The sequence below is a fragment of the Gorilla gorilla genome, chromosome 16, assembly GCF_029281585.2.
Source record: "Gorilla gorilla gorilla isolate KB3781 chromosome 16, NHGRI_mGorGor1-v2.1_pri, whole genome shotgun sequence".
NCBI lineage: Eukaryota > Metazoa > Chordata > Mammalia > Primates > Hominidae > Gorilla > Gorilla gorilla.
In genome coordinates, this window is record NC_073240.2 from 38,358,303 (window position 1) to 38,430,391 (window position 72,089).

The window sequence follows — 72,089 nt, forward strand, 5'->3', positions numbered from 1 at the left end:
CAAAGATTTTTTGGATATAACACCAAAAGCATAGGAAACAAAAGCAAAAACTAAACAATTGGGGCTACATCAAACTAAAAAGTTTCTGCACAGCAAAGGAAACCAACAATAAAATGAAAAGGCCACCTATGGAATGGGAGAAAATATTTGCGAATCATATGCTATTGTCTGAATGTGCCCTTTAAAGTTCATGTGTTGGAAATTTGATCCCCAATGTGGAAGTGCTGGAAGGTGAGGCTTTTAAGAGATGTTGAGGTAATGAGGGCTCTACCCTCATGAATGCATTAATGCTGTTATTGAGGAGTGGGTTCTTTATAAAAGCACAAGTTCATCCCACTTTTGTCTCTTTCTTGTCCTCTCTTTGTCTTTCTGCCATGTGATGCCTTCCACCATATTATGATGCAGCACAAAGGGCCTAATAGATGCAGGTACCTTGATGTTGAACTTCTCAGCCCTCAAAACTGTAAGTCCATACATTCCTGTTCGTTATAAATTACCCAGTTGGTGGTATTTTGTAATAGGAACACAAAACAGACTAAAACATCATATGATAAAAGGTTAATATCTAAAATATGTAAGAAACTCATACAACTCAATAGCAAACAAACAAACAAACAAAAAACAGATAGCCCAAGTAAAACATGGGCAAATGACCTAAATAGACATTTTCCCGGAAAAGGTATACAAATGACAAGTATATAAAAAGATGCTCAACATCAGCAATCATCAGGAAAATGCAAATGCAAATGAAAACCATAATGAAATATCACCTCCTGCCTATTAGAATGGCTTTTATCAAAAAGATGAAAGATAATAAGTGCTGATGAGATTGTAGAGAAAAGGAAACCCTTGTACATTATTGCTAGAAATGTAAATTGGTACAGCCTTATGGAAAAGAGTACAAATTTCCTAAAATAATTAATAATAGAACTACCACCTGATCTAACAGTCTCATTGCTTGGTATATCTCCAACAAATATGAAATCAGTATCTTGAAGAGATATCTGCACTCTCATGCTTACTGCAGTATTATTAATAATAGCCAAAATATTGAAACAACCTCAGTGTCTGTTGACAGATGAATGGATAAAGAAAATGTGAAGGGAGGGGTTGTGTGTCTACACATATACACCCACACACAATGGAATATTATACAGCCATAAGGAGAAAAAATCCTGCCATTTGCAACAACACAGATGAACCTGGAAGACATTATGCTAAGTGAAATAACCCAGACACAGAAAGCCAAATACTTTATACTATCACTTTTATGTGAAATTTAAAAAACTTGATCTCACAGAAACAGAGATTAGAATGGTGGATGCCAGGGAATGTGGGGTGGAGGAAATAGGGAGACAACAGTCAAGGTATACAAACTTTCAGTGATAAGATGAATGAGTTCTGATGATCTAATGTATAGCATGGTGTATATAGCTAATAATATTGTATCATATACTTTAAATTTGTTAAGAAAATAAATCTTAAGTGTTTGTACCACACACAAAAATGATAATGATGTGAGGTAATGATGTGTTAATTAACTTGGTTGTGATAATCATCTTACAATGTATACACATAGCAAACCATTATGTTGTACACCTTAGAGAGATACTTTTATTTATAAATTATACCTCAATAAAACTAGAAAAATAAATAAAGATAGTTTGGAAGCATGTAAACATTCAGAAAATGAAGATATGAGATAGAAGAAACAGTCTGAAATATAATAGTTAAGACTAAATAAATATTCTAAATAGCTAAGACTAAATAAATACAAATATAAAATTTATCAATTTTAAAATGTAATAGTCTAATTCCAGATGATTGTATTAAGAGAGTTAGCTGTGGTGGAGTTGGGGAAGCAAAAAGGAGGGAAATGGACGTATATAACATTTATGTCTTCGGGGGAAGCTATATACATTTGTTCTATTTAGACTTTAATAGAAAAACATAAGTGTAAAAGTATGGTTCAGGATGTAAGAATAACCATTATAAAAAAATAGAGAAAATATGATTGCCAACCAACAAGAAGGAAGAAATAAAATAACGAATTCAATCAATCCCCTAAAAAAATAGCAAAGGAAAAAAACCAAAAAAGTACAAATAGAAAACAAAATAATTATCAGGATAAATATATACATATAATTATCCAATATAAATATGACTACCATATACTCATTAAAAGAAACTGTACACAGAAAAATAGCATATTACGTAAAAAGCTTGAAAAACTGTACCAGACGAATTTCACATTGATAAAATATACACTCTACCAAGGACAATCTAAAAATATAGTGTTGAATTATATAAAGGGAAAAAATTGAGATTCAAGAAGACATATGGCAAATCCACAGTTCTGTGGAATGTATACCTCATTAGCAATCAACAAATGAAGTAGATCAAAAGTTGGTAAGCATCAGAGGGTGAAGGTTTTCTTCCTTCCCATTCTCCTTTTTGCTTATCTTCTTCCCCCTTTCCAAATTTTTGGATGAAATCCTTGATTAGATATAAAGATAGAGCTACAGATAGAGATGTACACAGAGAGAGAATATATAGACTATATTAGCATAATTATGCATTAAAATTATGTTGTAAGAACTAGTTAATATTATAAAAAGAAATATTTCTTTACATTGCAGATATTTCATTCTAAAGCATGTACTTAATAGAATTTTAAGATATAATAACCCCTCTGTACTCCCCAGATGGTGCTTAGATTTTGGGGACAGGAATAAAAGAATATCTAGGGGGTTATGAACAAAGAAAGAGGAAGTGGGATCTAAAAGAAAAGAACTCCCGGCCGGGTGCGGTGGCTCACGCCTGTAATCCCAGCACTTTGGGAGGCCGAGGTGGGTGGATCACGAGGTCAGGAGATCGAGACCATCCTGGCTAACACGCTGAAACCCCGTCTCTACTAAAGAAATACAAAAAATTAGGCATGGTGGCGGGCGCCTGTAGTCCCAGCTACTCGGGAGGCTGAGGCAGGAGAATGGCATGAACCCGGGAGGCGGAGCTTGCAGTGAGCCAAGAGAAAAGAACTCCCAGCTAGCCATTTACAATGGGATTTTTTTTTTTTTTTTTTTTTTTTTTTTTTTTTTTTTTGAGATGGAGTCTCGCTCTGTCACCCAGGCTGGAGTGCAATGGCACGATCTCGGCTCACTGCAACCTCCGCCTCCTGGGTTCAAGCGATTCTCCTGCCTCAGCCTCCCAAGCAGCTGGGACTACAGGCACCCACCACCACGCCCAGCTAATTTTTGTATTTTTAGTAGAGACAGGGTTTCACCATATTGGTCAGGCTGCTGACCTCGTGATCCACCAGAGTCGGCCTCCCAGACTGCTGGGATTAGAGGCGTGAGCCACTGCGCCAGGCCTTTTTTTTTTTTTTTTTTTTTTTTTGCTGTTTAATAAAGCTTAACTTGTTGGTTGCAGGGGGGTGTTGCTTTTTATTTTTATTCTAACTTTCATTTTACGTTTACAGGTACACGTGCAGGCTTGTTACACAGGTAAACTCGTGTCATGGGTGTTTGGAGTACAGATTATTCTGTCACCCAGGTATAAGCATAGTACACAATAGTCATTTTAAAAAATCCTTTCCTTCCTCCCACCTTCCACCCTTTAGTAGGCCCGAGTGTTTGTTGTTCCCCTCTTTGTGTCCATATGTTCTCATTATTTAGCTCCCACTTATAAGTGAGAACATGCAGTATCTGGTTTTCTGTTCTAGCATTGGTTTGTTAAAGATAATGGCCTCCAGCTCCATCCATGTTGCTGCAAAGGACATGATGTCATTCTTTCTTATGGCTGCATAAGATTCCATTATGTATATGTATCACATTTTCTTTATCCAGTCTACCATTTATGGACATTTAGATTGATTCCATGTGTTTGCTATTGTGAATAGTGCTACAATAAGTATATGTGTGCATGTGTCCTCGTGGTAGAATAATTTATATTCCTTTGGGTTTATACCCAATATTGGGACTGCTGGGTCAAATGGTAATTCTACTTTTAGTTCCTTCAGGAATGACTACACTGCTTTCCACAATGGCTGAACTAATTTGCACTCCCATCAGCAGTGTATAGGAATTCCCTTTTCTCCACAACTTTGTCAGCATCTGTTTTTTTTTTTTTTTTTTTTTTTTTGAGACGGAATTTTGCTCTGTCACCGATGCTGGACTGCAGTGGTGTGATCTCAGCTCACTGCAACCTCCACCTCCCAGATTCAAGCAATTGTCCTGCCTCAGCCTCCTGAATAGCTCGGACTACAGGCGTAAGCCACCATGCCTGGCCAATTTTTGTATTTTTAGTAGAGATGGGGTTTCACCATGTTGGCCAGGATGGTCTTGATCTCCTGACCTCGTGATCCCCAAAGTGCTGGGATTACAGGCGTGAGCCGCCACACCCGGCCTGCCAGCATTTGTTATTGTTTGATGTTTTAAATAACAGCCATTTTGACTGTGTAAGATGGCATCTAATTATGTTTTTGACTTGCATTTCTCTAATGATTAATGATGTTGAGCATTTTTTCATATGTGTGTTGGCTGCATGTATATATTGTTTTGAAAAGTGTCCGTTCATGTCCTTTGCCCACTTTTGAATGGTTTTTTTTTTTTTTTTTGCTTGTAATGTAAGTTCCTTATAGATTCTAAATATTAGGTCTTTGTCAGAAGCATAGTTTGCAAATACGTTCTCCTTTTCTGTAGGTTGTCTGTTTACTCTGTTGGTAGTTTCTTTTGCTGTCAGAACTCTTTGGTTTAATTAGGTCTCATTTGTCAATTTTTGCTTTTGTTGGAATTGCTTTTGGCATCTTTGAAATCTTTGCCAGTTCCTATATCCAGAATGATTTTTCCTAGGTTATATTCCAGGGTTTTCATACTTTTGGGTTTTACATTTAAGTCTTTAATCCAACTTGAGTTGTTTTTTTTTAATATAGTGTAAAGAAGGGTCCCAGTTTCAATCTTCTGCATATGGCTAACCAGTTATCCCAGCATTATTTATTAAATACAGAGTCCTTTCCCACTAGTTGTTTTTGTAAGCTGTGTCAAAGATCAGATAGTTGGAGGTGCGCAGCATTATTTCTGGGCTCTCTATTTTCCTCCATTGTTCTATGTGTCTGTTTTTGTTCCAGTAGCATACTATTTTGGTTACTGCAACCCTGTAGTGTAATTTGAAGTCAGGTAACATGATGTCTCCAGCTTCATTCTTTTTGTGTAGGATTGTCCTGGCTATTTGGGCTTTTATTTGTTTCCGTATGAATTTCGGAATGATTTTTTTTCTAGTTCTGTACAGAATAATATTGAAAGTTTGATAGGAATAGCATTTAATCTGTAATAATCTTTGGGCAGGTAGTGTGGCCATTTTAATAATATTAATTACCTCTTATCCATGAGCATAAAATGTTTTCCATTTGTTTGTGGTCATCTTTGATTTCTTTGAGCAGTGTTTTGTGATTCTCTGGGTAGAGATCTTTCACCTCCACGGTAAGCTGTATTTGTAGTTATTTTATTCTTTCTGAGGCAACTGTGAATGGGATTCTGTTCCTGATTTGGCTTTTGGCTTAGATATTGTTGGTAGAAATGCTACTCATTTTTGTACATGGATTTTGTATCCTGAAACTTTGCTGAAGTTGTTTATTACCTTAAGGAGCTTTTGTGCAGAGACTACAGAGTTTTCTAGACATAGAAGCATACCATCTGCAAACAGGAATAGTTTGACTTCCTCTCTTTCTATTTGGATGTTCTTTATTATTTTTTTCTTGCCTGAGTTCTCTGGCCAGAACTTCTAAAACTATGTTGAATAGAAGTGAGGAGAAAGAGCATCCTTGTCTTGGGGCCTATTTCCAGCTTTTTCCCATTCACTATGCTGTTGGCTGTGAGTTTGTCATAGATGGCTCTTATTGTTTTGAAGTTTGTTCCTTCAATGCCTAGTTTATTGAGAGTTCTTAACATAAAGCCATGTTGAATATTATTGAAAGCATTTTCTGTACCTATTAAGATAATCATGTGGTTTTTTGAACTCAGTTCTGTTTATATGATGAATCGCATTTATTGATTTGCATTTGTTGAACCAATCTTGCATTTCAGAGATAAAGCCTGCTTGATTGTAGTGTATTAGCTTTTTGATGTGCTGCTGGATTTGGTTTGCTAGTATTTTGTTGAGGACTTATGCACCAAGGACTTTTGCATCAAGGATATTGGCCTGAAGTTTTCATTTTTTGTTGTGTCTCTATACCAGGTTTTGATATCGGGATAATGCTGGCCTCATAGAATAAGCTGGGGAGGAGTCCCTCCTCCTCATTTTTTTGAAATAGTTTCAATAGGAATGGTACCAACTCTTCTTTGTACATCTGGTAGAATTTGTCAATGAATCTGTCTGAGAATCTTCCTGGTTTAGTCTTAGGAGGATGCATTCATCCAGGAATTTATCCATCGCTTCCAGATTTTCCAGTTTGTGTGCATAGAGGTGTTCAAAGTAGTCTCTGATGGTAATTTGTATTCCTGTGGAGTCAGTGGTAATATCCCCTTTGTCATTTCTAATTGTGTTTATTTGGATCTTCTCTCTTTCCTTCTTTTTCAGCCTAGCTAGTGGTCTATCTTAATAATTTTTTCAAAGAACCAACTCCTGGATTCATTGATCTTTCATAGGGTTTTCCATGTATTAATCTCCTTCAGTTCAGCACTGATTTTGATTACTTCTTGTGTTCTGCTAACTTTGGAATTTGGTTTTCTCTTCTCTAGTTTTTCTAGTTGTGATGTTACATTGCTAATTTAAGAGATTTCTAACTTTTTGATGTTGATGTTTTAGTGCTATAAATTTCCCTCTTAAACTGCCTTAGCTGTGTCCTAGAGATTCTGGTATGTTGTATCTTTGTTCTCATTAATTTCAGAGAAATTACTGATTTCTGCATCAATTTCATTATTCACCCGAAAGTCCTTTAGAAGCATATTGTTTAATTTCCATGTAATTGTATGGTTTTGAGTAATTTTCTTCACATTTTATATTTGTATTGCATTGTGGTCCAAGAGTGTTGTTGGTATGATTTTTTTAATTTGCTGAGGATTGTTTTGTGTCCAATTGTGTGGTCAATTTTAGAGTATATGACATGTGGTAATGAGAAGAATGTATATTCTGTTATTTTTGGATGGAGAGTTCTGAAGATATCTTTTAGGTCCATTTGATCAAGTGTTGAGTTCAGGTTCTAAATATCTTTGTTAATTTTCTGCCTTAATGATCTAATACTCAGGGAGGTGCTGAAGTTTTTCACTATTATTGTGTGGGAACCTAAGTTTCTTTGTAGATCTCTAAGAACTTGCTATATGAATCTGGGTCCTCCTGTGTTGGGTGAATATATATTTAGCATAGTTAGGTCTTCTTGTCAAATTGAACTCTTTAATATGAATGCCCTTCTTTGTCCTTTTTGCTCTTTGTTGGTTTAAGGTCTGTTTTGTCTGAAATTAGGATTGCAATCCCTGCTTTTTTCTGTTTCCCATTTGCTTGGTAGATTTTTCTTTATCCTTTTATTTTGAGCCTATAGATGTTACTGCATGTGAGGTGGGTCTCTTGAAGACAGCACAACATTTAGCCCTGCTTCTTTATCCAGCTTGCCACTGTGTGACTTTTAATTGGAGCATTTAACCCATTTACATTCAAATTTAGTATTGAAATGGGATTTGATCCTGTCATCATGTTGTTAGCTGGTTATTATGCAATATTATAATTGTGTGGCTGCTTTGTAGTGCCACTGATCTGTGTACTTAAGTTTTTTTGTAGTGGCTGGTAATGGTCATTTATTCCTATATTTAGTGCTCTTTCCAGGAGCTCTTCGAAGGCAGATCTGGGGGTAATGAATTCCGTTAGCATTTGTCTGGAAAGAATCTTATTTCTTTTTCCTTTATGAATCTTAATTTGGCTGGATATGAAATTCTAGATTGAAAATTCTTTTATTTAAGAATGTTGAATATTGGCCCATAGTCTCTTCCAGCTTGTAGGGTTTCTGCTACAGGGAAAAGGTCCTCATGGGACTCCCTTTGTAGGTGACCTGTCCTTTCTCTCTAGCTGTTAAATGTTCTTTAACATTTTTTTATTTCATTTCACCCTTGGAGAATCTGATGATTATTGTCTTGGGGATGAGCTTATTGTTTAGTATCATGCAGGAGTTCTCTGGATGTCCTGAGTTTGAATGTTGGCCTCTCTAGCAAGACTGGGAAGGTTTTCATGGATGATATCCTGAAATATATTTTCTAAGTTGTTTGCTTTCTCCCTGTCTCTTTCAGGGACACCAATGAGTTGCAGATTTGATGTCTTTACATAATTCCATATTTCTCAGAGTTTTCATTTATTCCTCTTCATCTTTTTTCTTTCTTTTTGTCTGTCTTATTTTAGAGAACTAGTCTTCAAGCTCTGAAATTCTTTCCTCAGCTTGGTCTATTTTGCTGTTAATATTTGAGATTCAAGCTAGCAGAAGGCAAGAAATAACTAAAATCAGAGCAGAACTGAAGGAAATAGAGACACAAAAAACCCTTCAAAAAATCAATGAATCCAGGAGCTGGTTTTTTGAAAGGATCAACAAAATTGATAGACCGCTAGCAAGACTAATAAAGAAAAAAAGAGAGAAGAATCAAATAGACACAATAAAAAATGATAAAGGGGATATCACCACCGATCCCACAGAAATACAAACTACCATCAGAGAATACTACAAACACCTCTACGCAAATAAACTAGAAAATCTAGAAGAAATGGATACATTCCTCGACACATACACTCTCCCAAGACTAAACCAGGAAGAAGTTGAATCTCTGAATAGACCAATAACAGGAGCTGAAATTGTGGCAATAATCAATAGTTTACCAACCAAAAAGAGTCCAGGACCAGATGGATTCACAGCCGAATTCTACCAGAGGTACAAGGAGGAACTGGTACCATTCCTTCTGAAACTATTCCAATCAATAGAAAAAGAGGGAATCCTCCCTAACTCATTTTATGAGGCCAGCATCATTCTGATACCAAAGCCGGGCAGAGACACAACCAAAAAAGAGAATTTTAGACCAATATCCTTGATGAACATTGATGCAAAAATCCTCAATAAAATACTGGCAAACCGAATCCAGCAGCACATCAAAAAGCTTATCCACCATGATCAAGTGGGCTTCATCCCTGGGATGCAAGGCTGGTTCAATATACGCAAATCAATAAATGTAATCCAGCATATAAACAGAGCCAAAGACAAAAACCACATGATTATCTCAATAGATGCAGAAAAAGCCTTTGACAAAATTCAACAACCCTTCATGCTAAAAACTCTCAATAAATTAGGTATTGATGGGACGTATTTCAAAATAATAAGAGCTATCTATGACAAACCCACAGCTAATATCATACTGAATGGGCAAAAACTGGAAGCATTCCCTTTGAAAACTGGCACAAGACAGGGATGCCCTCTCTCACCACTCCTATTCAACATAGTGTTGGAAGTTCTGGCCAGGGCAATCAGGCAGGAGAAGGAAATAAAGGGTATTCAATTAGGAAAAGAGGAAGTCAAATTGTCCCTGTTTGCAGACGACATGATTGTTTATCTAGAAAACCCCATTGTCTCAGTCCAAAATCTCCTTAAGCTGATAAGCAACTTCAGCAAAGTCTCAGGATACAAAATCAATGTACAAAAATCACAAGCATTCTTATACACCAACAACAGACAAACAGAGAGCCAAATCATGAGTGAACTCCCATTCACAATTGCTTCAAAGAGAATAAAATACCTAGGAATCCAACTTACAAGGGATGTGAAGGACCTCTTCAAGGAGAACTACAAACCACTGCTCAAGGAAATAAAAGAGGATACAAACAAATGGAAGAACATTCCATGCTCATGGGTAGGAAGAATCAATATCGTGAAAATGGCCATACTGCCCAAGGTAATTTACAGATTCAATGCCATCCCCATCAAGCTACCAATGACTTTCTTCACAGAATTGGAAAAAACTACTTTAAAGTTCATATGGAACCAAAAAAGAGCCCGCATCGCCAAGGCAATCCTAAGCCAAAAGAACAAAGCTGGAGGCATCACACTACCTGACTTCAAACTATACTACAAGGCTACAGTAACCAAAACAGCATGGTACTGGTACCAGAACAGAGATATAGATCAATGGAACAGAACAGAGCCCTCAGAAATAACGCCGCATACCTACAACTATCTGATCTTTGACAAACCTGAGAAAAACAAGCAATGGGGAAAGGATTCCCTATTTAATAAATGGTGCTGGGAAAACTGGCTAGCCATATGTAGAAAGCTGAAAGCGGATCTTTTCCTTACACCTTATACAAAAATCAATTCAAGATGGATTAAAGATTTAAACGTTAGACCTAAAACCATAAAAACCCTAGAAGAAAACCTAGGCATTACCATTCAGGACATAGGCGTGGGCAAGGACTTCATGTCCAAAACACCAAAAGCAATGGCAACAAAAGACAAAATTGACAAATGGGATCTAATTAAACTAAAGAGCTTCTGCACAGCAAAAGAAACTACCATCAGAGTGAACAGGCAACCTACAACATGGGAGAAAATTTTCGCAACCTACTCATCTGACAAAGGGCTAATGTCCAGAATCTACAATGAACTCAAACAAATTTACAAGAAAAAAACAAACAACCCCCTCAAAAAGTGGGCAAAGGACATGAACAGACACTTCTCAAAAGAAGACATTTATGCAGCCAAAAAACACATGAAAAAATGCTCATCATCACTGGCCATCAGAGAAATGCAAATCAAAACTACTATGAGATATCATCTCACACCAGTTAGAATGGCAATCATTAAAAAGTCAGGAAACAACAGGTGCTGGAGAGGATGTGGAGAAACAGGAACACTTTTACACTGTTGGTGGGACTGTAAACTAGTTCAACCATTGTGGAAGTCAGTGTGGCGATTCCTCAGGGATCTAGAACTAGAAATACCATTTGACCCAGCCATCCCCTTACTGGGTATATACCCAAAGGACTATAAATCATGCTGCTATAAAGACACATGCACACATATGTTTATTGCGGCATTATTCACAATAGCAAAGACTTGGAACCAACCCAAATGTCCAACAATGATAGACTGGATTAAGAAAATGTGGCACATATACACCATGGAATACTATGCAGCCATAAAAAATGATGAGTTCATGTCCTTTGTAGGGACATGGATGAAATTGGAAACCATCATTCTCAGTAAACTATCGCAAGAACAAAAAACCAAACACTGCATATTCTCACTCATAGGTGGGAATTGAACAATGAGATCACATGGACACAGGAAGGGGAATATCACACTCTGGGGACTGTTGTGGGGTGGGGGGAGGGGGGAGGGATAGCATTGGGAGATATACCTAATGCTAGATGACGAGTTAGTGGGTGCAGCGCACCAGCATGGCACATGTATACATATGTAACTAACCTGCACAATGTGCACATGTACCCTAAAACTTAAAGTATAAAAAAAAAAAAAAAAAAAGAGAGATTCATTACGAAATTCCTGTAGTGTATTTTTCAGCTCTGTCAGGTCAATTTCATCCTTTTTAATGCTGGCTATTTCATCTATCAGCACCTGTTTCTTTTTTTGTGATCCTTATATTCCTTGGATTGGTTTTTGATGATCTCCTGAATCTCAATGATGTTTGTTTCTATGCATATTCTGAATTCTCTTTCTGTCATTTCAGCCAACTCAGCCTGGTGAACAACCCTTGCTATGGAACTAATGCAGTCTTTGAGTTCCTTTAACTGTGGTGTAAATTGAGTACAGTCAGTAAACTTCTTTAGGACATCAGAAAAGGACATCACAAGAAAATGACCACCTATTGGTCAGTTTCACTTGACAGATGTAAAATTCCTAAATTACATGTTAATGAGTTGAATTTAACTAACTGTAGTAAAAAGAATACATGATAGCCCAGAAGAATTTATCTTTTGAAATACAAGATTGGCTAAGTATTTAAAAATCTTGTGATGCATTTGAATAGGTTACTGTTTAAAGGCAAAAAAAAAATCATATCAATGGTGAAAAAACTTGATAGAATTGAACATCTATTTATGACAAAAAGCTCTTATCAAGGTAGACTTAAAAAGAATTTGCCTTTAAATGTTAGAATATTATGCAGAAATTATGCAGAAACTCACAGCAAGTAGTACACTTAATTGTGAATTAAAAGCCTTCTCATTAAAGTCAGATTTTAGTGCAAGGAATTCTGCTATTACCAGTACTATTCAGTATTATTCTTGCAATTGCAGCCAAAAGGATCTGATAATAATATAAATAATAGATATAGAAAAAGAAGAGAAAACAAGCATCTTTGGTAAATGATGTGAATAGCTAAGAGAATTAACTGAACAACTACTACAACTAGAAGGCCTAGAATCAGTACATTGGATTAATAAAATATCTGCATATAAAAACTCAATAGTTCTCTTTAGAACAATAACCAATTAGAAAATGTAATCAAAAATTTTAAAAAACCTAATTCACTGAATAAAACAACAACCAATACAATAAACCTCACATGAACCTAGCAAGAAATGGTCAAGTCCCACATAATGGTAAGTATAAAACTTTATACAATAACTTAAAAGAAGACCCTACTAAATGGAAAGAAGTGCCATGATTCTGGATGAGAACATCTAATTTTATAAATATTTCAGTTCCCCCCACCCCAAATAAATCCAATGCTTTTGCAATTAGAATTCCAACAGAATGTTTTAGAGAATTTCTTAAATTGTTTCTAAGATTTACTTACAGAGAAATGTTCAAAAATAGCCAGGAAAATTTTGAAAAAGAATACATTCATTCAAAAATTGTCTATTCCGTGCTCCCTATTTTCCAGACATTGTTCTGAGTGATGGAGATACGGCTGAAATAAAAATTATAATCTAATTTTAGGTCAAAATATGGCAAAGTCAATTATATAGTAGCCAATGATAGAAAATACTATCTTTTCTACTAGTTTTGAAGAGCTTTTTTATATTAACTATAGGTTTAAAAAAGTAGATGGAAGTAATGAAAACCAAATTCAGATAAGAGTACATTTACTATATACTAGGCATTTAATATATATTGAGGATGTCAAGTACCAAGCTATGTACAATAATGCTTTTTTTGTAAATCCTCACATCAGTTCTGTAAAATAAATGCTAATATCATCACCATTTACATTTGATGAAACTGAGCTTTAGACATGAAATTTACCTTTTCCCAAACCAGTGATTAAGTCTGGATTTGAACTAAAATTCATCTATCTTTAGAGCTCAGGAACTTTATCAGTATGTTCTATGAAGATTAATGATGACACAACATAGCAATAGTTTTATATGTTCAATCTAAATACTAATTAAATAAATGGCTACTTAACAGCAATAATCAACTATTAAGTTGAGCATGATTAAAAAATATCCAAACTTGATTAGGGCACAATGTGGACATACAAAATTTTACAACCTTTCAGGAAAGCATTCTGGTAAAGGGATTTAAGAGTCTTTGAAATCTTTAAAACTTTTTAAGATAATTTTTTGTACATATTTAAAGTATACAACGTGATGTTATGGGATACATATAGATAGTAAAAAGGTTACTATAGTGAAACAAATTAACATCCATTGTCTCACATAGTTACCCATTTTTTTTAGTAGCAAGAATTGCCAAAAACCTACTCATTTTGCATGAATCCCATACACATACCTTTATTATCTATAGTTATCATGTTGTACATTAGATGTCTAGGCTTGTTCATCCTACTATCTGTTGCTTTGTATTTTCTGACCTACATATCCTCATCTCCCTACCTCCCACCGTCATGCCTCTGTTAACCACTGTTTTGTTCTCCATCTCTGTATATGATTTATTATTATTAGATTTCACGTGTAAGTGACATCATGCAATATGTTTTTCTGTGTACGGCTTATTTCACTCAGCAAAATATCCTCCAGGCTCATTCACATTGTGGGAAATGGAAAAAAATTTGTTCTTTTTTAAAGCTGAATAATATTCCATTGTGTATATGCACCGCAGTTTCTTTATTCATTAATTTGTCTATGGACACTTAGGTCATTTCCATATCTTAGCTGTTGTGAATAATGCTGCAGTGAACATGGGAGTGCAGGTATCTTTACAGGGTGGTGATTTTATTTCCTCTGGATATATGCCCAGAAGAGGGATTGCTAGGTCATAATTCTAGTTTTAGTTTCTTTTTAATTTCTTTAGAAACAGTATGGAAATACTGTTTTCATAATGACTGTACCAATTTACAGTTCCATCAACAATGTACAAGAGTTCCCTCTTCTCCACATCCCTGCTAACATTTGTTATCTTTCGACTTTTTGATAATAGCAATCCTAATAGGTGTAAGTTAGTATCTCACAGTGGTTTTGATTTGCATTTCACTGATGATCAATGACGTTGAGCATCTCTTCATACACCTGTTGGCCATTTTTACATCTTCTTTGGAGAAATGTCTACTTAGACCTTTTGCCATTTTTTTTAGTTCGATTATTTGCTTTTCCACTATAGAATTGTATAGGTTCTTTATAAATTTTGGATATTAATTCCTTATCAGATGCATGATTTGCAAATATTTCCTGCTACCATATATCCTGCTGTTTCATCTTGTTGATTATTTCCTTTGCTGTTCAGAAGCTTTAAACAGTGTTTCTACTTCTAGGAATTTCACTTGAAGAAATAATCAGAAATGCCGACATAATTTTCATAGAAAGATGTTCAGCTGAATGTCATTTATAACAGCAAAATTTTGAACTCATCTAAATAATAAAATAATGGCATCTTCATAAGATAAATGACTGTAGATAGTATTAAAATCAAAATTAAGAAGAGTATGATAACATGGGACATGATAATTATGCAATATTAAATAATAAAGATAGGATAAAAAACAACACAAAAATTATAAGCCCAATACCAAATTTTGTATAAAAATACATTGATATAAAGTACTGTATATAGAAAATACTTATTTAAATTAAAAGACATTTATAAATCAAAATTTAAATAACAGTTATTTACACATTTAAGAAAAATAAAATAGTAATAGAGTTTATGAAACCAGTGAAATAATTTTAAAGGAGAAGGTGTTAGTTTTCTTTCTGAAACTTTACTATATTTCCTTATTCTACAAATGAAAATAGATTGCATGGCTCACACAAATACATAAATATAGCAAAATAAAAAATAAAACTAGATAAGAATAATACCATTGTGTTTTGCACAGAATCCAATTAAAACTTCTAAGTATACTAAAACAGTGTTAGTAAGTCTTCATCTGCTTTTCCTAACAGAGAGAAAATGCTAATTAATTTATAGATAATATTTAAAGTTTATTTTATGCACCATGTCAGCAGATGCTGTTAAAAGAGAAAAGTGTGCTTTACAGTCCTATGGAAGGTAATAAATGTCAAACACATGTAGATACAGTTATAACTTTATGAACACTCAGGGTAATGCACACAAGGAAAACCTTACGCAAACACCAAATAAAAAGACATGCTTTCTAAGCACAGTCAGGGGACTGTTTTTAGCTCTATGTGTAATGTAGGTGAGATAGAGGGTTAAGGGCTGCAGTGCAGTGTTCTGCAATAAACCCCCTGCAAGCGAGGGTTTTGATGGGGTGCTAATTGAGTAGCAGGTGAACATAAATAGAAAACACCAAGGGTGTGTAGGGGGGAGTCTTTTTGTTGATGAGAGAACATAAAAATGCTGAGCTCTGTAATAAGAAATAAATACAATCTGGGGCTTATTTCTCCAACCTCATTCTACCCTCCACAGTATGGGCCTCTCTAGATAAAAATGTTTGCTAGGGATTAATGTGGCTTTTAAAATGTTTGGGTGAAAACGGAATAAATCAGGTAGGTTCCCGAAGCATATAAAAGCTTAAGGGTTTGTGTCTAGTGTTCTGCCCTTGTTCATTAGTTTGTGGTTAGATGCAATGTTTTGTATGGTTGTTGCTGATTTCTGACATGATTGGCTCAGAATGTCTCAAGACATTAACAATGGCTGAATCATGAAGCATCTAAAGTAAAATTTCATCAAGATTTTATCAGAATGTAGATACCAAAAACATATAAAACAGAGTGAATAGAAACGTGAAGACTGACTCAAGCTTTCTGAAGTTCAAGATTCTTTTTAAAAAAAGTAAATACTGCTTTTTGTTTAGCTCACCTAGACAGGTTTTAAAAATTTGTAGGTTCTAATGTTGATATTTCACCTTTTCCAGGAAATCATATAATACAAATACATACAACCATCATATTGAAGATTTACCTTTCTCTGAGATGCATTTTCAGGTGTATGTAAAGTGCTATATTCACTGACAGCGTTGTATATTTGAACAAAAATGAGGTCCCTGCACAGCATCGTTAATTCTAATAAAAGTATTATACACATCCAAGATGTAAGACATTTTAAAACTATTACGTTTTTAATAACGATAGATAATGACACATTTCTTGTGCACCAGCAACTGTGCTAACCACTTTTTACATACTATTTCATTTGATCCTCACAACAATCTTAGGAAGTAAGCACTCTTAATTAAATTTCTAAGTGAGGACACCAATGTGTAGAAAGATTAAGTATCTTTTCCATAGTCACATAACAAATTAGTTGTGAAGCCAGATGTTGAACCTAAGTAAACTGATTCCCTACCGAACACAAATCCTAAACTGCTCTTTTATACACCCTCCTTACATTCGCTCTTCCAATTCCTGAAGAATATTCACTAAATGAATGCTTTGCTGTAATGAAGACTCTTGCTATTTTCAAAGAGTTAAGGTAGACTAACAAAAAGTTTACTTCCTCACATGGTCTAGAGCAGTGATGTTAAATTTTAATGTTCAAATAAATCACCTGGAGATCTTTTTTAAATGTAGATATTGATTCAGTAGGTCTGAGGTGGGACCTGAGAGTCTGCATTTTCAACAAGCTTCCTGGAGATGTCCTTGCTGCTGCCTCAGACCATACTTTAAGTAGCAGGTCTGGCCGGGCGCAGTGACTCACACCTGTAATCCCAGCACTTTGGGAGGCCCAGATGGGCGGATCACGAGGTCAGCAGATGGAGACCATCCTGGCTAACATGGTGAAACCCCGTCTCTACTAAAAATACAAAAAATTAGCCAGGCATAGTGGCGGGCGCCTGTAGTCCCAGCTACTGGGGAGGCTGAGGCAGGAGAATGGTGTGAACCCAGGAGACGGAGCTTGCAGTGAGCCAAAATCCTGCCACTGCACTCCAGCCTGGGGGACAGAGCGAGACTCTGTCTCAAAAAAAAAAAAAAAGAAAAAAAAGGTAGCAGGTCTGTGGAATTTTTCCTGAGATGCATCAAAGGGATAGAAGTACAGCTCCAGTTGTTTTCCTGTGCCCTCCTTTACATTACCTAGTTTCTGTGATGTCATAATCTAGTTTGGAATACCCTTTTCAACTTCCTGACTCTTTCTTCTTCTATCCTATTTTCCCCTTGTCTCAAAGAAGAAAATTGGAATGCTAATATAAATATAAATATTGCCACCAAATTCCGAAAGGGAGATAACCAGCTCAGGCATGTGTTAAGGAAAAATAATCCTGTGTCTTCTTTGTATTACTTTGTAGATTACAGACTATTTCATAAAAGTGTGAAATAAGTCTTACACAGAACGCTTTCTATCACTAAGCTCACCGGGTAAAAATCAGAAAAACAAACATCTCCAAAATTGCCATTTTCAGAAGTATCAGAACAACCCTACAAGAATAAGAGATGCAAGAAGTAGAATGGTGAGTATTTTAGGAACCAAGATATTGCTCAGAAGTTTAAGACTCATTTTAGGTTTATCCTGCACATCCAAACTTGTCCTTTCATATCCAACCATTTACCACACCCTATAGATTTAACATAACAAACAGCAATTCTTTTTCATCCACCACTGCTTTGGTTTAGTTCCCATCCCTTCTCACTTTACCAGTTTCCTAACATGGGCAGGAGAGAGGATTCCTGGTTAGCCCCAGGACTACTTCAAGGCCATTCTCTACACTGCTGCCAAGGAAACTTTTCCAAATTATTAATCTAATGTCACTTTGCTTTGCCTCCTTTCAACAGCTCCCTATAGTGTTAAAGTTCAGGCTTCCCAGGTTAGCACAGATAGCTCATTGTGGTCACACCCCCTCTGTCTCAGTAATTCATTCCTTCCATTACCTCACACAAACCTTTTACTGGTACTGAACCAGAATACAGCTCTACTATTGCATCACGGTGTTTTACACCTTCCTGCCTTCTCATGTTCTATTTTTATTCAGAAACTCTCCCCTTTCCCTTCTTTGCTCTCCTTCCTAGCCCTCCCTCCTACACACCTAGCCAACTTGCCAAGAATCAGTTCAAGAAGTGTTCTGGAATACCTGAAAGCTCCCTGAATCCTCCTATTAAGATACTCAGAGGAACTATAGTAGGAAAAACAAGACCTCATAGACTACATCCGCAATAAGTCTAGATCACAAATATAACTCTAAAATATAATTTGGTGGGGCTAAGTTAGGAAAAACTACAAGACCTATATGGTATCAAAACAGTATGGCTGAAATCAGAGGAAAGACAAAGGGACTGCTGATGACCCTGAGAGCTGGAAACTCCCAACTATCAGGCACCCCTAGAAAGCACAGTGGGCTTTTCTGAGAACAACAGGAGACAATGGGAGAGGATTTTGAAAGTTCCACTTTGAGAGTAATGAGGGCAAGTGCAAGTGGCCTAAAGAATGATCTGATGGTCCCAAAGAGTTTTGGGGTCTGGGGTCTATAAACTCTCAAAAGTGACAGACAAATCAACCCTTACATTACAGAGCTTAGCCCTAAGGAGAAACTGCTGGTATTCTAAGCCACAGAGAGCAGAACAGGGACTATAAGAGTAAGGAAAAACAAGATGAAGATAAAACTGAGAAGAGTAGCAGAGGAGGAGGATCTAAGAGGTAGCTATTTTGATCTATCTTCTCTTCTAAAAGTACATAAAAAGTCATTTTACTTAACAATGAAGAGCAGCAAAAGAATGCCACAGGATCCTACATAAAATTAGCATAAAAAATAAAATAGTGAAAAAAAATCTCTCAAATAAGGAAAGCACACCAGAAAGAATTAGAAATAAAAGAAAAAATAACTACCTCTAAAGTTAGGAAAAAACACAAAAGTAAATAAACACAACAAAATATGCCTTAAGAGAAATAGAATATGGAAAAGAGGAAGTTTTATAGATAATAGAATTTTGAAAGACTACTAAAAAGCATTTGAGAGTAAGTGATGAATACAGAAGAAAAGCAAGAGATTCAACATAAATATACTAGTAGTCTCTGAAGAGGAAAACTAAAGCAATGGACAGAATAAATATTAAAACTATAACTCAGGAAAATCTTTTACAATAATAAAAAGTCTTAAAACTAAACATTGAAAGGGTATACCATTTAGCTGGGAATTAAATCTATAATGCCAACATTAAGAAATATTCTACTAACTGACTGGAGATATATACATGCATATGTGTGTGCGTGTGTGTGTGTGTGTGTGTGTGTGTGTGTGTTTATTCAGGGGATATTATTCCCTTAAACCTTCTCTGAATAATCTATTAGAGAATGAGCTTCATACAATGAAAATGACTTAAGAGGCTTTGACATAAGTACAAGAGGTAGCACTAAATATATTTTTTCTATAGAATCAAGGCTGATGATTATAACAATAAAATGTCTCTGTGCCCTAATAATATAGCTATAATACAAGAATCAAATATGGATAAGTACAACAAACTCATTTATTATTTCATATGTATTCATTAGGTCTACAAGGATATTACATCAACAAATGCTGGATTCGAGAGAAGAAAGAAAGAGAAACAGGTCACTAGTTGGTTGCATTAGTGCTCATAGTAGGAAACAATAGTCAATAGCCAGAAAGGGAGGAATGGAAATTACTATTACAAAGGATTTATTAAAATAAATATAAAAGTAATTATTAAAACAAAAAATGCAAACCTTCCTAAATGCCAGAAGATATTTTCAAAACTTTTAAATTTACTTGTGGGGAAAGAGAAGAATTGGAGTGAAACAACCAGAAATAAAAGCTAAGCTTCGTTTATTATAACTTGCTTCAAAACTTTGATTCTGGGGTGGGCGTAAGGGCTCATGCCTTGTAATCCCAGTGCTTTGTGAGGCCAAGGAGGGAGGATCACTCGAGACCAGGAGTTCAACACTGCTGTGATCTATCCTCATGCCACTGCCCTCCAGTCTAAGTGACAGAGCAAGATACTGTCTTTAATAATAAATAAATAAATAAAACACAACTTAATTTTGGACCCTTGTAAATATTTTTCATAATTTCAAAGCAAGCTTAATTTATAAAATACAATCTCTAAAAATCAAAAATAAAAGTATAAAAATGACCCAACTGTATAAACAGTGCAGGCGTAACTATACAGAAAGGAACTAATTCAAGTGAATTTAAAACATGGTAATTTAATTGCACATTCCGAGGACATGCCCTAAGGATTAAAAGTAGAATAAAAGAGAAAAAGCAAACAAAAACACCCACTACGATCAGACTATTTTGAGAAATCATATAGTTAGTGGACATGTTGGTAGTGTTATCCTTAGGTTGCTGTGTGATTACTATGGGATAAACAAATGAGAATTACGCTGGTGTTATTGAAAGCACGGATCTTTCACAGTGAAAGAAAGAAACACTATTGTAACACATAATAAGGTTAAGTAGTCTTGAACTGTAGTCTTGAATTTTGATTGGAACTGTCAATACAAAGTCACGATTTGTTTTTCTTTGAAAAATATTTCCCAACTCAACCATCCATAATGTCTCAAAACAATGTACATCCCAGCTGAAATTAGTGTCTTTGGTCTTCAAAATATGGGTTCTAAACTAGACATCATACTATAAAGAAACAGGGATCCGTGCATAAATTGCTGATTCCAGGTCTGGGATTGGAATGCGAAATGTTTGAGATGGTCCTTAATGAATCGAAAAGCTAACTGGAGCAACTCTAAAAATCTGGTCACTGGGCCAGTAGAGCTCTAACATCAACTGGGCAGTTGTAAGGAATGTAAGTTCTCTGTCTTACCTCAGACCTGCTGAATCAGAAGATTTGGGGTAGAGCCCAGCAGTTTGGGGTTTAATAAGTCTTCCAAGTGATGCTGATGAACACTGAAGTCTGAAAACCATTGCTCTAGGGCAATGATTATCAATGGCTCTTAACATCAAAAACAGGATAAGCAACCAATTATACTTTTTCTGACAAAAGTACATACTGCCAACCTATGAAGTAATCTTGCCTCCCACCAAAACCAAAGTTGAACCTGGGTCAGATTAAGCTCTAGTTCTTACAATCAAGTTATAGAAAATAGAGATAAACATGTTATGCAATCAAGAAAATCCAGACAGAGGGAAATTCTATAGGTTAAATAATCCAGGGTTTTCCAACAAAGAAATTCTAAGGAAAAATTATACATGGAAAAAGAACCTATAGAATAGGAAAGGCCAATTATAATAATATATGGACCTTAGCTGATCCAAATTCAGATAAACTGGAAAAACAACATTTATAATATAATTAGATAATTTTGAGCACTGAGTATTCAATAATATTAACCTTTAATCATTGATTTTTTTGGAAGATGGTGATACTGTACCTATATTTTGGAGATACACACGTAATTATATGCTGTCCACAAAAAAATTCAAAATAAATCTGGGGAGGAGACAGCGAAGTGGATGAGATAAATAAAATTGGCCTTGAGTTGATGGAATGAATGATTACTGAAACTGAGTAATGGTTATTTAGAAGCTGAGAAGCCTATTACAATATTCTTTCCATTTTTAGGTATTTGAATTTTTCAGTAATAAAAGGTTTCACATCAAGCATCATCTCTTCCAAAAAAAACGTTTCCTTAGCACCACTCCCAACTCGATTTAGATAGCCTTTGTCAGTGTTTCTGTACTGCTCTGTGTGTAACCCTACCTTATCTATGATCAGTTTCTTGAGAATATTGGGTTTTACAACCTTTTATAATCCAGTGGCTATTGTAGCCCCTGTACACAGCATATTTTTCAGTTCAGGGTCCTCAAGGGAAACAGAAATAATACCCAAACAGGGTAACTGAAGAGGGTTCAATAAAATAATTACTCAAGGTTAAGAGAAAAAACTAGAGATGAGGCATATGGGACTGGCAACAGCAGAAAGCCCTTACCTCATCTTGCCCAATGGGAAGGGAATGGGAGACTTACCTGAAACCTAGTGGGAACTGTGGCTTTAGGAAAGGGCTCCTGAGAGGAGCGGTAGCCTTTGTTAGAGGAACAGACCTGGAGCCCTATGGGGGGTGATTGCAGGGAAATACATACTTCAAAGTCACTCCAATATTCTGCTGGTAGCTTTCATTGATTGAATCCAAGTAGAGGCCAGCAAGCCCGTTAATGCAGTCAATAGGAAGAACACGAGGGTGGAAAGTGGATCTTGATGGTGAAAAAATTCAGCACATTAATCAATAATAATTTTTGAATAAAAGAATGATGCCTACAAGCAAATAAATCCAAAGACAAAACGATATAATGGTCCAGAAAAGTAATCAATATTGATGTCAGAGGTAGACGCAATGCCACAGAGACAAGAGGCTTCCTTAGAGATTCAGGGGGTTTCCAAATCACGACTTAAACTGTTTGGTGTGTGTGTGTACACACAGCTGTGTGGGTGCGCATGCAGAGGGGTGGGTGTGTGTGTGTAAGGAGGCACATTTGATGACACCATTCTCATGGAATCTCTTGCTCTTGCTCTTAATCCATAGGGCAAAGATTTTGAGAAAATCTTAGTTTATTTGTAGCAGATTTTAAAATAACCACAGATATTTCTATTGATCATTTAAAAGAATGATCTTTGTCTTTTCTATCAGTTTATCTCTAATAAAAAAATTATTTGAATACATACTGTATCACCTCCAGTGGTATTTTTTAAGCAGCATGCTAATATCAGAATAGCAGTGTAAATACACCTGCAATTGTCAGCTAACCTCATGCTATTATTTTTAGACTGCCTGCGGCAGTGTATCAGTACTGTCAGAAGGAAAAAATAATACAGAATAAGGCATTTTCACATTCTTTTCCACAAGCCAAGACACAAAATGGGCTCATTATCAACATGTGGTTGCCTACATTTCAATATTAATATATCTTTAGCTCTCCAATAACTGCTGTGGAGTTGTCTAATTCAGCAAATGTAAACATGTGTTCCCCCAGGAATGATACGCTGCCAGGCAAATTAGATATTTTTTCCCCCTCAAATCCTTCCTTGAAATAAACTAATCAAGTCTAAAGATTCCAGGGCACTATTCTAGAGAAAAATGTTTTTTTTGAAGATCACAGTGTTGCTAGTGTTTCTACCCAGGGAGTTCAACCTGATGACCTTGTTACATACATGAGGCCTAAAATTATTCATGTCAAGAAGGAATTTCTTTTCTTGTACCAGATTCTCACAGGACCTTTAGCTGATAATAGCTACTAATGTCCATGGAAAAAAATTAAAAATTATATGATTCTGGAGTATGTACATCTTCATACTTTCCATGATATCCGCAACCATATCTTAAAGCATTTACCTGGTAGCAGGGACATAAATTCAAACTTTGTCACCAGGGACCAGTTTCTTGGAAGGCAATTTTTCCATGGGGGGAGGCAGGAATAGTTTGGGGATGAAACTGTTTCATCTTAAATCAGCAGGCTTTAGATCCTCATAAGGAATGCTCAACCTAGATCCCTTGCATGTGCAGTTCACAATAGGGTTTGTGCTGATCTGACAGGAGGTGGAGCCCAGGCAGTAATCCTTGCTCTCCCACCGCTCACCTCCTGCTGTGCAGCCGGGTTCCTAACAGGCCACAGACTGGCACCAGTCTGCAGCCTGGGAATTGGGAAACCCTGGACTAGAGTGCTGGTTTTGCAAATCCAAATCTTGAAGCAGTATCCCGACTAAATATCCCAAGAGATGATAATAAACATTTACTATTCTTCATGTACAAAGACGGTTTAGTTTTCTACCAGTTAGATGGCAGCCTCCATTTTTTTTAGTAAAGGTAATCAGTTCGCATCACATACACGGATACCTTGTTCTCCATGAAAATAGGAGTTTTCTGTTCAGCTATAATAGCTACCAGCATGCACAGGAACCAAACCTATGACTTCTGCCGTAAGGGCCACAAAGTTACATCCAGCTGAGTTCCCAAATGCCTCTGAGTCTTTGGAGTCAAGTATAGTGGTATACTTAGAAGAATATGTGATCTGCAGCCAGAAGACTTGTGGTTTGGGTTCTGTCTCTGCCACTTACAAGCTATGTGAATGTGGGCAAGCCACTAAACATATTTGAATTGTAGTTTTCTTATCGATAAATTATAACTATTTATAATTATTGCTGTCCTACAGAGCTGTTGTGAGGATCAAATAACAGTAAATGTGAAAGAAGTTTATAAATTGCTGAGTGCAATATAAGGTAAGTTTTCTGGCCTTTGATGTAATTGTTTTATCTGATCAATCCACATTATTTGAGATCTGTCAACATGGGATTTCCAATTATCTAGTTCTGTTTCCTCCATCTTTTCCATTTACCCTCTCTTTCCAGTTTTACTATTCTCCATCCTAATTTAAAATATTAATTCCCAATACAAATCTCAAATCTATCATTGATGGGCATTTGGCTTGGTTCCAATTCTTTGCTATTGTGAATAGTGCCGCAATAAACATATGTGTGCATGTGTCGGGGTGGAGGGAGGGGAGACGGGGAAGGGATAGCATTAGGAGATATACCTAATGTAAATGACGAGTTAATGGGTGCGGCATATCATCATGGCACATGTATACATATGTGACAAACCTGCACGTTGTGCACATGTACCCTAGAACTTAAAGTAGAAAAAAAAAATCTCAAATCTAAGTAAATGCTATAGCAAAATATTTTAACAAAGTTTGCTCTCTCTTTTTACCCTTAAAATTTATTTCTAGCGCAGCTTCAGGGATTAAAGCCAGAGACCACAAATGTAAAGCCAGGCCAAGAGTCAGCCTCAGGATTAAGGACCCCAAGAGGCTGGGGAGGTCAAAAATCACCCTGAAGACCCCATCTGTGGAGACAGGGTGTGTCTCACAGAGAGGTACACCCACAGTGTTTGAGGGTTAGGAAACTCCAACACCTTATGCAAGGAGATGCCAGCAGGAGGAAAGGAAAGTCATCATAGATGTTTTAGTCCACCAGCAGATTGTCTGGCCAATAGGAGTTTGTAAAGAATTGAGAATGACTAAATGCCATATCAGGAAAAGCATTTGACTGATAGTAAGAACTAGTTTCACTTACTGTTTCTACTAGTTATGGAACCGGTTTGAGCAAGTTTTGTTTTGTCTTTCTGGGCTTCAGATTCTTCAACTATAAAAAGTCCAGATCGCTTCTAAATTTCCATCAAGCTCTAAAATAGCACATTAGTCATAAGTAATTCATTTCTATTTTCACTATGCAAAATAAGATCAATCTGCCAAAAATAAAATAAAATAAAAACAGCCGTCACCACTAAAATTTGTGTTTGATATGATTTTGAAGTCTTCCCATTCACTTGGGAAAATTCAAGGTTCTATTTAAGAAGGTTCCATAAAAAGTCAGATTAATATCCTTTGTACCTACTTCTTTAAGATGACTGCTTAACAGGGATTCTGATCAATGACAGGAGCTTCTGCCTGTAGCAACCAATCAAAATGTATTATTAGTGTAACATTCCCATGTAACAACATGCCAATAATTATCTCTTAAATGGAAATGTGGAATCCTTAACTTCCACATGTACGGAACATTACAATCATTGGGACCTAAAAAAAAATTGTAATTAGAAATTTCAACTATGTCACATTCTAGACTTCTTGTTGGTTTTGTAAAACTGGCCCCAGAAGAGGAAAGCGCAAGGTCACTATAAGAGTGTCCCTCACTTAGCATAAAACCCAGGACTTAAACTTTCTCATCTGGATGGGAACCCTCTCTTCTCTCTTAATACCTCTTTTTATCTTTCCTATCCTCTTTATTGCACCCACAAAATAATATTGTCAGAGCTTTCATATTTATAAGCTATTGAAGAGATAATAGCAGATAAGAACTTTTTTTTTTTTTACTTCACTTTGTATTTGTTGTTGTTTTGATTCAGGAAAACATTGAATTGAGTTAGTGTAAAGGGGAGAAGACTAAATCTAGCCTGATGAAGAGCGGGAAGATATTAAGCAAATGATTTGTCATGCAGTAGGGGAGTCAATAAATATTTTATGTTGATAAAATCAGAAGCAAGTGAGCTAATATATAAGAACGCATTTATTAAACATAAGATACTATATAAACACTCTTATTGTCATCAGTACTTTAAGCAGAGCAAAAATGGAAAAGAGACAGAAAGAGATTCTTGCCAAATGCCAGTGCTACCCCCACCAAAAATGTGTTCAAGGCTGGAAGTTGGTTATTTAAGTTTCCTGTCTTCATAGGATGCTATAACTCTTGCTTTCTGTCGAGTTTCTTCATCTTCCCTTACTCCACCCACATTATATCGATGCCCAGAAAAGGCCAGTCTCAGTTTCATACTCAGTTCAATGTTTGAATCCATGGATCATGGACAGCCTCTTACAAGTCACAGAAAGAAGTTCATATTTAATTAAAGATGAATGAAGTCATTTAAAGACATCCTGTTTCAGCAGCTGAAAATAAATGATGTTTTTAGACCAGCATCTCAGGAGCTCTGTCAGAAAGCACAGATTTTAGAATCTTTAGTTCCAGTTCCTAGTGTTCTCTGAGGCTACAGTGGCAATCTTAGGCCCATCAGTCTTTCTCTGACCCTTGGCTTTAGGCTGTTAAGCCTTGGCCATCTGTCTTCTAAATACGCATGTTTGGTCTCCAAGGACCAACACCCAAGGTGAGAGGACATGGGTGGTCAGGGAAAATGTAAAGTCGCAGTTGGGATAAAAATAGAGAAAAATCATAAGGCATTTCCTCCATGTGGAGGATAAGCAGTATCACCTTCTAATGTGCAGGAAGATTTATCTCTTTCCCAAGGTAAGAGAACAGTACCACTGTGCTAGTGTTTTATCCATTGCCACCCAGCCTACTATTTTTGGTATTATTATTATTAAAATAAATAATGAAAATGTTGTTGGATGTTGGTCCCACAAAACTCAGCCTTTAAGAATGTTTCTGCTCTACAAGTAGGCTTCCTGTCATAACTGCAAACAAGGGATTAAAGGGGCTTGCAGGGCCCCAGAAAGCTCTTCCTAACTGTCATGGCCCATCCTTAAATGTTAAGAGCTGCTGAATCTCTGTCTGCAGAACTTGGTGCTTCAAAAACATAAATATATTGTTCTTAAAGCCCAGATAGAACACAGGCCTGATGTCATGAATACTGATGACTTTCCCCAGTAGAGGGACTATTGGGGTTGGCGAGGAGCGGGTAGGACAAAGGAAAGGAAACATCTCAGAGTCATCACAACAACAGACTCTTGCATCTCAGAGGAGTTCCAACCCTCTGAGTTCACTGTTAGGCTCTGAATAGAATTACCTACATGTCAGTCCATCAGGGTAGTTTAAAATACCTGTGCTCCTAAAGCCAAGGTGTCATTACACATTTAGCACTACCAGCAGTGTTCTCTTTGTCACACAATGAAGCAATATGGTTAATTAACGCTCACTGGGGAGCCTGGGATAATGACGCCTCTCTCTTCCTAGAGCCAATTACCCCAAATATTCAGATTACCTACCTACTATTTCACTGAAAGAAGTGTCTGGGTGTTTTTGTTTTTTTTTTTTTCAAGGCATTATGTATCATGTAACGTCACATTATGTGATGTTGTGTCACAGCCTGACAGCTTACAACGAGGGATATGCTGAATATATTGGGTAGTTAATACCTGTCTGAATTAACAAGACAACCAACTTTCCAAAGAAAGAAATATCTAGGGTACCTCCTGGGATATCTGGAAGGAGAACCATGTCTGATTCACTCAATCAACCACTGTGTGTCACTGTTGCTTCTTGTAAAGGCACACGAAAGGGTATTTGTCTGCAGAGATGGCACACGTATCTACACATAAACGATCAATGGTTTTGTACAGAATCCTTAATGGATGCCCATTCATAGAGATTCTATGCCAATTCTGTTTAAATGATCTCACTCATCTAGGAATTAATTATCAAGAGTCAGAGTAACATACAGGAAAGGGTATGGGATTGAGCAAACCAGATGAGAACCTGGTATGTGACCTGTACTTATTCACCTGTTCATTCAAAAAATATTCAATGCAAGCCTATTCTCTATAGGGATTCTGTTACTAGCAGATAGAATATACTCCAGCTCCATTCTTTTCATTGTGCCTCAAATAAGCCAGACATAATCCTGCCTCAGGGCCTTTGCACAAGCTGATACCACTATCTAGAATGCTCTTCTCCAAGATATCTTTATGATAAATTCTCTTGCCATCTTTAACATTTTTCCAAATATCAGCTTATCAATGAGGCCTATCCTGGCCAACTTATTTAAAATCCCATCCCCTTTTTTGTTTCAGTACTCCTTGTTCTTTTTTACTCCATAGGAAAAAACATACTTAGATTAACTTGTCAGAGAAACTGTCTTTGAGGAGGTGACATGGAATGTCAATGATGAGACATCAATGTCAAATGATGAGAGATAGATAGCCCTGAAAGGAATGGAAGAAAAGATGGCTTACTTTCCTCTTTTGTAACAGGGATAAATGTCATCTATCTGGTAAGGAGAGGATTAAATGAGATAATATATGCAAAGGCCATAGAATGTACTTTCTCAATATTCTAGTTATGTCATTTCCTCACTTAAAACCTTCAGTGACTTCCCATTTTCTTCTAAACAAAATTCATACTCTTAGATCAATAACTCCATTGCTCAGTCCTAGTTTCTTTCAGGCCTCTTTCATCACTAAACTCCATCAACTTCCACCAACACATACACACACACACACACACACACACTCTCACTCTCTCTCTCTCTCTGTCTTTCGTGGAACTATATAACTTCTTATAAAACCCAAATGCCAACATCTTGTCTTGATGCTCTCTCCATTGGCCCTACCTAGAATAAACAGTCTGCCCTGAGCAAACTTTCCCTTCATGCTCAATCAATCCTGTGTGTCCCATGTATCCTCTGCTTTCCTCTGCTATATTACTTATTGTACAATACTAAGATTGGTACTTTTAGTTTCCTTCCCTGTAACCACACTGTCAGATTACTGAGGGTAGAGCTATATCTGATTTATTTTTCTATCCCTAGCTCTTGATGCAGAGCCTAGGATATAGTAAACTCACAATGCAAACATTTGAATGACTGGCTGAATCCATTCAACAGATCAGCACTACATCAGTGATGGGCACATAGCTTGTTCATAATAAATGCTGACACCCTCCCATCACTCCCAACTAACTCATTTAATTATATATGTGAATAATTAATCTTTTAGTTTTCATAGGTTATATAAAGTTATAATTGTCTAAAACTAGATATTAATAAAATATTGTGTTTGACAATGCAACAAATATGCTTTCAGATCTATTATAAGCAGAAAATTCATATTTTTCTTTGGGTGAGGGGTAAGCATAAAGTTATAGATGAGAAATGTTAAGATCCATGCCTTCAATGAGCATACAATCTACTAAGGAAGACAAAGATATATGAACAGTTAACCAGCCATGGTTTAGACCAAAATTAATTGTCATAATACTAGCACATATGAAAGAAAACAGTTGACAGGGTTGTATAAAAAAAGGGAAAATAAGAAAAAGAAAACGATGGGCCTTTAAGGAAATGCTGTGCAGATGAGGCTGCAGTATCAGATGCATTCAAGGGTCCAGGGTCTGGACACACGGAGGCATAGAATAGAAAAGGTAGATGAGGTCTAGGTGGAGGAATAGCAGATGAGAGAACGCACTGGGATGTTTGTTCCAGTGTCTCAATGATACTTGCAGGGACATCAAATTTAATATCAGTATACTGATGGAATTTAAGAACTTGTGGCAACATGTCAAGAACAGTTGAAGTTGAGGTTGGAGAAGTGGTAAGCAGCAGGGATCCTGAAGGCAGGAAGGCAAGTTACTAGGCTATTATAAAAGAATGAAAAAAGGTGGGGAGGAAATAAACTAGAGCACCACTGGGATGAATTGAAAAGAGTCAACATTGTGAAGACAGACCAATGAATGTATCTGATAAGTGACTGATGACATCAATCATGATTCCAGGAATTCAAACAGAAGTTCAAGGGGAATGGTGAGCCCATTGTCCTAGAATAAGAAATGCATACAGAATAATTTAGGTGGCAGAGGGGAGGGGCAAGTTCACTAATGATTGATTATTCAGTCTTAGACATCATTAGCTGAGGTGTCAGGTGTGCAGGGGACACTCTGAGGTCAGATAGAGCAGGCTGTGAGTTATGAACTGGCTCAAGATTCAATCAGTAAAAAGTATATTTTTGCTAATATAAATAAAGTTACAAGAAACATTTACATTAAAATAGTTTATTTTTTCTTTTACTCTCTTTTGAACTATTTCCTTAGGGCAAGTTTCCACAACTGTATCACAGTCCTTTACAACGGCCTCTTCCAATCCCCTAATCCTTTCACTTGAAGCCAGTACTACCTCAGTGCTTCCTTAGAAACCTTGATACTTTTTTTGCTTTCAGCCCTGTTCCAACATCCCAATACACCACATTGTTTATGACAGTCCCCAATAATTTACAGCAATCACTTTAATAATTTTATAATGTGCTCTCCAGACAAGATCTCAGTTGTTTAGCCAGTACTTTGAGAACAGTTTCTAAGGTACTGTTATAATCTTGTTTCCAAAACCTCATTAACGTAAGCCGACTTTTTCCCAGGGTAGTGAGAGTAAAACATAATGAAACACTTGATTTTTTGGACTAAGTCCATAGCATTACTATGCTATTCACATATAAAGATATGAATCACTAAAAATCAAGTTTAGATGTGTGATTTGCAAGTTTACATATTTCTGTTGACAACATAAGTGTAGAAACCATAAATGGTATTTTTGATTTTCATAAACCTTGGTATATCCAACAAACATATCTCTATGTCTTCCTTTAGTTATTGTAAATGCAGTCTCTCACATTCTAAGCATGTAATCAGTAAGCATAGAAAGTAATTCCTGCTTTCATTGGCTACAATGAATATCTGGGACAGACATATCCATCCTGAGTGTTGACTCTGATGAAGGTTTCAATTTTAAACACGGATTCAATAAAACCTCAAGTAAATTGTGATAAATGCCTTGCCTCAGTGTGTTAATTTTTAGTTTAACAAATTATACTCTACATCCTTTGGGGTTTTCTTCTTCGTTCATCAGAGTTGTGCTTCACTTATTTTTTTTTTATGTCTGATAAAATTTATTTTTGTAAAGCTGTGATCTCACTTCTTTGAAAAAGACTAAATGGGAAATTATATTTTTCCAAGAGTAAATAAAGGCTTCACTTTAATTCAAAATTACAAGTCCAGAGCATTTGAGAGATTTTACAAACTGGCACAGCATGTTCTGTTGGCCTTATAGGAATAAGATGATCCAGGGAGGATACACAGCCCATAGATCAACATCAGCATCTCTCGGCCACAGAAAGAAATATGTAAGATCATCCTGCTCCACTCCCAGAAAACTTTTTAGGCCTAGATTTCCATCTCTAGTCTTGTCTCCCCTACAAATGTGAGTTATCTGAGTGCTCACTCACCATGTAATAGCCACCCTGCCCAATATGGAGAATATAAAGATAACACACAGGCCATTTCATTGAGGTGTTAGTAGAGCACTTTGCCCTGTCCACCTTTTCTGCCTAGCCAGCTGCTTCTCTTTCTTCAATACCCAGATCAAATGTCACATCCTCTGTGTAGCCTTACCTAATGCCTCCCCTTTGTCCCCAAGAGAACTAGCATCTTCCTCTTAACTCCTCCATGACTCCATTCACACCTGCATTAACTTATCCTGATGCGTTTTGACATATCTGCTTATGTTTATCTGGTTATATTAACAAAACTCATTTAAGCACAGGGACTTACTTAAGATTTACTAGAGCTAAGAAATACTCAAGAAATGGGTGTTGAAGATAGGAAGAGAGGCAACATGCCCTACAACACAACAATGAAAATCTTAGACTATACAGCCACATGGATTCAAATTCCATCTATATAACTTACTAGCTTTGTGATCTTGATTTAAATCTGGATGAGTTATTGAACCTCTGTGCCTCAATTTTCTCATCCAGAAAATGAAGAATATGGTAATACTGATATCTTAGAGTTATTGTTTGGCAACTTTAAAGACCCAGCTCTAGAAAATGAAAATAGGGGGAGAAGTCTTGGTTGTATTGTTCCTTTCTATCCACTGCAATTAATCATTAAGAGAATCTACTCTCTAAACATAGAGGAAAAATAAGCTCAATATGCAGTTTTTCTCAAATTTTGGTGAAGTATAAGTATGCCTTTGACACTATATTCGTAACTCTGTTACTTCTACCAAAGGGACAAATTGCACTGAAATCTTATCTTAAATGACTTTTCTCTGACTATAACATTCAACTTGCAAATTGTATGTATCTATATATATGGAAAATAAGAAGAAAACAAAGTTCACACATAATTCTTCTACCCAATGGTTCTTCAAAAGCTATTGTTAAAATAGTTTTAAATACTGTGGTTTGAAATAGTTTAAAAAATTGTAAACAATTGTTAATATGGTTAAAATTTTGTAACTTTTCTTCTGTTTATACTTTGGCTCATAATTCAATTTTACTGGATAGATTTTCATATAACATTGCTTAATAGAAATTTCCCGTTATTAAATATTCCCTGAAAACATAATTATCTATTTATATTTATTTAATTTTCTCCCACTATTAAATATTTAGGCAATAACATTTTGACAATCATCTTTGCTATAAGTTGTACACATGTATTTTTTACATGTTACATAACATACTTTATAGCATTTTCATAACTTAACTTCACTATGATCCTAAGAAATAGGTCAAATGTTACAATCTTTATTTTGTAGAAGAAACAAAGGATCAGTGTTAAGCAAGTTTCTTAGCAAATCACTGGTGAGGTAAAGACCATGAGTTAAGGCATCTGACTCAATTTGTTGCTCTTTCCATCAAATCACTTCACATGTAAAATTGAAGTAACAAACCTAACATCAGTATAAAATGACCATTGGTTGCATGTGTTTGTGAGCGTTGATGATTTTGTGCTAATTCACTCGAACATTCTTTCATGATTCCCTTTGTGATAAGTGACAAAAATATGTGATACTGCCCCCTTAAGGAACCAGAGCCTCCACCTTGTGCTCAAATCAGCACTGGGCTGTTAGCCACTGGGCTAATTAGCTCATTTCTGCACAAGGAGGTTATGTACACAGCAGCACTAAAAGCTCTACTGAGGCCTGCAAAAGGGGAATCTTCTAGTGGACAGAAATTTGAGTGGCATACCAGCTTTTTCAGTTTACCTGGAAGGAGATATGACTAGAGGTAGGGAGGGATATTGATTTTTGGTCAGTAGCTAACAGATGATCAAGGACTAGAAGGAACAGACTGGAGCACTGATGATACCATAATGCCAAGATTTTGCCCCCTACTGTATCCCATGTGCTAACAATGCTTAGCATAGCACATACTCTCGAAAACATTTGTTGATAGAAAGAATGAATAAGACCTACTATTGGCTAGCACAATGAGATGACTATAGTCAAAAATAATTAATTGTACATTTTAAAATAACTAAAAGAGTATAATTGGATTGTTTGTAACACAAAAGATAAATGCTTGAGGTGATGGATACCTCCATTGATCCTGATGTGATTATTACACATTACATGCCCAAATCAAAATATCTCATGCAACCCACAAATATACACTTCTACTTTGTACCCACAAAAATAAAAATAAAAAAAATTATTGAATGAAAGAGTAAAGGAATCTCAGAAAAAGATAGGATATGCTTCTTAGAATTGCCCCAGAATTGAGAATATTTGTATGTTTTATGAATTGTCATCCAAGGACATCCACTGCAGAGGAGCAGATATTCTTTGGTAAGCATTTTATCAAAATTTTTTCCCAATCAGCTTTGTCCCATAACTGCTTGAGGGCTTGTTCAAAGTATCCATGAACTGCTGGCTACAGTAGCAGGGCTTGATGTACATACACACTCAACCATAATGATTTACCTTCCCCAAAGCTGTCCTGGAAATGAATAGATACCTTGTCTTCCAACAGCAGAAATCAATCCTAAGCCTCCAACATGACACCAGTCCCCGCTAATTAATAACATTGGACCTATACCCCAAAGAAAGGCTAGAAGTTATTCCTTACTGGAAGAGAACAAAAATAATTTTTCTGCCCTGCCTGATCTGCATATACAAGCTCAGCATCCATGGCCTTATTTTACATATTATTTTTTATGCCTATATCCTTTCATTATAACAAAAAGTCATTATACAGAACATACAGAACGACAGTAAGGCAGTGGATCGACACTTACGGGATTCATTGGTCTTTTTACGTACCCCATCATCTGGAAGCAGCTGTACTTAAAGAATTGTGTAATTGGCCTACTGAAGACTTAATTGTGGTACCAGCTGGAGAATGACTACTTGCAAACTTGGCACTGGCCTATGTGATGTCTATATGATATGGAATATGCTCTAAACCTGTGACTACATATGATGTCATTTTTCCCATATTCAGAATGCGTGAATTTGGGAACCAACTGGTAGAAGCAAGTGTGTGGTTCCTCACGCTATTCTATCTAATGAATCACTTGCAAGAGTTTTTTGCTTTTCATCACTACAACTTTGGGCTCTTATGATTTAGAGGTATTCATTACTAAAGGAAGAATGCTTCTATCATGGGAAGGATATAAATATGAACTGGATGTTGAGACTGTCGTTCTCATTTCCTCTTCTCACTGAAACAACAGGCAAAAAAAAAATAGGTTACTATATTGACTGAAGAGTTTTATCTTAATCAACAAGAGGAAATAAGATAGACAATGGGACAAGCTTGTGTCTATACGCAAGGGATTATTTAGGGATACCCCAACACTTTTATGCCTAATAGTAAAATTGATTAGAAGCCTGAAGCATACTGGAAGGATGACCAAGAATCCCCTCAAGAATGAAGCATTGAGTGACTCTTTATTCATTCAAGAAACTAACCAGCTGAAGTACTAGTTGAGAGAAGATTGACTATTTAAAGCATAGCAGAGGAAGGAAGTTCTAGCTATCGATTACGGTTCAGTAACTGGTTGCAGTAATAGACTTCATTAGTTAACTTTTCTTCCTCTCTCTCTTTTTTTATATTTATGAATATTAACCTATTTAAAATTTCCCTTTCTACACTTATTTTTTATATTGCATGTACAATAAATTTCTCATTTAGTCCTTAGTTTATAGAATTCCAAGGTAAGCATCTGATTGAACCAAAAAAGAAATAAACATTGCTGAGATGGACTCACAATTAATGGCACATGGGTCTCTCTTTAGGTGAGAAGTTAAGCACTTATTCACTTGTACAATGGATACATTGCATTAATGTGGGACTGTGTTGTTTCTTTTTTATTATTTGGTAATATTTATGTACACTGAGTAAAAAAAGAGTATGATTCTGTTTTATATTATGAATTCACACTCAGCATTCATTCCAACATCCTTTCATCATACCTCCCTCTATTTTAGAGGCTGGGAAGCTAAAAATGACTTTTCCAAGACTCCCTTGCAGCTAGAGTGTTGAATGTGTAATTAAGTTCTATTAATGATATACACTTGCAAAAGATTTGGAAGGTAAATGTTAAAAAGGATAGCTTTGCTGCTATTTTCGCTGCTGCTCCTATGAAGCAAAGAGCAACAAAGGACCAGTTGGTTATGAAGATGCTGTGTCTACAGAAGCATTCGTATGCCTGGCCTTTTATGAGTTTGAGACACACTTGTGGCAGCAGCAATATCATGATCACTGGACCACACCTACGGCAGTGGGTTCCTGAACTCGGGTTCCTGTGATTGCCTCTTGATTCCACATATTTATGATTACAGGAGAGGAAGCAGTTCTCTTGACATGGCATTTCAACAGTCTTATTCTGAAAGTTACTCCTGGACACCCAACATAGAGTCTTCTTCTGTAGTACCTCTAATAATTGTGTAGTTACTACTTCCCCATATTAAAATCATTTCTTGCTTAAACTAGCTAGAGCAGGTTTGGTTGTTGTAGCTGAATCTTAATAGAACACAAATTAAATCAGCAGAAGAAAAATCTGCACCTTATGTGAATCAGTATTTACTTTGAAAAATAATACACACATGATCTTTGGGGTTATCTTTTATCAAACCTGATTCCCAATCCTAGTCTATTATTTTTCAGCAGTGGCACCATCATTATTCTAGTCAACCAACTTAACATCCTGGCATCACCCTTGACTCTTTTCCTTATCCCATCCAAGTCAGTCAACATATTCTATTAAATCTTCCTTTGAAAACATCTGTTGTTATTACCTGTCTATTCGAAATCCTCTTCACTTACTATTTCTTTTATCTGTTCTGACTCCAGTATTCCTACACAAGTAAAATAAAGGAAAAATCTGATGGAAACTTCTGGTTAAAGGTAGAAAAAATTTAGTATTAATATTTGCCACCAATTGCTTTCCAAACCTCATGAAAATTAAAGAGATTTTTAAAGACATAAACCATAAGAACAAAGATACTGGATTAAAACTCAATAGCCAGTGAGCTGAGATCGCGCCACTGCACTCCAGCCTGGGCGACAGAGCGAGATTCCGTCTCAAAAAAAAAACAAAAAAAAACTCAATAGCAACAAAATGTGGAGAGCTAGAAAGAAAATAATAGAATGGTAAATGACATAGAAGACATAAAAAAGCTGAGTTCTTGGCCAGGAATACAGAAGCCTAAAAACAACCTACTTAACATTGCAGAACTCTTGAAACATTCAGAATTCCACAACACAAGGTTCCTCTGGAAGTGGCTTGAAGGCAGGGCCAGAAATGGCAAGATTGATTAGAAATTTGGTAATAGAACTTTAAAACTATCATTAATATCTTTAGATAGATTTAAAAAATGTTGCACCTACACAAGAATAAAAGGATGTAATCTATAAGGGAAGTTTAAGAATAAATAATGGTTTTTGGAAATTAATAAGCAAGAGAGCATGAATTAAAAAAAAAAACAGTGGAAGGATCAAATTCCAAATAAAACAAAATAATAAGGTGGGCAGATCCCCACCATCACTCTGTGCAGTTGCGCCACTGCCCTTCCTAATTCTGGAAGAAGAATAAAGCTGTAGTTTTTTGGAGACAACAAGCTGATGATTATTGACTGGGAATTGTAAGCATTCTGCACTACAACTGGGGAGATTAAGACAGTGTGTTTCAGGATACCTGAAGGTTAAATGCCCTGCCTTTATTGGATCTGAGAATGCGGTCATCCAGATTTTCACACAGGAAGCATTAAACTGAGTCATCTATTTTGCAGCCCGAAAGACTTAAGAAACTAATTTTTGTTGCCTAACAAGGCACCCAGCCAGGTGATCCTAAAGTGAAAACCCAGAGGATAAGTCTTGCCCATCAGCTCAGTCTTCCCACTGAAATTCTGTATTTCTCCTTAAATCTGAGTTGGCTGCTAAAACATTTATGAAAAGTCTCTGATGGGAAAGCAGGAGGCCAAGACAAACAGAAAAGGGCCACATGTAACAAAAACTGTGGCAGAAAAAGAGAACTTTAAAACTATCATTAATACCCTAGATAGATTAAAAAAGACGTTACAGCTACAAAAGAATAAAAGGATGTAATCTATAAAGGAAGCTTGAGAATAAATAAAGGCTTTTGGAAATTAAAAGCAAGAGAGCATAAATGGAAAAAAAATGTGGAAGGATCAAAGATAAAGCCACAGGAATCTCCTAGAAAGCAGAAGAAAAGATAAAACATGTAAAATAGGCATGAAAAATAAGAAAATTAAAGGAAAATTCCAAATAACAAAAAGACCCAAGGAGAAAGAAAATGCATGGAGGAAGTCATCAACGACATGATTGCAACATTTTTTTTTTTCCAGAACTGAAGTACATAAAATTCCGGCATAAATGGTCTACCAAGTGTCCAGCACAGCGTATGAAAATAGACCCACACCACATAATGCCTTTGAAAATTTAAAACAGCAGGGCAAGGAAAATCTTCAGGAGAAAAAAAACAGTTTCAAATAGCCACATTAGAAGAAAGGGAAGACAGGAAATAGGTGTCGGAAAAATCAGAACATAGCAATAGAAGCATGTTATTTAGAGATAGGTAAACAAAAAGAATCTGAATTTAAAAGTGTGAACATGTTTTCTCCCAAGAAACAGAACAGAAGAAAGAGGTCTAGAGGATCATAGCCTTGTAGAATATTTGCCATGTTAAACTATTTCCATGCATATTTTGATGAAATTGAAAACTAATAGAAAAAGAGAGAGCCAAAACCAAAATCCTTCTGCACATCATCCCGCACAAAGCTTTCGTTAAAATACCACTTTTAGCATTTCTCTATTTTTTAGCCTTCAATAATTCCCATTTAGAATTTGTATTTCTGATATAAATCACCAAAAATGTGATTCCATAGCTGCTTTTCTTCAACCTAAAACATTTATTCTAGTCAGACTGTTCTTAGTAACTCTTAAATATAAGAAAGTATGCATCTTTCATTATTCTCTCATCACAATATGAATCAAATTCTAATTTTTCTCTTTTATACCGACATCCAGCACACACTCTTAGCTCTCTTCTTCGAATTATTCTATTTGCATATTCTAATGTGTTTTACATCACTTTCTAATTCTCACGTGTCAGTTCTATTCATGACTGCCAAGTAGATGTATGATACTCCTCATGTATCCAAACAGGAATTGAAACTACATACACTATAAATTCCAAAGCATTGTTTGTGAATCAGGAATGAATGAATACATACACACACACATACATACATACATATATGCATACACGCAGGCAGGAAGCTAATGAATGGTAAGTAAATGTCCAATTTAAACTTGTTGAAATTTTAAAAACAATATACATTTTCAACTTTAAAGAAAGGGTATGTTATCCTCAAATTTGCAATTTTCCAGGGTTTTTTCTTTGAACTGAGATATTCTTAGGTATTTGTAACACTCACATTTTATGGACTCCATAGGCTTAAGAAATGAGGAATCAATATATAATTGAAACTTCTAGAATCATCTTAGTCCATAATAATCTTAGGAACCACAAAAATCTCAGGAATCCTATGACCATGGGTAAGTTTTATAATATTTTCTAGGTATTTTTCCAGTGGTAAAATTTGCAGTTGAGAAATAATTTCAAGTGCCATAACAAATCATTTTCCAGCTGAAAAAGAAACATGAAAGCATCCCCTGTTACGAGAGAAATGAGAGGCTAATATCCAATCACTCAAGTGCTCACTAAAGGGTCTTCTGAAGGGGCCACTTGCCAGGGTGAATAGTTTGCTTAGCCTTGGTGACAAGTTGGTATCCTCTCCTTTATTATTCTCTTCCTTAGCCAAACCACAAACATTCAGGTTTAATCACATTTGTAGTCTGAGCCAATAACCATATCCTTCCACCCACAACACACACACACACAAAGAAGCTAAAATATCGATCCCTTCCTATGCTCTAAAATTGTTTAAAATGTTCATTTATATTTTCTATCATCTCTAGTTTACCTTATTTAAATACGATGATACAAATTAGGTCTTCGTATTTTAACCAACAAAACTTCATCCAAATAAAACTCAAAGAGAATTTTTTTTGACAGGGATAGTGGATTATTAACTACCATTTAACTTGAGTTAATGGATATGAAGGAAGCCGCACAAATAATTACAGCAGATTGGTAATAACGTACAGCCAGGTGAGGAAGATAACACACTTGGTCCACACCTGGAAAGCGGGATCTAGTATACGTGTAGTGCACTTCAGGGATGCGGCCCCTCCTCAACCACTGAGTCACCATGGGGTCCTCTGTGAAAGTCACATGAACCTGAGACTCAGATTATTTATGACAAAAAATACATTTGATTATTTGAGAAATAATGACTACCATTTATTCTATCCACTTCTGTTAACTAAGACCTTTCCTAAGCAATGAATATTTTATCTTGTCTAGTTGTAACAGCAAACCTCTGAGATTATTCTGCTCTGATGAAAATGAGGCCCAGAGAAGTTCAGTCATTTTGCCATATTCACATAAAGTAGAGGAGCTAGGATTTCTGCTCAGTTCCTTTTAATCCCACTCTATGTTATGAGTACAGACAGAAAAATGGGTTAAAAAAAGATTTTTATTCTCAAAAGCACAAAACAACTTTTAAGATGGGAGGAGCAGAATTTTCATACCTGTTTTGTTAATAACACAGAGATTGTGTGTTCAGTGACAACTGGAATTAAGATGACATCTCACATTATTTAACTTTTAGTTTAAAAATATTACATCAGAAATGCTTACCACCAGAGCTCGGAGATCACCTAATTTGGTAATATCATCATATATGGTTAAGATTCTAAGTCCCTCAGAGAAGGAGGTATTTCCTTAAGGGTACACGAAGCCAGGACTGGCCTGAAACCTGACTGACCCCCAAGCAGTTCAGTGCTCTCTCCTCTGCAGAGGGCAATGTCTGTCTGTCTCTCTCTCTCTTTCTCTCTCTCTCTCTCACACACACACACATACACACTTCTACATACTACATACTCTGATAGTTCTAATATTCAGCATCTTTTGATTAATAGGGAAATACTTCTCTTTTCAAAGTTCAGAGGAGGTGATAGCATGCCCATTTCTCTTTTTAATTTTCCACTGTTCACAGTACAATGGAGAGAATTTGACAGAGATTGACAGTGGCAGCACCCACTGCAATGGCAAAGACCTGTCAAGGGTGGGATCAGAAAAGAGGCCAACATAAAAATATTTGTAATTTTCTGCTTCTAAATGGTGCTTCTATGCTGCCGCCGATGAAATCCACTCCTTCTCCCACCCATTGGCCCCTTCCATTTGTCCCCAGTGCTATTACCTTAGTATACCTTTCATTCCAAATTTCTAAAGCAAAAGATATGCTTGATGCTTACAACATTTTGCTGAGCCAAACAGAAAAATAGAGAGTGAAGTTTAGAGAAGGAGGAAGAAAAGTGAAACTTTTTGTTCATGCCAACAACAAAACCACTTACTGCTTTCAGCAATATCATTTTCTATTCACAGTCTATGTAGGAATCATGAATTCACTACTGCATTCCCTGGGGTGAAACTCAGCAGTCACAATAGCCAAACAGCTCAAAAAGTTAACTTATGGTGAGCAAAAAGAAAAGAATGCTTATGTCAGCCCAAACTGCCAAAGTAGTGGCACATCAGACTTAGACTCAGTCAGAGAAATCATAGAGTCTGAGACCTGGAAGGAATTTTAGATAACAACTCCAATCCCCACATTTTCAACCCAGGGAAACCAAGGCTGGCAAAAGTTAAATGCTTGGTCCAAAATCACACAGGATCGGAGCTAGAAATAAAACCCAAGTTTCAAAATCCCACTCTGCTTTTATTCCACTAGAACTAATATGTCCTATTAGGCTCCATTGCTCAGTCCTTTTATGTTGACACTAAGGAGGATGACTACCATGCCTCCACCTAGAGTTTCTTACTGCACGGTGAGAAACAGACCCTCCTAAGCTAGGCAGGAGATCCCAGTTCATTAACAAGAAGTGAGACTCTTTATTTCCTCACCTTGAGATTGCAAGGTATATACTATCGGTGAGGCACATCAACAGGGCAGGAAGTAGACACAACTGTTAAAAAATATCCCTTGTCCTTCTGAGATTCTGGAAAAATTAGGGATATGATCATAACCCACAACAGGTGCCACAGAAGCTTAGAAAGCTACTACTAGAAAGGAAAAATTAATACATTTTTACATAATTCATGTATTCATGTACCATTTTCCAGGAACTGTGCCATGCACTTTTACATTGTTTTATACTTTTACATTGTTTAAAATTGCCAACATCCTTGAGATGCAGGAATAATTAGTACAGTGAACACAGTAGGTTGCCTACCTTTTCTTTTGTCTTTTTAACAAAGCGTTTCTCAGTATCCCTAAAAATTTTCCCACGGTGAAAACTCTAAATCCAAACTTTCTAGAAATAAATAATACAAATATTATAAAAATCTTCCATGAATAGAAAATAAAATGATCCCAATACATTTATGAATCTAGCATAACCTTGATATCAAAGCCTAATATTTACAGAGCTAAAAAAGGAAACTAGAGGCTGTTACAAATAAAGATGCAAAATTCCTGAATGAAATATTAGCAAAACAAATTCAGCAATGTGTAAAAAGACAATAACCTCATGACTTAATAAAATTATCATACGAGAAGATAATTCTAATCTTAAGCAAGGTTGGTTTAAGACTAGAAAACAAATCAATTAATTAACCAATCAATTAACATTAATTAATGAATCTATTAGACATGATTTTTAGTGGGGCAAAGAAATCAGGGAATTCAACATCTATTCTTGATCTATACTTTAAAAAACTCTTAGCAGCCTAGAAATAAAAGAGAATTTCTTTTTTATCTACACATACACACAAAAATCAAAATAATGAAATATTAAAATCTATTCAAAACAAGAAAGGAATGATCTTCAGGTCAAGAACTTGAAGTCCTAGCCAGTGCAGATTAACAAGAAAAAAAAAATACAAGAATTTAAAAATAAATAATTATTATTATTGTCAAAAAAACATATGATTGTGTACCCTGTAATTATAAAAGACTTTATAACAAATTATTAGAATATATCAGAAAATTTTAAGCATATTTGCTGGTTATGAAATTAATATTTTTTTTCCTGGTGCGGTGGCACACGCCCATAATCCCAGAACTTTGGGAGGCTGAGGTGAGTGGATCACGAGGTCAGGAGTTCAAGACCAGTCTGGCTAAGATGGTGAAACCCCATCTCTACTAAAAATACAAAAATTAGTCAGGCGTGGTGGCAGGCTCCTATAATCCCAGCTACTCGGGAGGCTAAGGCAAGAGAATCGCTTGAACTCGGGCTGCAGAGGTTGCAGTGAGCCGAGATCGTGCCACTGCACTTCAGCCTGGGCGAGTGAGACTCCGTCTCAAAAAAAAAAGAAAAGAAATTAATATTTTTAAAACCTATGTCATTTCTATGTACTAACCACAAAGAGAAATCAAAATTTTAAGAAAGCTGCTATTTCGGGTACCAACTGTTAGAGAATCACCAAAAATGTGAAGTGCATGGAAACAAATTTAACAAAAGATGTGTTAAGACCATTACGGAGAAAATTATAAAGCTCTATGAAAAAACCCCCACTAAATAAGCTCTAACTATATGAGCAGATACAGTATATTCATGGATTGAAGACAACATTTTAAGGTTGTAAATTCTCACAAAATTGATATACATGTAATGTCCTGTTGATAATATCAGAGCACTTTTTTAAGACATTCAGTAAGCTGAACCTAAACTTTAAAACAAATATCCCAAAGGGCCAAGGAAAGCCAAAAAATCCTTGAGGAAAAATCAGGCAGGAGGACTTTCCCTACCAGCTATCAAGTTTTATCATAAAGCTGTCATAATGAGGACAAGGTACTACTGGTGTTGGATAGACCAATGGAACAGAATTGTGTGTGTTGAAAGACCTACGTATATAATGGACATGATAGATATGACAGAAGTGGTATTGCAAATCTGTAAAATGGAATAACTTTTTCCAGAAAATTGTACTGGGGCTGCTATTTACCTAAAAATATGGAGGAATGCAGATTATTTTACATGCTTTCTTATACTAAAAAAAGTTTAAAGATAAACTATGAAATAAACCCAAAATCACGTATAGAAGAGTGACAGAATAGAGTATCAGAAATAGATGCTGGACTTCTCTGAATATCCTTTTTTTTTTTTAGACTTGGAACTCTCAATATTTTATTTGATTCTAAAACCAAACGAAATTAATTTTAATTCCTAAAAACAAACAAACAAAAACCAGAAACAAACAAACAAACCTAACAGTATCGCTAGTTGGTGACAAAACCACTGGGTAGGGAAGAATTAATTTTACCCAAAGAAAAATCTTGCCTTTGCTCTCAGCTACTGAGAGACGATGTCTAGCCTTCCTGGAATTGATTGCCTAATAGGAACGTCTTCGCCTGGGGGCTTTGGCCACTGGACAGTCTAACAGCGTGATTTGTTATGGAAACTGTGAGCCATGACACATCAGTTCTAACCTTCAGAGCAACTTGAGACTGTAAAAGCTTCAGTCTGTCCTCCAGGAGACGGAGCCACAAGAGTAGTTTATGATCAAGCCCCAATAAAAACTCTGGACACCAAAGGCTCAGGTGAGCTTCCTTGGTTGACAATATCCTTTGAGTACTGGTCCACATCATAGCAAGGAGGATGTAATGCCATATAGGACATCATGGAGAGGGAATAGCCAGAAACTTTGGACTGGACCTTCCCAGACTTCAACTTATATGTCATTCCCTTTTACTGATTCTGATTTTTATCATTTTATTGTAATAAATCTGTTATCATAAATACAGAGTTTGAGTTCTGTGAGTCATTCTAGTAAATCATTAAACCTGAAGGTGGTCCTCGGAAGGTCTGAGTTTGTAGCCAGCTTAACTGAAATGAGGGTGGCCTTGAGAACCCATGAAATTGTGGCCAGTGTTAGAAGTGAGGGCAGTATTGTGGAGACAGTTTCCTCAGACTTTGCAGTTTGGCTAAAGATCTATGTAACCACATAGAGCTCAACTATTTTAAACGACTAAAACATAGTAATTATCACTAGGAGATTTTTTAAAATACAAATAAAAAGTTAATCTGTATTTAGTAAATTGTATTATTGGTTGTAGTATTGGTTTGTAAGAACTTCCGAGATATGACCCATTCATTAGCAGTCGTATTTTATGTAGGTATGAGTCTATATCCAAAGCCTTGCCATTATAAACTATGTCAGCCTGGCTATGTTCCAAGAGATAAATTTGTGTATAAAATACACCTCATGACATTTATCCAGATGTTTCAATAACCCAAAAATTTAATGATAATAATAACAATGATAGATAAAGTTTTTGGAGCATTTGATATGTGCCTGGCGTTACATGCTTTACATACATTATCACATTAAATTCTCACCAAAATCCTATATTATTAATCCACTTAAGATTGTCTTATTACAGTATTACTCATTAATTTCCTTGAGCTGACAGCACTTTATAAAACAGAATAACCAAAATTGGCGCCATAGGTCTCAATGTCAAGCTTCTTAGAAAGGCATTGAATTGTAGCCCTAACACATGCCAAGTATTACTACTGCTCTTCTAAAGGATTTTTTTCTGTACAGTGAAAAATGAGGAAAAATACATAAGCAGACATTAAAAACAGAATAAATGTGGTACATTCTGATAGCAAGGTCTCAGTGTCTCCATCACCCTTTTCTTCTCTTTACCCCAGTCACCCCATATCATGAGAGTGAGAAATGGCTCATCATGTGAGGCCAAACAGCAATTAGCTTCTCAGCATGCTTCTGGAAACAAAGACTTTTGGAAGCAAAGACTTTGTCCCCTTTAAGTATCTTCATTCCCGAAATATCACTTTTTCCTTCGATAATTTTAATTTTGTTCAGTGGATTATTTCAATGTCTTGATCAACAGTGAGGAAAAAAAATGTCAGAAATGGTATAAAATGCATATGAACACAGCTCATCAGGGCCTGAAAACAGTATATAGGATCTTCGGCACTCTAATCTCAACTTTGCCTTAGAGATAACCTAATTTAGTATGTGCATTTTACAGATATATACAGATGTTCCTCAACTTATGATGGGGTTATATCCTGATAAACCTACCTTATGTTGGAAATATCATAGATCAAAAATGCATTAAATACATCTAACCTACCAAATATCATAGATTAGCCTAATCTACCTTAAACTTGCTCAGAACACTTACATTAGCTGAAAGTTGGGCAGAATCATCTAACACAAAGCCTATTTTATAATGAAGTACTGACTGTATCATGTAATCTATCAAATACTGTACTGAAAGTGAAAAACAGAATGGTTGCATGTGTACTCAAAGTACAGTTTTTATTGAATGTATATTGCTTTAACACCATCATAAAGTTGAAAAATTCTAAGTCATACCATCATAAGTCAGGGACTGTCTGTATAAATATACATATGTATATATACCCAGCTGATTCACTCTCCAACTCTTTGGATGACAATTTCTCATTATCTCCTCTCTCTTTAAACCTTAAACATCACTTCTACTTTTCCTTATTCTCAGCTGATTAAGCAGATTCTTACTTCACTGGAAAACAGAAGCAAGGAGAAGATAATATCCCCATATTCCTACCATCAAATGTACTTACCTATCTGAATCTACTCATGTGCTCTGCATAGCCTCCTCTTCTAGTGGGTTAACAGTCTGTGTTCTATTTAATGCTGACCCCTCCATTGAACTAGGTCCCATCTCCTCTCACCTACTTTGGGACTTTGTCCCTGCAATTATTTCCCTCTTTTCTGCATCATCCATTTTTCTCTCTCCTGGATAATGCTCCACACACCAGCTAGAGTAATCTTTTAAAAATATTTATTAGATTACTTTCCTGTTCTCTACCACCTTATGGTTTCTCATACCTAAAATAAGATCCAAAGACCACGCAACCTCCACCCCAGCCCCCTATCACTTTTCTGCCTTCTTTATTCTATTCCTCACACCACAAGCTAATTCTCACCATGGGGCTTTGTTCTTCCTTCAGATCATTTCTTCTGAAATAATTTCACTTCCTTCTTTCATGCAAGCCATTACTCAAAGTGTTACCTCCTCAAAATGAGCTCCCTTGACCCCCTTATATAAAGTAGCATCTGACCATGAGCTTTTACCACCCTACTTAATAATTTTTCACAGCATTTATCATTTTTTGACACTATTTAAACTATGGATTTACTTATTTATTGTCTGCCACTCATGCTAAAATGTCATTTAAGGATAGGAAATTTATATTTTGTTCATTAGTATAGGTACAACCTAACACAGTATAAGCACAGAGCAGACACTGAATGCGTATGTGATGTCAGAATGAATTAATAAACATAAAATGTGTACATGCAGGGCTTCATTGTTATCACTTAAGAACAAATTCCATGACATATATATTATATAAACAATTCAAATAGTATATGTAAGCACATACTGAGAGAACATATAAGTTCTTTCCATTAAAATATATTCATTTTCACATTAAAAAATGAGATAAAAAACTCATGTCTCATTTAATTATTTTAAAAATCTCTCCTACTATGTCAATATTGGGCATTTTGTTTCTATTTGATAAAAAGATTGATGGTAAGAAATAAAAATATATAATATTTATAGGTGCCATTTAGTATTGGTTCCTATGGCTTAGATGCAAATTATTTGCTTAAAAGACACATGATTAGTTAATAAAAAATGAAAGCAAAATATTATTCCTCTGTATTGTTCCATTAACTAGTTGTGTGAACTGCTGAGCTAGATGCTATTTGAAGTCCCTTGCAGTTATAACACTCTATGAAACTATGAATTTTTTTACGGCACACACAAATTATCTAAAGTCACTCAGTTATCACTAACAAAAAACATAAATGATAAAATAGTGACCTGTTGATTCTTTATCTGTTCAAGATGCTCGAAATGGACTGGAAAAATCCTACTTATCTTTAGAAAGAAAATAAAAGCTAAGGCTTCATTCCAATAGCCAACCAGCATTGAATTTACAATCAGTTTAGCAAGGGGGTGGATAATATTGTCATTTTTTCATTACTTCAGAAAATTCTTAAGTAAAGCTACATGAGATCATCACATTTCAAGTTCTGTTTGTTTCTTTTCTTGTTCTCTATCTCTGCAGTGATTTGCCTAAGTTTTGGCTGAGAAGCCATGGGATTTCTACATTGCTATACATTTCACACTCCCTCCAACACTACTTTTCCAAATTGATGTATGTCTTGTATATTTAGATCTTTGTCAAAACATGTATTACTCATACCCTCCTGGTCTGATGATAAAAACTAAAGAAAGGAACTTATCCAGGGATCTAAGCCATGTTTTCCTCTCCTATAATGAAGACAAGCTCACTTGTCTGTCAGGAAAACCAGCACCCTTCGGCCTTAATATTGACTTGAACCTCAGTCAGATCAAGTCCAACCGAAGAGTGCCAGAATCACATATTCACATGCTTCTGCAAGCACCAGCTCAAATATTACTTTATTTATAGAGTTTTCTCCATAAACTTCAAGGACAAAGAAGGAAGGGTTAGAGGCATAAAATAAAGTGGTCTTCCAAAAGTAGAAGTTTCTTTGAAGACTTATAATTTACTTTAAAACTGAATTTGAATTTACATTCTATAATATAACTGTTATGTTAACATTTAATGTTTTAATTATCATAAATAAAAACAATTGTTAATTTTCCTTATAGTTGATGGTAAAATTATGTATTGAGTCTATCAGTTTAGGATAGCTGGGCTGAGATGAAGCAAGCTGGTTTAGTATCTAAGCACTGCTTCTTTTTTGACTTAACATCACACTGCTTTGAGATCCTAGACTCACATAAACGTGTGGATACAAATGGCAAAACTCTTTTTAATGCTTTTTGAGTTATTTCAGGAAAAATCACTGCAATGTTATGACCAGAACGCTGCCAAAGAGATGGCAGAGTGCTTGATACTCATAGAGGGAATTTAAATAGTGGTATCTTACTACAAGGTAAGTTCCTGTGTATCTTATTATAAAATTGAAATTTCTGTGGTACATTCTGTTCTATCTCAAAGAAATATTTATCAAAGCCTTTTTCAGTAAATAAAAATACTTTTAATTATGTTCTGTAATTGATGCAGATTCTTAAATTTTTCTTAGTTGTAAATGAATTAAGTCCCATAAAACTCATAGTCCCTACATCAATTTTCTTCATTCAACTTTCAAATTTCAGTTTCAGTTCAACTATGTCAAGTAATGTAAAACCATTTAGAGTTCTACCATATTGATATGGATTGAAAGAGTCAGCTAAATAAGTAAATGTGGTCAGCCACTTTTTACCATAAGGCTGAGAAATGTATTCATTCTCTTCAGGGTTTTTACCATGTACTATGTATGATGCCTTATTTTCTCCAATTTAAAACACACACAGGCACATCAAATCAAGTCACCTTCTGCACTTTGTCCATGCTAAGTCTATGTAATAATGATTATAATGATACCTGACATTTATATTTACTATGAGATAGGATATGTAATTGCTTTATATACATTGTCTATTTAATTCAATTCTTTAAGTAACCCTATTAGTAGGTATAATGATTACCTGCATTTTACATATGAAAAATCCAATATTTAATGGTAGAAACAGGATTCTAACTCAAGCCCTCCAGAGTTTAAACTGTAACCATCATATTATATTGCATCCATCTATTTAGAAAAAAGACACTTTCAATGTCACTTCCCATTTCATTTATAAAATTGCTGGGCTAAAAATGATGACTGTGTGAATGTTTCAAGCCTTTCATTTTTCTCCTTTCTCTGTTTGTTGGATGGATTTCTAGCTTTGCTTTATTTAGTTTTTTTTTTTTTTTTTTGCTTTCTCCTGCCCTTAAAGGAGTCCTTTCCTCCCTAATCATTTCTTAGACCTTTGTGAATTGGAGGAAAGTAATGGCGAGAAAATAAGACAGCAAGTGTTTCACAGGTCTGAGGTATAGAAGGGGTTTTCTGAAAATTTTGAGAGGAGAAGAAAAGGAGTAACTATGGCCTATAGGGATAGTTATGAGAAAGAAACAAAAACTGCTATGCTACTATACCACTCTTCATTTTGTCCAATAAACAAGAAATATTATTTTAAAATTATTTTTGGTTGCTGGGGCCATGTTCTTTGGACCGGAGTAGGACTGGGATCCAATTGTGAAGGTTGAAATTTTGTAAGCAATTTATTTGATTAATTTTAATTAACAAATAATAATTACATATTCATGGAGTACATTGTTACATTTTGATACATACAATGTACAGTGATCAGACCAGGGTAATTGGAATATCCATCATCTCAAGCATTTATCATTTCTTGGTGTTGGGAATGTTCAATATCCTCCTATTCAATTATAGCTAATTGAAACTATACATTATTGTTAACTATAGTCATCCTACAGTGGTATAGAACATTAGAACTTATTCTTCCTATTTAGCTATAATTTTATATTTTTTAAACAAATCCATAACAAATTTTCTAAAATGAAATTTTTTCAAACCATTGTGTTAAATAAATATTGCCTTTTAGCACCTTGCCACATACATCAAGAAAATCAAGAGGTCAACTTTTGGAGCTTGGTGTTCTGCTTGCAACTGTGGTGGCTGCTGTCAGGGAGAGGGCAGCATGACCTTCACAGCAGCTTTTCATATCCTGGGTTTTTCCCCATCTGGGCTCAGTTGCATGCACATCTTTTCCCAGTCAACATCATGATTTTGAAATTACTTATTGGCAGAACACTTCTTTGCCACTTATTGCAACACTAAATATTTATCAAATTAGCATGGCTTCATATATGCCATCAATACAAATGTAAAGCATAAGGATGAATATGAATATATGTTTTCATGCCACATATTAAAGAACTAGGTTAACTTCAATTTTTCAAATAGTTGTTCAGGAATACATTTAAGACCACAATAAATGCATCATCTGAACTTTCAGTAACAGCAGCTCTTTGAGTCTATTTCTTCTTTGGACAGATTTGACCAGATATACGTCATTGAATTTTTATTTGTTATTTGAGAATCACTTTCCATGGTAATTCTGAAATTGACCTTGAAGGAGGCTGTGAGTAATTTCTGTTGTAGTTTTTTACTGTGGAAGTAACTGCAGTAGATGCTGTGTGTGCCCTCCCTTCCCCACTCTCTGGCCATTCTTCTTTGTACACTGAAGGCTGCTTACTGGAAACACCTCCAAGTCTCTGCCTGAGATCTTCTTCCTGGATGTAGGAGCACACTCACTGAGGGACCAGGATGAGCTACAAGTCTCAAACAGTAAGAGCTCATAGACATAGTTTCAAATATGACAGATGGAAGCAGTGGTTAAATACCCTAGTTTTCCTGGCCCCTCTGTCATGCTGACTCTGAAGTGTGTTCCATACTGTATTCCAGAATTCCCAGAGGACTTGCACCTCAGTTTTCCACATTCCATATACCTTAATAATACACTCTTTCCCCTTATTGTTTTACTACATTTTCTTGACTCATTTGCCTACTCTCCAGTAATGTCTTCCAAAATCACTTCCCAGTTAAACTACTTGCAATCAAATCCTTGTCCTGTGGTTGACTTCCAGAAGAAGCTAAATTGAGAAACAATTTTTACTTATATTTTTATAAACCAAAATTAGAGTGGTTGATTGCAATTGCAGAAAGAAGATGAACATATTTATAGGCACCAATGATGTTTTATATAATCAAAATATTTTTAAATGTTGCCTTGTAATGAGATTAATTTTCATTAATCAAGGAATACATATATAAATAAATAAGTATATATATATACATATATATATGTATATATATATACATATATATGTATATATATATATACATATATATATGTGTATATATATATATATACATATATATGTGTATATATATATACATATATATATGTATATATATGCATATGCATATAACTGTTTGGACCCCTGCAGGCCTGGTGAAAAATTCACACATTTATATGGCAATATTTGTTATTTTGAAGATAAGCCTTAATGGCATTGGCTAATCACATCGGCATAATCATTTTACCATAGTGCTTCAACGTGTTAACCTGTTCATGATAATTCTGCAGTGTTTGATAGCGCTACACAACTCCATACCACAGAACTAAATTTTAATTAACTGCAGAAATGCTTTCTTCACTGAGTTGCTACCTTTGCTTTCACATGCATGCAATAAAACTTTTTGCAGAGTTTAGAAAATCAGAACACCTACCTATGATCTCTAGTAAAACTCTAAAATCTCTAGTAAAAACTCTAAAACTCGAAAAATCTCTAGTAAAAGTCTAAGGAAAATGCATCTTTTTGACTGTGACATCTAGTATTCCCGGAACATTTCTGGGGATGTGCACACAGCAACTTGAGAAGTACTGACAGGATGATCCACAGCTCCCCTCAGAAGAGTGCTCATCTGTATCCCCCAAACCTTCAAAAAGCCAAAGGTTCTAAGAGTCTTGCATGGGTAGCTGGACAGTGTATTTATCATTTTGTTTGTCTTGCAGGTACATTTCTTTCTTTTGTTTGCATGGAAAAATAGAAAACGTCACCGTAAGCAGTGTCAGTTGAAAATAAAATTAGGAAGGACCTCCTTATTAATCTTCCCCACTCCTCATCAACTCTTCTGCTCTTTCCTAGGTTTACCCTTCCCTGTGTTGAGCTCTATGGAAGATGTTATTGTTAAGATGATCAACAGAAGCATTCACAACCGATAAATCCTCCCCAAGAAGCCCAGTCCATATGTAAGAGCACATGTTGAGCTCAAGACTTCATATGTAGAGGCTTGACAGTTAAGGATAACTGGTAGGGGCTGGGCATGGTGGCTCATGCCTATAATCCCAGAGCTTTGAGGGGCTGAGGCTGGAAGATTGCTTAAGTCCAGGAGTTCAAGACCAGTCTGGGCAACAGAGCAAGACCCTGTCTTCACAAAAACTTAAAAAAGTAGCTGAGCGTGGTGGTACATGCCTGTAATCCCAACCACTCAGGAGGCTGAGGCAGGAGGATTGACTGAGCCTAGAAGTTTGAAGCTGCAGTGAGCCATGACTGCACTCCAGCCCAGGTTACAGGGCAAGACCCTGTCTCTGGGAAAAAAAAAAATAGGAGGCAGAAACTTCAAGAAATTGGTAAACTGACAAAAATCCACTGAAACTGGTTATAGAGAATATTCCAATAGATGTATATGTGTTCAGTGTTTTTTATTAAATCTTAAATCCTGCTGATTTCTAATAAACAAGCTGATTGGATTTGTAAAAAGCTTTGATCATGAAATAAATTGCAGTTTTATTATGAGGAAATAGAATAATTCAAATTAGGATGACAAATGTTATTTAAAATAGAATCTTAGAGAACCACAGTAATGCACAGATGAGAATTATTTGCAATTAGGCTATTGTTTATTTGTATACAAAAACACTTGAGGACACTTAGAAATTGCTCCTTCTCCCCTTGAAATCCATCTAATATGTTTACACTGTTAATTACATTTCTTATGGGGGAAAAAAGGATCTGGAGTATTTCCTTGTTTTGTTTGTTTGTTAAATAAAATTTTGCCTTCCTCCTTCCTTCCCCTTTTAATACATGGCCTCTGAAATAATAAGACTTACTAAACTGAGAATTAGAGAGCCCTTGTTATGGGTTGAATTATATTCCCCCTGCCCCCATTTGTATGTTGAAGTTCTAACATCTAGTACCTCAGAATATGACCTGATTTGGAGATAGGGCATTTACCGAGTAATCACGTTAAAATGAGCTCATTAGGTGAGCCCTCATCCACAATGACTGGTGCCCCAATAAAAAGGAGAAATTTGGGGACAGACATGCACCAAAGAAGAACTCCATGTGAAATCCAGAGCAGAGATGGGGTGATATGTCTACAAGTCAAGGAACACCAGTGTCAGCAAACCACCAGAAGCCAAGAAGGCATGGAACAGATTTTTCCTCACAGCCCTCAAAAGGAACCAACCTTGATGACACCTTGATCTCAGACTTCTTGCCTTTAGAACTGTGAGACAATAAATTTCTGTTATTAAAGCCACCCAGTCTGTGGTACTTCATTACAGAAGCCCTAGCAAACTAATACAGCTCCCAAATGGGTTCTCCTTCCTATCTCCTTAGAGTAGTGAACTTGGGGAAATAAGTACTAGATTAGGCATCAGAGTTCTGTGTTCTGAACCCAGTTTCATCAGAGACTAACTACAAAAACTTGGATGTATCACCTGATTATTCCAGGTCTCAGTTTCTTTGTCTGAAAGATAATGGTACCATCCAACTCAAAAATTCTAAAGTGCAAAAACTGGCACAGATTTCTTTCAAGAGAGCATTAGCAGACTCAATTGTGTTTTATCTGTCATACAGAAATACAAGCTTACAAAACAAAGAATTCATGAATGAATGCACATATTGAAAACTAGTTTCTTTATATTAAAGCTAAATTCAAAACAATTTTTTTACTGATGAAGATTCTAAGTATAATGTTATTTATTAAAACTTAATTTACATGTATCTTTTCCAAGTATCTGTTACAGGGAGTGAAATATGCTTATGGTAGTAAAATTTATTCCCATTACTTTAAAGTCAATACTTGTGCTATAGAACTAGTAATAATGTATTTATTCCCAAAGAATTTCCTATTAAATTCTTTGTCCATGGTTTCCCAGATGAATGGTGCTGGATAATTTTAGGAAAAAAAAAAGTGACAGGGGAAATGGTTTCCCTGAAAAAGTTTCCCCATGTCCGTCATCTTTAGCATATATGCCAATTTAATTCTTGTTTTAGTCTAAAAATAATTATAATCTAAGCTCAAGGGCATGAAGTCAGTACTGACCCATATATTCTGGGCCATCTTCAAGATGGCTGGAAGTGGGCCACAACCTTTAACTGTTCTAGAGGTTAAATGATTAACAGAAGGATATCAAACTTAGTGTAATGAAGCTGTCACTGAAATGACCAGAAGGAGGAAATTTCTCATCTCCAGTCTTACAGCATCATTTGCTAAGAAGGCATACCTATATGTGGAACGGAGGGACTCATTATTTTCTTTACAAGCTTGAAAACCAGCCTCCACTTTCAAGAAGCAGAAACTTCACTCGGTGTGTGGAACTTTCTTTCCTTTTGAAAACTCAGGTCTCTCCTTCAAGAAATAATAACAGACATCTTCTTATGTATGTAATTATCTGATTAAAGTGAACTGGAACCACTTTTTATCATAAGTGCACATTAATTATAACTTCTTTCAAAGAAAAAAAATCTAAAAATTTAGCTGAGTAAAACTACGAAATGGCTTCTAAATGTGGAGGCAAATAAAGTCTTGCCTGCTTTCAAGTTGTAAGTGACTTGTGGGCTAAGGGCTGAATATATTTAGTTCAGGTAACCACTTCAGCTTGACTGATACAGTTGTTGTTTCAGTGCTTGGCCAAATAGCCTTTTATGTTGCAATCAAGTAATAGATACGAGATTGACAAGTAACAAAGAAAAAGAGCTTTCAGTCAACATGGACTAAAATCCATTATTGTGGTGTGTACACTGTGCAGGGGACCTGTAAACACATCTTCATTGATCCCACAGAAAGATAGAAATATCTCCCCTTGTATGGCTCAATCAAGGCCTGTTTCACAAAGGTAAAGTGCAAACAATATTGAAGAAGTAGAAAGAGACTGACAGTATAGTCAAACAGTAAATAATGGTTGGGCTCAGGAAACCTATCTATAACATTTCAAACTCCTGTCAGCTCAAATGAAATGTATAACCTCTCTATTGCAAACCCAGAAAGATCAGAACATGGGGGACTGTACATTCCTCTTATTGTCATCCCCCTTTTACCAACTGACCAAATCAATAAGAAAAAAAATCTCATTTTACAGTTTTGCATTTTCATGGGTATCTCAGTGGATAAGACTCTGAAAAAGATCTCATCTGTGAAGGTCAATAATTCATTCCTCCCCACCCCCAGCCCCCACATTTAGGATCTGCTGCCATTTATGTGAATGAATTTTGTTAATTATAAAATAGAAAAAAAATTATCATGCTGTGTGAGTAGAACTGGGTTTTCCTGCCAATTTGAAATTTTATTAGAAATGCCTACAGCATCAATTCCAAACTTCCACTTTCATTTATGTTTAAATACTTGTAATTAGGAGAAGCTATTTGGGAGCTGAAGACACCAATAGTTTGTATGGGTTTCTAAAAAGGTTGGCAGGATGGTCTGAAGCTCAGCAGAGTTTATAAACAGATTCATCTGTTATGTAAATCTCCATCCATAATAATTATTTATCCATTATGGCTAATCAGCATTCCAAGAAGAGGAAAAGTGGAAACAATCAGTAATGTCTTAAAAAAATGCTCTTATTCTTAAAAAAAAAAAAATGCTCTTATACCTGAAGATTCCTTAAATTTAGCCATCAATTGACTAGACATATAATCATTTGTTCCTCTTTTTAAATAATCCCTGAAAGAAATCAGTACTGCTCATTTAAAACAATGTTCTTATATAGATACAGAAGAGTCAAATAAGAAACAAATTGGATCACCCTTTTATACCACTAACTATCCTGCATCCCTCTTTTCCTCCTTTCCTTCCAAAACATAAGATTCCAAAGAAAACAAAGACTCATTTAGCTCAGAATGAGTATTGGTTATGCCTACATGCAGAAAGCAGACCTGACAGGATATGTTCTATGCCTGGGATTCTTGTGTAGGGAGTGTTAATGAGGTGCTAACACAGCTCATGGCATAGTCTTTTGATGTTGGTTTATAATCTGTGTCCCAAGTAAATATTCAGCATACGGCATGCACAATTCTATCTTCAGGACCCCAGGAAGAAGCTTATTAGAAGAAACTAAACCCAGTCAGGAGTAAACTGAATCCTCACGCCCATGCTCCACACCCTACCCCACATTTCAGGGAAGGTTTGAGGAGCTGATGTTCCTTTAATAAACAAGATGATTATTGATCTCCTATTATGTGTTAAACACCATGCCACCTGTGGTTAGCCTGTGTTGGAAAACACCAGCAAACACCACTTGCGCAAATTAAAGTTCCTTTCTGGAATATGGAATAAATAATTTTCTTCCAAGCCTTGAAAGAATAAAAAGGAATATGCACATTCCAAAATTTACATACACTCAGCTGAAAGTTGTGATAAAATTGTAAAATAAATATTGTATTTATTACATATAACATATTTATTATATATTTTCTTCTTATTCCCTGAGTTTTGTTTTCTTTCTTTTTGAGAACTCAGGTCTTTCCTTCAAGTAATAACAGATCTCTCTCTCTCTGTGTATGTGTGTGTGTGTGTGTGTGTATATACATATATATATATATATATATTTATTTATTTTATCAAAGTAAGACTGGAATCCCTGAATTCATTTCCTTGACTTCATTTTCTGCTAGATAAACACTTTCCCAGCCTCTATTGTCTGCAACTATTTGACTCTAACTTTAAAAATATAACTATCCTCCAAGTCCCAGTGAAAAATGCATTCTCTCCATAGTCTCTTTCCTAATTCTTCATCCAGAAATGCTCTCTTCTTCATTGGATGACCCATCACAACCTATACATACCATACCTGTCACTGAACAACTGTATTTTGGCCCATGACTCATCTTCTCTACATAGAAGGAGCTTTGTTTTATATTTTTTTTGCATGCCTATACCCATAGCACTTAATCAGCTACCTTAAACATAGTAGTCATACAGAAACACCTACTGATGTGATCTGGATCTGTGTCCTCACCCAAATCTCATGTTCAATTTTAATCCTCACTGTTGGAGGTAGGGCCTGGTGAGAGGAGATTGAATCACAGGGTGGTTTCTCATGGTTTAACACAAACCCCCTTGGTGCTGTCATCACGACAGTGAGTTCTCACAAGATCTGGTTGTTAAAATGTGTGTGGCACCTCCCCCAGCTCTCTCGGTCCTGCTCCTGCCATGTAAGATGCCTGATTCCACTTTGCCTTTTGCCCTAGGTAAAAACTCCCTAAGGATTTCCCAGAAGCAGAAGCCACCATGTTTCCTGCACAGCCTGTGGAACCATGAGCCAATTAAACCTCCTTTCTTATAAATGACCCAGTCTCAGGTATTTCTTTATAGCAATAAAAGAACAGCCTCATACAAAAAATTGGTACCAAGGAGTGGGGCACCAGAAGTGGGGTATTGCTATAAAGATCCTGAAAATGCGGAAGTGGCTTTGGAACTGCATAATGGACAGAGGTTGGAAGAGTTTGAAGGGCTCAGAAGAAGACAGAAAGATGAGGACAAATTCTGAACTTCCTAGAGACTTGCTGAATGATTGCAACCCACATTTTGATAGTGATACAGACAGGGAAGTCAAGGCTGATGAGGTCTCAGATGAAAATAAGAAACTTTTGGGGAACTGGAGCAAAGGGCACTTTTGTTATGCCCTAGCAAAGAGCCAGGCTGCATTTTACTCCTGCACTAGGGACCTGTGGAACTTTGAACTTGAGAGAGATGATTTAGGGTATCTGGCAGAAGAAACTCCTAAGCAGCAAAGTGTTCAAGATGTTGCCTGGCTGTTTCTAACAGCCTATTCTCATATGCATGAGCAAAGAAAATATCTAAAATGGGAACTTATATTTAAAAGAAAAGCAGAGCATAAAAGTTTGGAAAATTTGCAGCCTAGCCATGTGATAGAAAAGAAAAGCCCATTTGCAGTTGAGAAATTCAAACCAGCTATAGAAATTTGCATAAGTAAAAAGGAGCCAAGTGCTAATAGCCAAGACAATGAAGAAAAGGCCTTACAGTTGTCTCAGAAATCTTTGTGGCAGTCCCTCCCATCACAGGCCTGGAGGCCTGGGAGGGAAGAATGGTTTCATGGACCAGGCCCAGGGCCCCACTACCCTGCACAGCCTCACAATGCCACTCTCTACATCCTGGCCACTCCAGCTCTAGCAATGGCTCAAAGGGGTCCAGGTACAGTTCTGGCTGCTGCTTCAGAGGCTGCAGGCTAGAGAATCCTTAGTGGCTTCCACATCATATTAAGCTTGCATATCCGCAGAATGTAGGTATTGAGGCTTGGGAGCCTCCCCTGAGATTTCAGAAGATATACTAGAAAACCTGAATGTCCAGGCAGAAGCCTGCTGCAGAAACAGAGCCCTCACAGAAAACCTCCACTAGGGAAGTGTGTAGGGGAAGTTTGAGGTTGAAGCCCTCACACAGAGTCCCCACTAGGGCACTGCCTAGTGGAGCTGTGAGAAGAGGTCCATCAGCCTCCAGAACCCAGAATGGTAGATCCACCAGTAGCTCACACCCTCAGCATGGAAAAGCTGCAGGCACTCAACGCCAGCCCTTGAGAGAAGGTGCAGGGGCTGAACCCTGCAAAGCCACAGGGGAAAAGCTACCCAAGGCCTTGGGAGCCTACCCTTCACACCAGTGTGCCCTGGATGTGAGACACAGAGTCAAAGGAGATTATTTTGGAGCTTTAAGATTTAATGACTGCCCTGCTGGGCTTCAGACTTGTGTGCGGCCTGTAGTCCCTTTCTTTTGACTGATTTATCTCTTTGGGAATGGGAGTACTTATTCCATGCCTATATTCCCATTGTATCTTGGAAATAACTAACTTTTTATTTTTTGATTTTACAGGTTCATAGGCAGAAGGGACTTGCCTTGTCTCAGATGAGACTTGGGACTCTAGACTTTTTAATTAATGCTGGAATGAGTTAAGGCTTTGGGGGACTGTTGGAAATGGGTGACTGTATTTTGAATGTGAAAAAGAAAATGACATTTGCAGGACCAGGGGTGGAATAATATGGTTTGGATCTGTGTCCTCACCCAAATCTTATGTTCAACTCTAATCCTTAATATTGGAGGTGGGGCCTGGTTGGAGGTGATTGGATCATGGGGGCAGTTTCTCACGATTTAATACAATTGCCCTTGGTGCTGCCATCACCATAGTGAGTTCTAATGAGATCTGGTTGTTAATAAGCATGTGGCACCTCCTCCCACCTTGGTCCTGTTCCGGCCATGTAAGATGCCTGCTTCTGCTTTGACTCCCACCATAAGTAAAAGCTCCCTGAGGCCGCCCCAGAAGTAGACGCTTCCATGCTTTCTCTATAGCTTGTGGAACCATAAGCCAATTAAACTTCTTTTCTTTATAAATTACCCAGTCTCAGGTATTTCTTTATAGCAATGCAAGAATGGCCTAACACACCAACAGAACTGAATCATGCATGTATAAATTAAATGCTAGACCAAAATAAAGAACTCCTCAATTTTAATTAAAGCTCCAAAGGGTTAGCTAAGAAAGAAGGGGATTTTTCTTAAAGGTTATATCAAAAATAGTAGTTCTATAAATAGAAAATAATTTCAAAATCACCCTGATTTGTTCTCAGACTTTCTAGCCAAATTTTAATTCTGAATGCTCTAATTCGGAAAGAAACTAAGTTGAACTCTGAAGCTTAAAATTATCCAATGTCAATCACTTGTGATGAGTTTTATCACAGATAAAATATAAATAACTCTTTATTGGAATAATATTTATTGCTTATACCTGTGTTTGTCTCATGGTTGAGAATCCAGCTCCATTAAAACTGGTCCTGGAGAATGAGATTAGTTTAATTTCCAAGTGGGCTAAATGTTCTTTATTTCAAAGAGAGTAGGAATCCAGTAGCCAGAAACTGTTCGAAGTCCCCAAATATAAATCCTATTGTGTCACTTTTCTCCTCCCTGCATCCTAAATGTATCTCTTGACCAAATACTCTCTCATTTTTCTCTTACATTCCAACTCATGAGCCTTGAACAGCATTCCAGGTCTGAAACACAAAGCTACTTGCTTCCCCTCAATTTAAAACTATCTTAAAGTCCATGTTTAAGAAGCTTATTTCAATGAACTAGGTGGCCCAACCACTAAAGATGATTTATGGCACCTATTTCCTGGACTAGTAATACTTAAGATCTAAGAATAAAAAGGATATAAAGAGGTAATAGGTTGGCTCACTCTTTCCAGTACATAGTAAAGGAGAGCAGGGACAAGCACTGCTCTGTCATTCAGAGGACAGGGTATTTTGGTGTCATCCTGATGTTTCACTTAGAGATTTAGCTTCTCAGAACAATGTTAAATTAATAAAGACCAAATTCAAAGAATAATGGCTTAGACTTTTTTTTGGCTTCTTCAGGTTTTTTCTTTTCCTTCTCAAACCTCCGTGCCTTAGTCATGCAGAGAAACAACCCAAAATAATATAAAACTTTGGCATTCATGTATTCTGCATTCAAGGTTTCAGAACAACCCCAAAGACCCATGACATGTAGAAATGTATAACTTTGCTAGAGTAGAGTGTAGGAATGAACCTTTGACTAGTGAGTAGGTCTTCCAATCCTCTCAGCAGCTTCCATCTTCTTCATATAGCTTGTTGTCTACTCTTGTTATTTTGTAAGAATTTATGGAACATATTTTATCCTATGTTCCTGAGTGTGAATTTGAGAAATTAATCTATTACAAATTAGGTGTTCATTTCTTATTGGCATGTATAACAAATACTGAAATCTGCTATAATTTATCATCTGAGTGGAGATGACTGGTAGCCCTAAGCACCAGGATGACATATGTTTTAGCTTCCCTTATTTTCTTGGGATAGAATGTCATGAGCAACACTCTCCATCTTTTCTCCTATCTACTTCTGTGTCTGCAAACATCCTCTTAGGCACAACATCCCAGCTGTAAGCCCATTCCAGACAGCTGAAGCCTTACCTCTTCTCAGTTCCTACCAGCTTATTTTTCCTACAGTTAGTAGCTACTTGCAATATTTCTCATACTGTATTAACTTAATGATCTGTCTCTTGAAAACTTTTGGAATGACAGTATAGACTTTCAGCTTCTAAACAAAATGCAGTAACACAGAGTAACAGGGACTGGATTTACCCTCTCACCCGAAAAACAATACAAGTAAACAAAATACATGAAACAAGGATTTTCACACGTTGGACATCAGGCAGCACAGGACAAAGGAGCAAATAAATAAAGAGCATTAAGATTTCCCATGTTTATTACTTGGAATAAATTTCTAGGCCAAGGCAGTGAGTGAGAAACCTGAACCACATAAAACCTCATGTATTGAGGAGACAGAGCTGAGAGTGTAGAAAGTCCAACGTAGCTGGAGTAATCATGGCAGAGTACCAGGGAGACAAAAGCTGCACAGAGAGCATTTCAAATGTGCATAAGGTTTCCCTCAAGTCTTCAGCTGTGTACTGACTAGTGCATGATATGAAGGAACTAATTAATCAAGACTAGAAGAAGATCACCCAAAAAGAAACTGAGGGAGCAATCCCCAGAGCTCACACACAAGGCTATCGACTCAGTAGTAGGACAAAAGTAGCTATAGATTAAAGGCTGTTCTGGTTAGGCCTTGAAAAGCTTGAAAGCAAGCCTCAAAAAAATTTATTTTTAGTAATTTAACTGCCATAACAAAGCTTATAACTATTTCTAGATATATAGAAATGTCTAGGGCCCAACAATGTAAAACTTACAATATCTGGCATTCAGTCAAAGTTTACCAGGCAAGCAAAGAAACAAGAAAACATAACCCATAATCAGCTCATCAAAATCTGTCCAGAAGTGTCTCAGATGTCAAAATTAGTAGACAATGACATTAAAAGGGTTTTTATAACTCATTTCATATTTTTAGAAAGGTATAGAAAAGGATGAACACTTAAAGGAGACACGTAGAAGAGCAAAATCAAACTTTTGGAGATGAAAATAATATCTGAAATTCGAAGCAAAAAATATAGTGAATGGAATCAACAACAGTTTTGACAACGCAGAAGAAAACAATTTAGTGAACTTAATGTATCAGAGTAAAAACTATGTAAAAGAACACACAGAGAAAAAAATAGGACTGAAAACAAATTGAAGAGAGCATGAGTGAGCTATGGAACAACGTGGAGAATCCTAACATACATGTAATTTTAATCACTGAAGGAAACTCCAGGAAGTTGTTCTTCCTGTTTGAAGAAAGAATGACCAAAATCTTTTTCTAGCTGGTTTTAAGATTTTTTTCTTTATCACAGATTTTAATAAATTTGATTATATCAAAACTCACACTAAATACAAGTCAAGGTCTGAGGACAAATGTCTAGAGCAGTCGAGTGACATAATGTTGAGCTCTCCAAGACCACATAGGGCATATCAAATTTCAGAATGGCCAGCCCCTGGCCAGAGCAAGAATTGCCTTCCTTTCTCTAGCCCTTCCATTAGGAACTTCCAGCACTACTCCAGCATCCTTGGGTATGGTTGTAATAAAACATTATTGTTAAGGAGGTTTAATCCCAGTGTTGTATACATTCTGAATAAGCTGAAGTCTTGAAGGACATTTAAGAACGCTTGAGTGTTTTCTTTTCCATCTTTCTTTTTTTAATTTTTTAATTTTACTTTAAGTTCTGGGATACATGTGCAGAATGTGCAGGTTTGTTACCTAGGTATACATGTGCCATGGTGGTTTGCTGCAACTGTCAACACACCATCTAGGTTTTAAGCCCCGCATGCATTAGCTATTTGTTCTAATGCTCTCCCCCTCCCCTTCCACCCCACCCCCTAACAGGCCCCAGTGTGTGTTGTTCCTCCCTGTGTCCATGTGTTCTCATTATTCAACTCCCACTATGAGTGAGAACATGAGGTGTTTGGTTTTCTGTTCCTGTGTTAGTTTGCCAAGAATGATGGCTTCCAGCTTCATCCATGCCCTGCAAAAGATGTGATCTCATCTCATTCTTTTTTTTTTAGACTTGAGTCTTTATTTTCTAAATTCTTCCAGGTAAACTAGGTTTGCATACTGCTTAAATTAGTACATTAAATACATTTAAAATGATGTTCTAATAAGGTCCAATGTTGTAAAATTATCAGAATTACAATCAAGAGGCAAATATATCAGTGAATTTTAAAACATCAACATTAGTATTAGTGTATGACTTGGTTGGGGGAAATCTGCTTAAATGCCAATACCTGAGTGTATTTAGACTAACAGGTGAATACAGTTAGGTGCACTCCAGCCACAGCGTCCTCCTCATCATTCCTGAAGCAACTCATGCATGCTCCTACCTAAGTACCTTGCATGTGCCACCGTCTCCGCCTGGGTCATTTGTTCCCTTACTTCATTCACGTGAGACCCACTTCACTCTTCATTTTAAGAGAAAACCCTTCAAATGTCATGTCTCTTCCCAACCACCAAATAGTACCCTAATGTCACTCTATGTGCACTTACCAAGTTCTATGCATGTTCCTTGCACTTATTTGTACCTGACATTACGTCATATATGCAGTTGTTTGTTACTCTAGAACAGGGATTACTAAACTAAGGCCCACAAGCCAAATCCAGAATTATGCAACAGAGACTGCATGTGGGTTTTGAAGGCTAAGATATTTATTGTCTGATCCTTTCAGAAAGTGTTCGCCAATCCCTACACTAGAGTATGAATTCCACAGAGCAGGTATTTGTCTGCTTTGTTTCCTGTAGTAGACTGAATTATTTCTGCCCAAAATCTATATGTTGAAGTCTTAACCACACTATACCTCAGAATGTGACTGTATTTGATCGGATCTTCAAAGAGTTAAGATAAAGTCATAGGATTGGCCCTAATCCAATATGGTGTTCGTATAAGAAGAGAAAATTTGGACACAAACACACACAGAAGGAAGACCATGTGAAGACACAGGGAGAAGACAATCATCTATAGGCCAGAGTGAGGTCTCAGAGGAAACCAACACTGCACAAAGGAAACACACATCCTTTATTTTTGAATCGATAAATTTAGTTAAAATTAGGAATCATTTTTTCTCCAAAATAACATGATTTTTCAACTGAATTTAACCATTTTTTTTCCCACGGAAAATCATTTTAGAATGGTAGACAATGCCTGCTTTATAAAGCAGGTGAGTTCTTATGACTCCTGAATTATTGTTGGTAGACTGCTTTAGAGGAAACACATTTTATTTCAATTCGTCATTATCACATTACTCTAAAATACATATGAGCTGCCAATTTACAAAAATAACTAATTTTTTCTCACTTTCTAGTAAAGATGGGGAAAAAAGCTATTAAGAGATAAGAATCTAAGTCTGTTTACATTCCATGGATTTAAATAAGTTGAAATAGATTCAAGTATAATTATAGCACATAATATTTCTATAATATCAGAACATAATTTTATGACAAGAGTACACAGCAAACTATAGTTTTGTGCATTGTATTCTAGTACCAACATTACTCCTGAAGTTCACAAAATTCCCAGGCTCATCAATAACCACAAAACCCTATGTGTGAGCTCCAAGCAGTGTCAGTTTGTTCTTGTAATCGCTACACAGCTAGAGAAATGCATAGTGAAAAGATCAGAGCTTCAAAACTAATCTGATGAATAGTTATGGAAACAATAATATGAAAGTATTTTTAAAAGATCATTTAAAATTGTTTTAATTTAAAAAAATGTGCTGCAAAGCACACAAGTAGGGAAAACTTACTCATTAAAGCTCAACTTAGTTAAAAGGAAGAGATGATTCAATTCTAAAATAGAGCCATTTGGGGTACACAAAAGTGAAAGCACCATTCAACTCTGGCTTTTAATCAATCTCTGCTCCTCTTAAACTCTATAGAAGTATTTAAGAACCTAACACTTCAAACACTCACAATAATCCAACTAGACTGGATTTTTCAAGGGCAAGCACTGTAGCTTTTGTTTTCCTGTCTAGTATTTATCTTACTACCGTCTCCTCAAGCACAGAGCTGGGCACCAAGTATACATTCAGTAGATGGATGTCAGTTGCTCACGTTACTCTCTAACCTCAGGGAGACCTCTAGCATCTTTCTCTCTGCAACTATCAGCCATCTCCTGCCTTTACTTCTCTCTCTTTAAACTTTGGGCCCACAGTCTACTGCTTTGGCGACTCCCTTGCCATCTTCCTCAAATCTTCTGCCTCACTGATGGTCGTTCCACTTGCCTAAAAAAGCTCCAAACCTGAGTCAGTTGAAACGTCGCCACCCTGGCCTCCATTGAGACTACTTGATGCAGCTAGCAGAAAGCACAGCCAAACACCTGATGCCAATATTAACATTGGCTTTTCAACCTCAGCTGCACCCTCGCTGCTGCCTGCCTGCCACAGTCCTTCATCAGCTTTCTCTCCAGTTATGCACAGAGACTATTTCAAACGTTTTCCACTCCCCTAAAACTTGTCTTACCACGGATCTCCTCTTTCAGCCAAAGACCTCACCTCATACAGAAAACAGAAGTCCTTGAACTTTCTTTCGCAAGCCTACATATGTGTCTGTGCCTCTCCCTATCATTCCTTTGTTTCTTTCTGGAACAATGAAAGAAGAGGCTGTCCCTTCACCTAATCTCTGGAGCTCATCATTTTCAGTCTTCTCAGAGACATGGCTCAGTTGATGATTCCCTCTTTATCACTTCTGTCTTCAGCCTCCGCCTCTCTAGGGGTTCCTCGCTGTCAGCACTTTAAACATGCTCAAGTCTCTCTAGATTTAGAAATCACTGTCCCCTATTCCCCACATCACTTTGTGGTTACCTTCCTGCACTTCATTGTCCCCGCAAATTTCTTGAAAGCATTGTTACATGTGCTGATTTTACCTCCTACGTGCACTTACTCAGCCCACCATACCATGAAAACTTCTTTACGCAAGTTAACCAAGTTTGTGACTATCTTGCAATTAATTCTGTGGACATTTTGGTCCATATCTATGTGACTTCTTGGCAGCATGTGGCACTGTTGACTGCTATTATCCTTCATGAAATCTTCAACTTGACTTCTGTGACATTGATCTCCTCAGTTTTCTTCCTCCTGCCATTCTGACTGGTCCTCTTCAGTCAAGCCCTTCTTTCTTCCCCTGATCATGGTGTTTTTCAAGTTTTTATTTGTATTGGTTTCTTAAGGCTGCCATAACAAAGTACCACAAATCAGGTGTGTTAAAACAACAATTTTTTTCTCCCTCATTTCTGAAGACTGGAAGTCTAAAATCAAGTTTTCAGCCATGCCAGGCTCTGTCTGATGGCTCTGGAGGAAGATTCTTCCTTGCCTTTTCCTAACTCCTCGTATCTTAGGTGCATCATTCTCATCTCTGCCTCCATAACCATCTCACCACATTTCTATCACTCTTTTGATAGAGTCCAAACCCCTCAGCATGAATTTCATGTTCTCTCATGGTCAAGCCTCTGAATTTCCTACCTTCAGTTCTCATGCTCTATGCTTCCACCGTATTGAACGTCTTCCAGTTCTTCCAAGTTCCCATGTTTTCTCTCATTTCTTGCCCTCTCCACTGGTTATTCTCTCTGCCTGAGATATTTGTCATTTCTCTTTTCATCTGGCCATCTCACACTCATTCTCCTTGTCTCAGTTAGATGTCACTGATTCAGACAGTCTTTCCTGAACCTGAGATTGAATTATGTACTTCTCCAATGACTGTTCATAGCACACTCTACTTCCCCATGATCACCCTTACCATAACCCTTTAACCATTTGTACTATACTGCACTATAAAACCCTTCATGATGCTTAGTACATTTAACTGAAGCCCTCAGCACTGTGCCTGGCAAATAGTGCATGTAGAATAAGTATTTATTACATGAAAAATGACATACATACTACATACAAGCTTCTGGGAAAATGAGTTGAGTTCAGAATACCGTATTCGTAGACTAACGTAGATATCCTTAAAACTAAGTTACATAAATTTCTTATGAATCATTGAGTAAAAACAAATATAGAAAAATAGATGCTTGGCATCCTTTAGCTCCCATAACTTAACTCCTGCAGAATACTTATTGATTAAATTGAAATGTTAGAATAAAAAAGAATATCAAAGATATTTTTATAGCCAGAAACAAAAGTTTATTCTAATATAAATGATTCTTAAGTATGAAAAGAAGATGTCTTTTATGTAAGTCCAGCCTAATTCGAAAGCAATAGATAGATAAACTGAAGGAGAAATTTCGTAACTTCATATTTTTCTCACCATTATTTTTATTCTAATCCTTTTAACTAAGAAATACATCCTCCCTGCTTTTTCATATCCCTTGACCCAACTGCAACATCCATTTAGTCTAAATAGGAGACACTAAGCCAAAACATGGCGACCATTTTCAAGTAATTGAATTTTGTCTTCCAGAAGAAAGAACATATACCTCAGAGATATTGTGGGCTCAATTCCAGACAACCAAAATGAAGTAAATATGATAAGAAAGCAAGTCACACAAAATTTTTTGTTTCCCAGTGCATATAAAAGTTATGTTTACAGTATAGTCTATTAAGTGTGCAATAGCATTATGTCTAAAATCAACATACATACCTTAATTTAAAAATACTGTATTGCTAAAAATATGCTAACAATAATCTAAGCCTTCAGCAAGTCATAATCTTTTTGCTGATGGTGGGTCTTGCCTTGATGTTAATGGCTGCTCACTGATCAAGGTAGTGGTTGCTGAAGGTCAGAGTGGTTGTGGCAATTTCTTAAAAGAAGACAATAAGACAACAATGAAGTTGGCCACATAGATTGACTTTTCCTTTCATGAACCATTTTTGTGTAGCATGCCATGCTGTTTAGTAGCATTTTACCCACAGTAGAACTTCTTTCAAAATGAGAGTTAATCCTCTGAAACCCTGCCACTGCTTTATCAACTAGGTTTACAGAATATTCTAAATCATTTGTTGTCATTTCAACAATGTTCACAGCATCTTCACCAGGAGTAGATTCCATCTCAAGAAACCACTTTCTTGGCTCATCCATAAGAAGCAACTCTTCACCCATTCAAATTTTAACATGAGAGTGGAGGAATTCAATCACATTTTCAGGCTCCACTTCTAATTCTAGTTCTCTTGCTATTCCTACCACATCTGTAGTTACTTCCTCCACTGAAATCTTGAACTCCTCAAAGTCATTCATGAGAGTTGAAATCAACTTCTTTCAAATTCCAGTTTGGTGATGAAATTTTGACCTCTTCCCCCGAATCATAATTTTTTTTTTTTTTTTTCTGAGATGGAGTCTTGCTCTGCTGCCCAGGCTGAAGTACAGTGGCATGATCTTGGCTCACTGCAACCTCTGCCTCCCAGGTTCAAGCAATTCTCCTGCCTCAGCCTCCCAGGTAGTTGGGATTACAGGCACACAGCACCACGCCCAGCTAATTTTTGTATTTTTAATAGAGATGGGGTTTCACCATTTTGGCCAGGCTGGTCTCGAACTCCTGACCTTGTGATCCACCTGCCTCGGCCTCCCAAAGTGCTGGGATTACAGGCATGAGCCACCACGCCTGGCCTGAATGTTTTTAATAGCATCTAGAATGGTGAATTTTTTCAAGACTGTTCTCAGTTTACTTTGCCCAGATCCATCAGATAAGAGGAATCACTATCATAGCTACAGTATTACAAAATATATTTCTTAAATAAGACATGAAAGTCAAAATTACTCCTTGATTCATAGGCTGCAGAATGGATTTTTTGTTAGCAGACATGAAAATAACATTCATCTCTTAATACCTCTCCATCAGAGCTCTTGAGTGACTAGGTACATTGTCAATGAGCTGAGCAGTAATATGTGGAAGACAATCTTTTAAAAATATTCAGTAAACCATGCTGTAAACAAATTTACTCTCATCCAGGCTTTGTTGTTTCATTTGTAGAAAACAGGCAGAGTAGATTTAATGCAATTCTTAAGGGCCTTAGGATCTTCAGAATAATAAATGAGTATTGGCTTCAACTTAAATTCACCAGCTACATTCCCCTCTAATGTGAGAGTCAGCCTGTCCTTTGAAGCTTTAAAGCCAGGCATTGACTTCTTCTTTCTAACTATGAAAGCCCTGTATGACATCTTATTCCAATATAAAGCTATTTCATCTACATTGAAAAAATCTGTTGTTTATTGTAGGCGCTTCATCAATGATCTCAGCTAGATCTTCTGGATAATTTGCTACGGCTTCTTCAACAGCACTTGCTGCTCCACCTTGCCCTTTTATGTTATGGAGATGGCCACTTTCTTTAAACCTCACGAACAAACCTCTGCTAGCTTCCAACTTTTCTTCTGCAGCTTCCTCACCTCTCTCAGCCTTCACAGAATTGAAGAGTTAGGGACTTGCTCTGTATTAGGCTTTGGCTTAAGGGAATGCCATGGCTAGTTTAATCTATTCAGACCACTAAAGCTTTCTTCATATCAGCAATAAGATGGTTTTGCTTCCTTATCATTCATGTGTTCACTGAAATAGAATTTTAATTTCCTTCAAGAACTTTTCCTTTGCATTCATAACTTGGCTAACTGGTACAGGAGGCCCAGCTTTGGGCCTGTCTCAGCTTTCATTATTCCTTCCTTACTAAGCCTCCTCATTTCTGGCTTTTGGTTTAAAACGAGAGGCTTGCTACTTTCTTTCACTTAAACATTTGGAAGCCACTTGTAGGGTTATTGATTCCCCTAACTTCAATATTGTTGTGTCTCAGCTAGTAGGGAGGCCTGAAGAGAGGGGTAGAGATGGGAGAACAGCCAGTCAGTAGAGCAGGGAGAACACATAGAACATTGACCAATTAAGTTTGCCATCTAATATGGACACGGTTCACAACACCCCAAAACAATTAAAATAGTAACATCCAAGATCACTGATCACAGGTCACCGTACAAATACAATAACAATGAAAAAGTTGGAAATATTGCAGAATAACCAAAACGTCACACAGAGGCACAAAGTGAGCACATGCTGTTAAAAAACGCCACCAATAGACTTGCTCGTTGCAGGGTTGCCACAAACCTTTAATTTGTAAAGAATGCAATATCTGCAAAGCACAATACAACAAAGTGCAATACAATGAGGTATGCCTGTATGTATCCTTTGTTGTTTCATAGAGCAGAACATGGACCAAAGAATGGAATTTTTAGGGGGTTAGATTTGTATTCAACAGAGAGTTTAGAATAAACATTTCGTAGGCTGAATCACATAAATTCCACATCAAAGAGAAGCTGCGTGTGATAAAGCAATAACAATAACAATAGGTATGGTATTATTTGCTGAGTACCTGTAATGTACTAGACACTGTGCCAGGCATTTTCATAAGTATCTCATTAACACCCAAAACAATTCTGTGAAATCACTATCATTATTCACATTTTTATAAATAAACTGAGGTATGAAGAGAAAGGTCACTTGGCTAAGCTCACATATTCAGTAAAAGGCAGGGGTAAGTATTGAAGCCAAGTGTTTCTGACTCTGGATTCCCACCACCACTGACACCCCTCCTTTCTCAACCCCACACTCCTTCTCAGTGGTAGAAGAAGTCTAAAGAAACAATCTCTAAGACTCTCTTACAACTCTAAGAGTGCAATCTTCAACCCATTTCTTCAGGATATATAGGGGAATTTAACTATGAATGTCCCACAGAAAGACAGCCTAGTGAGCTTGAAATCTGAAGCCTGACAGGTGAATAAATGCCATGCTCTCTTCAGCAAACATAAAGCCATTAGAATCTAGTATCATAAAACAAATTCCTGTATAACTTTTTAAGAACACTGACAAAATAAGACATTATTTCCCATATTTTAATCACCGCCATCTCCTTTGTGTTTCAGTACCCTTCCTTTTATTGTTTCTCAAGAAAAGTAAATTTCATTTTAGATTGCTTTGTGTTAAGAAGATTACAACTTAGAGAATGGATTAAAACTGAATTTGCAATCTATTTTCAGCCTATTAAGGGTAACTATTTAATTCTATCTGGAATTCATCACAGAAGAAAGATGCTTCCCTGGATTACAAAAAGCAAGGTAGCATTTCCCTGGGATTTGTCATACTTCAAGGTAGGTTAGGACTACCCTACCCAAATAAATTGAGACTAAGAATAATGCTAGTGGAATTCTGTCTTAGAAAATCCAATTATATGAATCTATCCTTGGTATAATAGACAGGTTGGCATTCAAATGTTTTATTAACATTTCAGTCAGACTTTATATTGATAGAGCTACCAAGGCCCTCTATAGTTGGTATCTTCAGCAATATTATCTCTTTAGTCTACATTCCAAAAAGGTGGTTTAACCAATGAAAACAAAGATAATTTCTCATCTGTATGCTATGCTTTACAGCCCTAGACTCCTTTCTATTCCCTGTGCCACTCTCCCAGATTAAGCTTCTTCACCTCTCATCTAAACCATGATAAACACCTTCTAACTCTT

The 72,089-nt window shown here is 36.4% G+C and overlaps 1 long non-coding RNA gene across 2 annotated transcripts; it reads left to right on the forward strand.

Annotated features, from left to right (window-relative positions):
* Window positions 1-17,545: 17,545 nt before the first annotated feature.
* Window positions 17,546-52,926, forward strand: LOC109023451 (uncharacterized). 2 transcript variants are annotated; one of them, XR_010130952.1, is made up of 4 exons: window positions 18,749-18,970; window positions 19,826-19,885; window positions 24,459-24,525; window positions 26,213-26,310. It is a non-coding gene; the product is annotated as an uncharacterized lncRNA (long non-coding RNA). The 2 variants fall into 2 exon arrangements; XR_008671882.2 differs by lacking the exons at window positions 18,749-18,970; window positions 19,826-19,885; window positions 26,213-26,310 and adding exons at window positions 17,546-17,789; window positions 52,581-52,926.
* The last annotated feature ends 19,163 nt before the right edge of the window (window positions 52,927-72,089 follow it).